The sequence below is a fragment of the Mirounga angustirostris genome, unplaced genomic scaffold, assembly GCF_029215605.1.
Source record: "Mirounga angustirostris isolate CCGP_5_RB_7025 unplaced genomic scaffold, mMirAng1.0.hap1 SCAF_6, whole genome shotgun sequence".
Taxonomy (NCBI): Eukaryota; Metazoa; Chordata; class Mammalia; order Carnivora; family Phocidae; genus Mirounga; species Mirounga angustirostris.
In genome coordinates, this window is record NW_026991714.1 from 113915853 (window position 1) to 113986453 (window position 70601).

At 47.7% G+C, this 70601-nt stretch overlaps 3 protein-coding genes and 1 non-coding gene across 4 annotated transcripts; 2 read left to right on the forward strand and 2 right to left on the reverse strand.

The window, feature by feature from the left end:
* Nucleotides 1-18539: 18539 nt before the first annotated feature.
* ZNF488 (zinc finger protein 488) lies at nt 18540-26196 on the forward strand. The gene is made up of 2 exons (XM_064594926.1): nt 18540-18664; nt 24632-26196. Exon 2 carries the CDS (start codon nt 24789-24791, stop codon nt 25758-25760), a length of 972 nt encoding a protein of 323 aa, XP_064450996.1. The 5' UTR covers nt 18540-18664; nt 24632-24788; the 3' UTR covers nt 25761-26196.
* Nucleotides 26197-33179: 6983 nt separating this feature from the next.
* LOC123847228 (U6 spliceosomal RNA) lies at nt 33180-33283 on the forward strand. The gene has a single exon (XR_006791474.1). It is a non-coding gene; the product is annotated as a U6 spliceosomal RNA (small nuclear RNA).
* A 2222-nt stretch (nt 33284-35505) lies between these two features.
* On the reverse strand, nt 35506-44733 carry RBP3 (retinol binding protein 3). Its single transcript, XM_045879199.2, has 4 exons — nt 41686-44733; nt 39199-39389; nt 37359-37501; nt 35506-35900 (listed from the first exon to the last, which is right to left on the reverse strand). Exons 1-4 carry the CDS (start codon nt 44731-44733, stop codon nt 35506-35508), a joined length of 3777 nt encoding a protein of 1258 aa, XP_045735155.1.
* A 13632-nt stretch (nt 44734-58365) lies between these two features.
* On the reverse strand, nt 58366-62360 carry GDF2 (growth differentiation factor 2). The gene is made up of 2 exons (XM_045876250.2): nt 62015-62360; nt 58366-59459 (listed from the first exon to the last, which is right to left on the reverse strand). The coding sequence occupies exons 1-2, from the start codon at nt 62358-62360 to the stop codon at nt 58516-58518; spliced, it is 1290 nt and encodes a 429-aa protein (XP_045732206.1). The 3' UTR covers nt 58366-58515.
* Between the last annotated feature and the right edge of the window lie 8241 nt (nt 62361-70601).

Below are 70601 nucleotides of genomic sequence, written 5' to 3' on the forward strand. Positions count from 1 at the left end.
CAGAAGACAACAAGATAAGAAGGAAGGAACAATGAATTTATCAGTCAGAAAACAATTAACAAAATGTCAATATAAATGAATTAAATTCTCCAATCAAAAGACACAGAATGGCTGAGTGGATAAAAAACCAAAATCAAAAATAACCCACACCCAATGATATGCTGCCTACAAGAGACTGACTTTAGCCTTACAGATACATATTTTGAGAGTAAACAGATGATAAAAGATATTTCAAACAAATGGCAACCAAAAGAAAGAGTGGTAGCTATACTTACATCAGATAAAATAGACTTTAAGTTAAAAATGGCCGAGAGAGACAAAGAGGGTCATTATATAATGACAAAGGGGTCAATCCATCAAGATGATACAATAACTGTATATATTTATGCCTCAACATTACAATACCTAAATATATAAGTCAAATACTAACAGAAATAAAAGGGGAAATAAACAGCAATACAATAATAGTTGGCCCAGGTCTTTAATACCCCATGTTCAACAATGGATATATCATGCAGACAGACAACTAATAAGTAAACAACAAATTTGAATCACACTATAGAACAAAAGGACGTAAAAGACATACAGAACATTCCATCCACAAGCAGCAGGATACACATTCCTCTCAAGCACACAAGGAATATTTTCTAGGATTGATCATATGGTTAGGACACAAAAGAAATCTTAATACATTTAAGAACACTGAAATCATACCAAGGATCTGGTCTAATCACAATGGTATGAAACTAGTAATCAAGCAGGATGAAAACTGGAAAATTCACAAATACATGGCAGCTAAACAAACACTTCTGAACAACCAGTGGATCAAAGAAGAAATTAAAATGGAAAAAAAAAGTATCATGAGATAAATGAAAATGGAAACACAACATACCAAAAGTTATGAAATGCAGCAAAAGCAGTTCTAAGAGGGAAGTCTGTAGCAATAAATACATCAAGAAAAAAAGAAAGATTTCAAATAAACAACCTAACTTTCAACTGAATGAATCAGAAAAAGAACAAACTAAGCCCAGATTTGGTGAAGAAAGGAAATAATAAAGAGTAGAACAGAAATAAATTAAGAGAACAGAAAAAGAATAGAAAAGATTGAGACTTGGTTCTTTGAAAAGATAAACAAAATTGACAAACTTTTAGCTGGACTAATATGAGAAAAAATAGAGAAGACCCAAATTAATAAAATTATAAATGAAAGAGGAGACATTACAACTGATACCACATAAACACAGAAGAACGTAAGAGATTACTATGAACAACTATATGCCAAGCACTGGACAATCTAGAAGAAATGGATAAATGCCTAGAAACATACAATCTACAAATATTGAATCAAGAAAAAAAGAGAAAACCTGAAGAGACCAGCAATGAGTAAGGAGATTGAATTAGTAATCAAAACCCTCCAAACAAGGAAAAACCCAAGACCAGGTGGCTTTACTAATGAACTTTACCAAATATTTAGAGAATTAATGTCAATCCTTCTCAACCTGTTCTAAAAATTGAAGCAAAAGGAACATTTCTAAAATCATTTTATGAGGCCATTTACTTCCCTTGATTCAAAAGCCAGATAAGGACATTACCAGAAAAGAAAACTACAGACTAAATCTCTGATAAATAAATAAATAAATACACAAAATTCTCAACCATTACACTAACAAAACAAATTCAGCAACACATCAATAAGATAATACACCATGATCAAGTAGGATTTATTCCTGGTGTGGAAGGATAGCTCAACATATGCAAATCAATAAGTGGGATATATAATAGAATGAAATATAAAAATATGATCATCTCAGTAAAAGCAGAAAAAGCATTTGACAAAATTTAACATCCATTTATGATAAAAACACTCAATAAATTAGGTATATAGAAAGAAAATGCCTAATATAATATAGGCCATGTATGAGAGTCCACAAGTAACATCATACTAAATGGTGGAAGTTTGAAAGAAATTCTCTGAAGATAAGGAACAAGATAAAGATGTTTACTCTCATTACTCCTATTCATCATAGTACTGGAAGTTGTAGCCAGGCAGGAGAAAGATATAAAAGGCATCAGAATTAAACAGGAAGAAATAAAATTGACTCTATTTGCAGATGACATATTTTATATCTAGAAAATCCTAAAGACTCCATACACACACACACACACACACACACAAACTCTGAGATCCAATCAACAAATTCAGCAAATTGGCAGGATAGAAACTCAACGTACAAAAACCAGAAGCATTTCTATACGTTCACAATGAATTATCTGAAAAAGAAATAAGGAAAACAGTCGTACTTACAATAGCATCAACAATAAAATACTTAAGAATAAATTTAACAAAAGTGAAAGATCTTTACATTGAAAATTAGAAGACACTGGTGAAAGAAATTGAAGAAAACACAAATAAATGGAAAGAAATCCTGTGCATTGAATGGAAGGACCCAAAGCCTCCTAATATTCAATGTGATCCTTATTAAGATTCCAGTAGCACTTTTCACATATATTGAAAAAACAATTCTAAACTATGTATGGAACCACAAAAAACCACAAAAGACCCCAAATGGCAAAGCAATCCTGAGAAAGAAACTAAAGCTAAAGGCATCCCAGTTCCTGATTTCAAACTATATTACAAAGCTAGAGTAGTGAAAAATAGCAGGGTACTGGCATAAAAACAGACACACTGACCAATGGGATAAAATCAAGAATCTGAGAAATAAACACATGCATATATGGTTAATATTCAACAGAGAAACCAAGAATATCCAATGCAGAAAAGACTATCTTTTTTTTTTTTTTAAGATTTTATTTTTTGACAGAGAGAGACACAGCGAGAGAGGGAACACAAGCACGGGGAGTGGGAGAGGGAGAAGCAAGCCCCCTCGCTGGGCAGGGAGCCCGATGCAGGGCTCGATCCCAGGACCCTGGGATCACAACGGGAGCCGAAGGCAGATGCTCAACGACTGAGCCACTCAGGCGCCCCAAGACTATCTTTTTAATAAATGGTTCTAGGAAAATTGGATATTCTAAATCAAAAGAATGAAACTAGACCCTTATTTTATATCAGTCACAAAAATTAACTCGAAATGGAGTAAAGACTTAAATGTGAGCTCTAAAAAATAAAATTCCTATAAGAAAACACAGGGAGGGGCGCCTGGGTGGCTCAGATGGTTAAGCGTCTGCTTTCGGCTCAGGTCATGATCCCAGGGTCCTAGGATCGAACCCCACATTGGGCTCCTGGCTCAGCGAGGAGCCTGCTTCTCCCTCTCTCTCTGCCTCTCTCCCTGCTCATGCTTTCTCTCTCTCTATCTCTGTGTCTCAAATGAATAAATAAAATCTTAAAAAAAAAAAACACACAGGGAAAAAGTTTCTTGACTTCAGTCTTGGGATGTCTAAAGATAAGCATCAAAAGCAAAAATAAACAAGTAGGACATCAAAATAAAAAGGCTTTGCACAGAAAAAAAAAGATCAGAAAATGAAAAGACAACCTACAGAATGGGAGAAAATATTTGCAAATGACATATCTGCTAAAGGGTTATCCAAAATACATAAGGAACTCATACAACTCAATCACAAAAAACAAATCATCCAATTTAAAAATAGGTGTAGGACCTGAAGAGATAATTTTCCAAAGATACTCACATATCCAAGAGTTACAATATAATAATCAAAACCCCAATTTTCTTTTTTTTTTTTTTAAGATTTTATTTATTTGACAGAGACACAGCGAGAGAGGGAACACAAGCAGGGGGAGTGGGAGAGGGAGAAGCAGGCTCCCCACTGAGCAGGGAGCCCGATGCGGGGCTCGATCCCAGGACCCTGGGATCATGACCTGAGCCGAAGGCAGACGCTTAACGACTGAGCCACCCAGGCGCCCCAACCCCAATTTTCAACAAAGAAAAATCATAAAACATACAAAGAAACTGGAGAACATTGTTCATTCAAAGGAACTAAGTAAATTTACAGAAATCATCCCCAAGAAAGCCAAGACCTCATATTTACTAGACAAAGACTTAAAACAAGTCTAAAAACAAGTCTATTTTAAATATGCTAGTAGGCAAAAATTAAGTAATCTAATTTAAAAATGGGTAAAAAAAAAAAAGCCCAAAGAGACATTTTTTCCAAAGAAGATATTCAAATGGCCAAGAGTAACAGAATGAGGTGCTCAGCATCACTAATAATTGGGAAATCCAAATCAAAGCCACAATGAGATATCACTTCATATCTGTTAAAATGACTACCATCAGAAAGATCAGTGATAACAAATATGAATGAAGATGTGAAAAAAATCTCCCTGATATTAAAAAAAAGCAAATAGAAGATAGTATACTTAGAGGGTGGGTCAGCTCTTTGATATCATTCAGACTGCAATCCAGTTCTTTCAGTAATAAAAACAATGGTACTCATTTTACAAACTGAGTCTTTATAAGGACAGAAAGGTTCTATAGAAGTGATTCAAAGCCCACTCATCTCTCTTTTTTTTAAACCAGTCCTAAGAGAGTACAGAGTACTGGTTACCAAGCCCAGGAGAGAACTCTTAACTCTTCTGATCAGTGCATCATGGTATGGTATTGGAGTCACTAAGGAAAACACAGTAGTCAAGCACTGGATGGAACAATGCTTTACTGACATAAAGAGACAGAACAAGATCAGCTTCACTAGTGAGCACTGGTCCCCATGCCCAGTGGGTCTCTCCTGGTGGCTGAGGCATGGCAATTGGCCTAAGCATGTCACTCCTGCCACAGTGGAAGGAACCTTGCCTCTCTCCACAGAAGACAGGTGTTAACAGTGGATTGGCCAAGTACCATATGATGTATATCCTTTAAGCAGAGACAAAAGAATATTCAGAAAGTTAAACAAGGAGCAATATCCTCACTCCAGGTGATAAGCTTGACCAGGCTGTATGGTGGGCTCTTTACCTCTTTGTAAAAACATGTTCCAGGCTCAAGGTTTATTCTTATGTGGCTGAATGGGTGTCAAAAGACTGCACACATTGAGACTGCCTTTTCTAAACAATTTCCAAGTAAGATAAAATATGGAAATACTAATTACTCAACATAGGTTTATCCACATTGGGCTTATTACAGAGGAACTAAAGCTATTTGGGTTTAATAAACATGTCTTATGCCACACTGAAAAATTCACAATGAGACAGAATATACTTCCAGAAATTATGAAATGTATTCATAAATTTGCCAATCTTCAGAATGTTGGTATAATAGTCCATAATAGCTCACCTTTTAGTTTTCACTAGTAATTAAGGTTTCCAAGGGCTAATAATTTTAACCAATATATACAGTTAGAATGACTAGAAATAGTAAGAGAAACAACTCTATACAGGGAGAACAGAATGTATTTTGATAAGAAAAGGTATGAGGTATGAAAATGAACTTTTGTCAAAGGAAAGAGTAATTTTGTTCTAAAGAGAATGGTCATTTTAGAATAAAAAAAAAAGGAGGAATAGAAGATAAAAACCAAATGGAAACAGAAAGCAGAAAGCAAGAGAAAATCTTACTTGGTCAAGCTGGTGAAAAACGAATGAATTTATTATAAGGGTTTTAAAAATAACCTTTAATGTCAATGGTATACCTAGGCAAAATTAAAATGTAATTCTCTTTCTTTTGTTGAGCAGAAAAAGTTTTCTTAAAGTATGGTGTGCTCTTAATAAGAGATTATGAAAGGTTGTTCTTTATCCCTGTAATCTATCTTGAAAGCAAATATATTTTGTCTTACCAAAATAATTTCTTGTGCTTCATGTTATCATTAACAGGTTTTTGATTACTTGGGGGTACTGAGTGTTCTCTATTAAAAGAGCTAAGCTTTTTTTTTTTTTTTTACAACTATGTAACTTTTTTAGTTTGCCTTAGAAATCTCTCTCACTTTAGTTGAATAGATAACCCAGATCACCTTTTGATATTTTTTATAAATTTCCCATAGAAATTCTAAATGAAGTCTTTTTATCTTGAATTAACTTTGGAATATTTAAGAAGGTCCTTGGAACATCTCAAAAGACTTTTTCTCTCGCCTTATAAAAGAGACATGTTAGATTAATTAGGTTAATTTAACATGTCCAATTACATGGGAAGCATTGTCAAATAATAAGTGATGCTAAACCTTCTTTAGGTTATATTTGTATGGATATAGTTACTGATATGTGTTCCAAAAATTGTATGAAATTTCTAGGAATCTGATATGTCTTGGTATAATGTTATCAGTCATAATTCTAATTATTATCTTAAAATGTATGTCAAAAAATAAAATTTTCTTGTCAATTTCATTGTAACGGACTCTCATAAAATCTTTCACATTGGCCACTTTTAAGTCTTTTGACATTTACAGTTATTGTTTTACTTTAAGGCTTTTGCAAAAGCGCTTCCTCTTCAAAGAGATTCATAAAAGGGACTGACAAGTACAGGTTTTTTGTAACTTTAAGATCATACCTTGAACTGGTCATACTACAAGAATTTTTTGAACTCTAATGAAGAGACTGAGAGATTCATAAAATTGTTAACAAGAACTAATGGGCCTGAAAGAACTGATGAGGATGATTATAATTTTGTATGACTTTGAAACATTGCTTTTTTGTCTATTTTGTTTTCCAGAGTTAAAAAGCCCCTTTTCTCCTTTCTTTTAACTTATCTATAACATAGCAATTTGGTAAAGCAAACTTTTTACAACGAAAATGGAATACTGTTGACCTTTGTACAACATGGGTGTTAGGAGTGCCAACCCCCTGCATATAATTCACATATAACTTTTTCTCCCCTCAAAATTCAGCTGTGTTTTACACTGTGATTTAAAAGTAAGATAGAAGTTGCCAAATGATTAGAAGTGAAGGGAAGGTGGAGGAAAGATGCAGGGAAGGCTGGAACAGCAGGTAGCAGTGTTCTGGTCTCTTCCTGGCACTCCTCACTCCAGTACCTATGTGAAGCTCAGATCATTGAGGTCCTGAACTGAAAGGCATAGAGAAAGAAAACAGTTCTGGGGAGGGATTCTTACCAAAGTGGTGAGTCCAGTCACTGGCCAGAGTTGGCCAAGGATCACAGAATAAGGACTGCTGGGGTGGGGGTCTAAAACACCGGGGGCAGGATAGCATCAGGCAGAAGGTTGGGTCTCAGAGCAGGCCACAAGAGGTGCTGTCCATGGTGCTGAAATTTCTCTGGGCTGGGTAACTAATACCACCAGGGAACTGGAGGCTTAAGGCTTGTCAGAATCTCCTGCAAGTAGGAACTGCATTAGAACCACATAAGAGGGGTCAGGTGGAGCAAGTGACCTAGAGAGATGATTAAAAGTGCTCTGTGTTCCCCAAGACTTTGCTTGGAAGGAGGGTTCCCATATTCATGAGTAGAAAGCAAGGAGAGGTATAAGTACCATCTGCCAACCGATTGCACCACTGGAGCTCTGTGAGCTCCGTAAGGAGGGCACATGATGTGATGAGCACTGGGTGTTATACGTAACTAATGAATCATTGAACACTACGTCAAAAACTAATGATGCACTATATGTTGGCTAATGGAATTTAAATTAAAAAAAAGAAAAACCAAAACCAAGGAAGGAAGGAAGGAAGGAAGGAAATGGGTGTCATTCCAGGATCTAGCTTTGCTAACTTTGGATGCAGATGAGGAGACATGTAGTGTCTCTTTCTACTAATGTCCAGTATTTATATATATTAAAAAAAATCCATTTATAAATGGACCTATGCATTTCAAACCCCTGTTGTTCAAAGGTCAACTGTAGTTATCATTTTCTATCTGATCCCTCTATTATCCAGAAATTCTTGAGTATTCTTAATTTACATGACAAAAAGTATTTGCATAAGTTCTATGAAAATGTGTTCTCCTTGTTACAGGACAAAATTGGGCAACTTCTTAGTCTGGCTTCTTAGCCTAACAAAGCTTTTTAAAGAATCTAATCTAAGTTATTACCAGTTTTAAGAGAACAACATGGACTTTATAAAGACAATAAATCCCCTTGGATATCACCAAAGCTTTAACTGGAATATCATATTTGATATTATACATAAAATCACTATTCTTGCTCCACTTACGCAAATAACCAGACCTGGTTTAATAAGACTAGACATGTTTTATAAACAGATTAGTCTTAGTATGATAGTTTCTGGTAGTAATTGTAGAGATAAAAAGTATTTTCAGTAGAAACTATAACACATTTTGATGGATATCAGATTCTAGACCTGTTCACTGTCTTTGAATGTTGTTATCTACTTGTAAAATGGAATGGATTCTAAATTATTCTGTTTTTCTCCAATATCTGTCTACAACTCTCCAAACTAATAATTTCAATTTTCTTCCACCCTTCTGATTTGGAATTACTAAGAATAAAACCTGCCCTTTTCCCAAAGCCCTGCAAACTGAGCTGGATAACTTGATATAAACTTTATAGAAATCAACACAATTGCTCATGCACAGACAACTTTTGTGTCTCTTGCTGTGTGGGCCACTCAGAACATTCACTTGAGCACCCAATAACATCACCAGAGACAATCAAATTACACAAGATGCTTTGAACCTACACCTAGGAGCCCAATGTCTGGAAGTCTTCTCAATTGGATGCTCTCTGAACTCAGAACCTGATGCATTGTCTGCTCCAATCATTAACTGTTTTCTTCTGTCTCACTGAAATGCCTCTTTGCTCACATGGTATAAGTCAAACTTTGGGAGCCCACTTACAACACCATTTCCTGAAATGAGACACTGTTTAACTGAACTGACCTATTTTCAAGACTAAGGGATGAGTTCAATGTGATGAAACAAACTACCAACTCAACTTCTAGACTGAAAGTTCTTGGGGAAATTTCAAAGGGGGTGAATAAAGGGTAGCAAATTATGCCACTCCAAAGTATGCCTGTTTTAAGGATTATTTCAAGCTGATAAGGTGGTTTTAGATACAAGACTCAGGCTAACAAGGAGGAGTCTCTGCCATAGCAATTACTTCCTGCTGTAACTATTTCAGCACTAGTATTGTAGACATTAAAATATGAGAAATTAATAAACAAGCCACTTAACTAAACAGGTTGATGTCTCTTCTGGTATATTCTTTGATTTATTTGATACCAACTGATTTGGTTCATGTGTGCCCTGGCTAAGGAACATTCTTCAGTCTCTTGCTATTATCCTCCTGATAGTCAGCATGGTAGTCTCCCTGGTGTGCTGTATTCTGTCAAGGGTCTTAATATATGTCTACAACCAACATCAGTACATCAGATGGTCTCACTGCACTTGGAGAAACAAAAAAGATGAACAAATAAATAGCAAAAACAATTCTTACAATGTATCTGACATCATTACCTCAAGTTTCACGACAAGACAAGAACAATTTAACCCTAACAGTAACCAAGAATGGTACTAATACTGAAAATTTTTTTATTTAAATTCAATTAGCCAAGGTAAGTACATCATTAGTTTTTGATATAATGTTCAATGATTCATTAGTTGAATATAACACCCAGTGCTCATCATACTGAATTGTTGGTCAGTCTCTCCTGTATGAGAGGATGTCCAAAAGGGGGGGAATTATTAAAATATTAACACAAAGAGCCATTGGACTGAGGTGCTTCTAATGCCCTGAAAGCACACATATGCACACCAATCACAAGCAGCAAAATAGGCTTTCCTAAATAAGACAACTGCTTAAACTATGATCATTCAAATAATTTCTTTGATTTTCTTCCACATCTTTTCTATATAAACCTCCTGTCAGTGGAGTGTCCCTAACAACTGAGGTTTTGAGTTTCCTGATTCAAATCTATGCATACTCAAATCCTTAAAAATTATAAAGTGCTTCAGTTTATCTTTTAACACCAGGAAAGGCAGCTGTGAGCTCCTCTCCCATTCCCAGTGCACCCACAGTAACAATGTCCAGAGTTCCAATATCCTTAGAACGAATGGATCTTGAAGCTCTGCTTCTCTCCTCTATACCAGCCCCACTTTCCATATCCATACCACACATGCAGGAGCTCCCTTGGGGGTCTGTCTGCTCATTCTCCTTTCATGGGACACATCTGCCCTGGTCTCCTACCTGTTTTCCCCTAGCCTTCCCTTTTCACTACTTCCCCTTTTCACTACAGCTGCTGCTTCCATCCTTCCCCCCCTTCTTACCCATCCTCCCCAAGGAAGCCAAGTGGCTCTAAGAAAAACATAGATCTGATCCATCTCTCCTCTGATAAAAGCCTTCCTTCCATGGACTCCCATTTACCCTTAAGGTGAAGTACACACCTCCTATATTCCCCCCTCATCAGCCTGTCCTCTTTCTCCTTCTACTTGGATCCTCTGTGATCCTCTGAGGGCCTCACTGCTCAGGTCTTTGCATAGGTCACTCCCTCTGCCTGGAGCTCCCTGGCTTTCATATACCACTGGCCAATAAGGCAGGCACACTGGAAGACTCACTCATTTTCATCCTATTCAGTCTAATGAATGACCAAATGAAAAAGGAATCTTTTTTTTTTTTTAATGGAAACCACATTGAGATACCACCTTATACCAGTTAGAATGGCAAAAATTGACGAGGCAAGAAACAACAAATGTTGGAGAGGTTGTGGAGAAAGGGGAACTCTCTTACACTGTTGGTGGGAATGAAAGTTGATATAGCCACTTTGGAAAACAGTGTGGAGGTTCCTCAAAAAATTAAAAAAAGAGCTACCCTATGACCCAGCAATTGCACACCAAAGACACAGATGTAGAGAAAAGAAGAGCCACATGCACCCCAATGTTCATAGCAGCAATGTCCACAATAGCCAAACTGTGGAAAGAGCCAATATACGCTTCAACAGACAAATGGATAAAGAAGATGTGGTCCATATATACAATGGAATATTAGCCGTCAGAAAGGATGAATACCCAATTTTTGCATCAACATGGATGGGACTGGAGGAGATTATGCTAAGTGAAATAAGTCAAGCAGAGAAAGTCAATTATCATGTGGTTTCACTTATTTGTGGAACACGAGGAACAGCATGGAGGACACTAGGAGAAGGAAGGGAAAAATGAAGGGGGGCAAATTGGAGGGGGAGACAAACCATGAGAGACTATGGACTCCGAGAAACAAACTGAGGGTTTTAGAGGGGAGGGGGAAGAGAGGGTGGGTTAGCCCGGTGATGGGTATTAAGGAGGGCACGTATTGCATGGAGCACTTGGTGTTATACACAAACAATGAATCATGGAACCTCGGGGGCAGAGCAAGATGGTGGAGGAGTAGGAGACCTGGATTTCATCTGGTCCCAGGAATTCAGTTGGATAGGGATCAAATCATTCTGAACACCTACGAACTCAACAGGAGATTGAAGAAAGGAATAGCAACAACTCTCTGAACAGAAAAGCGACTACATTCTGGAAGGTAGGATGTGCGGAGAAGTGAATCCAAGGTGATACTCGGGAGGATAGATGGCGGGGGAGGGGGCCTCCGTTGGCCGCTTCTGGCAAGTGATAGAGCAGCGGAGCACAAAATCGGAACTTTTAGAAGTCAGCTCCGCAGAGGGACATCGCTCCAGTGGCTAAGTGGGGGGTGGAACCCTCTCTGGGACAGTGTGGTCTCAGGACCCTCAGGGTCACAGAAAGACCGGGGGTGCCTGAGTGTGGCAGAGCTCCCAGGTATTGGAGGGGGGAAGCCGGCTGCAGAGACGGAGCCAAGGAGTGGGCTCTCAGCTCGGGGTTGCCATAAACTGTGATCCGCAGCACAGTCGGGCCACTGCTCTTCCAGGAGGGACCCAACAAGTGGCAGATCCTGGGAGACTCCCCTTCCTCCCCTAGATCTGCTGGTTTTGGAGACTCCACACGGGGTCAGGTGCCAGAGATAGAAACGCTCGGTCACAGGCCGGGTGAGCACAGAGTGCAGCCAGAGACTGGAGAGACGGGAGTGACTGACTGCTTTTCTTTGGGGGTATACTGAGGAGTGGGGCCCCGAGTTCTCAGCTCCTCCGGGGAGGAGATTGGGAGGCCGCCATTTCACTTTCGTCCTCCAAAATGGAACGGAAAGCTTGCAGGGAACAAAAGCTCCCGAGAGCAAACCCGAGCAGATTACTTAGCCCGGACCCAGCAAAGGCAGGGCAATTCACCTCCGGCAAAGACATTTGGGAACCATGGCAACAGGCCCCTCCCCCAGAAGATCAGCAAGAAAAGCCAGCCAAGACCAAGTTTACCGATCAATGAGAACGGCAGAACTCCAGTGCTAGGGGAATACTGCACATAGAATTCATGGCTTTTTTTATCATGCTTCTTTAGTCTTTCAAAGTTAATTTTTTTAACTGTCTTTTTTTTTTTTGAATTTTTCTTTTTCCCTTTTTCAACCAACATCTTATCAATCCCTTTTTAAAAAATCTCTTTTATTTCTCATTTTTAGAGTCATATTCTATCCCTTCATAGTAGTTACCCTTATTTTTGGTATATATATAACTTGTTCTCTCTTTAAAATTTTGAGATACAGTTTCTTCTAACAGATCAAAATATACCCTACATCTCTAATGTATGGCTTTCTTCTAGTCTCCTGCCTGATCACATGCTCTCCCTTTTTAAAAAAAATGTTTTTTAAATCCTCTTCTTTCTTTTTTCAAACAACTTCTTATCAATTCCTTTTATAAAATTTTTTATAATTTTCATCTTTACAGTCATATTCCATCCCTTCATCATATCAACCCTTATTTTTGTATATATATAAGTTTTGCTTTCTTTAAAATTTTGGGAGGCACTTTCTTCTAACAGACCAAAATACACCCAAAATCTAGTGTGTGGCACTGATCTATGCACCAGCCTGATCTTATTTGATCATATTCTGTTTTTTTGTTTTGTTTTGTTCTGTTTTTGTTTGTTTTTCTCTTTTTCTTTTTTCTTGCTTTCCCTTTCTTTTCCCCCGGCTTCAGGTCTTTTCTGATTTGTTTAGAGTATATTTTCTGGGGACGTTGTTACCCGGTTAGCATTTTGTTCTCTCATTCAAATTCTCCTCTGGACAAAATGACAAGACAGAAAAAATCACCTCAACAAAAAGAACAAGAGGCAGTATCGACTGCCAGGGACCTACTCAATATGGACATTAGTACGATGTCAGATCTAGAGTTCAGAATGATGATTTTAAAAACACTAGCTGGGCTTGAAAAAAGAATGGAAGTTATTAGAGAAACCCTTTCTGGAGAAATAAAAGAACTAAAATCTAACCAAGTCAAAATCAAAAAGGCTATTAATGAGGTGCAATAAAAAATGGGGGTGCTAACTGCTAGGATAAATGAGGCAGAAGAGAGAATCAGGGATATAGAAGACCAAATGATGGAAAATAAAGAAGCTGAGAAAAAGAGATAAACAAACAACTACTGGATCACGAGGGCAGAATTCGAGAGATAAGCGATACCATAAGACGAAACAACATTAGAGTAATTGGGATCCCAGAAGAAGAAAGAGAGAGAGACGGGCAGAAGGTATATTGGAGCAAATTATAGCAGAGAACTTCCCTAATTTGGGGAAGGAAACAGGCATCAAAATCCAGGAGGCACAGAGAACGCCTCTCAAAATCAATAAAAATAGGTCAACACCCCAACATCTAATAGTAAAACTTATGAGTCTCAGAGACAAAGAGAAAATCCTAAAAGCAGCTTGGGAGAAGAGATCTGTAACCTACAAGGGTAGAAACATTAGATTGGCAACAGACCTATCCACAGAGACCTGGCAGGCCAGAAAGGACTGGCATGATATATTCAGAGCACTAAATGAGAAAAATATGCAGCCAAGAATACTCTATCCAGCTAGGCTGTCATTGAAAATAGAAGGAGAGATAAAAAGCTTCCAAGACAAACAAAAACTAAAAGAATTTGCAAACATGAAACCAGCCCTACAAGAAATCTTGAAAGGGGTCCTCTAAGCAAAGAGAGAGCCTAAAAACAACATAGACCAGAAAGGAACACAGACAATATACAGTAACAGTCACCTTACAGGCAATACAGTGGCACTAAATTCATATCTTTCAATAGTTACCCTGAATGCAAATGGGCTAAATGCCCCAATCAAAAGACACAGGCTATCAGATTGGATTAAAACACAACACCCATCGATACACTGTCTGCAAGAGACTCATTTTAGACCCAAAGACACCCCCAGATTGAAAGTGAGGGGGTGGAAAACTATGTGGCAATCCTTGTATCAGACAAATTAGATTTTAAACCAAAGACTGTAATAAGAGATGAGGAAGGACACTATATCCTACTTAAAGGGTCTATCCAACAAGAAGGTCTAACAATTGTAAATATCTATGCCCTTAACATGGGAGCAGCCAATTACATAAGCCAATTAATAACAAAAGCAAAGAAACACATTGGCAACAATACAATAATAGTGGGGGACTTTAACACCCCCCTCACTGAAATGGACAGATCATCTAAGCAAAAGATCAACAAGGAAATAAAGCCTTTAAATGACACACTGGACCAAATGGACTTCACAGACATATTCAGAACATTCCATCCCAAAGCAATGGAATACACATTCTTCTCTAGTGCATATGGAACATTATCCAGAATAGATCACATCCTAGGTCACAAATCAGGTCTCAACTGGTACCAAAAGACTGGGATCATTCCCTGCCTATTTTCAGACCACAATGCTTTGAAACTAGAACTTAATCACAAGAGGAAAGTTGGAAAGAACTCAAATACATGGAGGCTAAAGAGCATCCTATGAAAGAATGAATGGGTCAACCAGGAAGTTAAAGAAGAATTTAAAAAATTCATGGAAACCAATGAAAATGAAAACACAACTGTTCAAAATCTTTGGGATGCAGCAAAGGTAGTCCTAAGAGGAAAGTATATAGCAATACAAGCCTTTCTCAAGAAACAAGAAAGGTCTCAAATATACAACCTAACCCTACACCTAAAGGAGCTAGAGAAAAAACAGCAAATAAAGCCTAAACCCAGCAGGAGAAGAGAAATAATAAAGATCAGAGCAGAGATCAATGAAATAGAAACCAAAAGAACAGTAGAACAGATCAACGAAACTAGGAGCTGGTTCTTTGAAAGAATTAACAAGATTGAGAAACCCCTGGCCAGAATTATCAAAAAGAAAAGAGAAATGACCCAAATCAACAAAATCATGAATGAAAGAGGAGAGATCACAACCAACACCAAAGAAATACAATTATAAGAACATATTATGAGCAACTATATGCCAGCAAATTAGATAACCTGGAAGAAATGGAGCCATTCCTAGAGATGTATCAACTACCAAAACTGAACCAGGAAGAAATAGAAAACCTGAACAGACCTATAACCACTCAGGAAATTGAAGCAGCGATCAAAAATCTCCCAACAAACAAGATCCAGGGCCAGATGGCTTCCCAGGGGAATTCTACCAAACATTTAAAGAAGAATTAATACCTATTCTTCTGAAACTGTTCCAAAAAATAGCAATGGAAGGAAAACTTCCAAACTCGTTTTCTTTTTCTTATTTATTTATTTATTTATTTGAGAGAGAATGAGATAGAGAGAGAGAGCACAAGGGGGGGAGCGGGAGAGGGAGAAGCAGACTCCCCGCTGAGCAGGGAGCCCGACGCGGGACTCGATCCCGGGACTCCAGGATCATGACCTGAGCCGAAGGCAGTCGCTTAACCAACTGAGCCACCCAGGCGCCCCCAAACTCGTTTTCTGAGGCCACCCTTACCTTGATCCCAAAACCAGACAAAGACCCCATCAAAAAGGAGAATTACAGACCAATATCCTTGATGAACATGGATGCAAAAATTCTCACCAAAATACTAGCCAATAGGATCCCACAGTCCATTAAAAGGATTATTCACCACGACCAAGTGGGATTTATCCCTGGGCTCCAAGGTTGGTTCAACATCCGCAAATGAATCAACGTGTTACAATACATTAATAAAAGAAAGAACAGGAACCATATGATCTTCTCAAAAGATGCAGAAAAAGCATTTAACAAAGTACAGCATCCTTTCTTGATCAAAACTCTTCAGAGTATAGGGATAGAGGGTACATACCTCAATATCGTAAAAGCCATCTATGAAAAACCCACAGCGAATATCATTCTCAATGGGGAAAAACTGAGAGCTTTCCCCCCAAGGTCAGGAATGCGGCAGGGATGTCCACTATCACCACTGCTATTCAACATAGTATTGGAAGTCCTAGCCACAGCAATCAGACAACAAAAAGAAATAAAAGGCATCCGAATCAGCAAAGAAGAAGTCAAACTCTCACTGTTTGCAGATGATATGATACTTTATGTGGAAAACCCCAAAGACTCCACCCCAAAACTGCTAGAACTTATACAGGAATTCAGTAAAGTGGCAGGATATAAAATCAATGCACAGAAATCAGTGGCATTCCTATACACCAACAACAAGACAGAAGAAAGAGAAATTAAGGAGTCAATCCCATTTACAATCGCACCCAAAACCATAAGATACCTAGGAATAAATCTAACCAAAGAAGCAAAGAATCCGTACTCAGAAAACTATAAAATAACTCATGAAAGAAATTGAGGAAGACACAAAGAAATGGAAAAACGTTCCATGCTCATGGATTGGAAGAACAAATATTGTGAAGATGTCAATGCTACCTAGAGCAATCTACACATTCAATGCAATCCCCATCAAAATACCATCCACTTTTTTCAAAGAAATGGAACAAATAATCCCAAAATTTGTATGGAACCAGAAAAGATGCCGAATAGCCAGAGGAATGTTGTAAAAGAAAAGCAAAGCTGGTGGCATCACAATCCCGGACTTCCAGCTCTATTACAAAGCTGTCATCATCAAGACAGCATGGTACTGGCACAAAAACAGACACATATATCTATGGAACAGAATAGAGAGCCCAGAAATGGACCCTCAACTCTATGGTCAACTGATCTTCGACAAAGCAGGAAAGAATGTCCAATGGAAAAAAGACAGTCTCTTCAACAAATATTGTTGGGAAAACTGGACAGCCACATGCAGAAGAATGAAACTGGACCATTTCCTTACACCACACACAAAAATAGACTCCAAATGGTTGAAACACCTCAATGTGAGACAGGAGTCCATCAACATCCTAAAGGAGAACACAGGCAGCAACCTGTTATGATTAACATAACATAAAAAAAAAGAGCTCCTGGGGGAGGTAATAATAATAATAATAATTATAATAAAAACATTGGGAAGACTGTCCTGTTTTACAATCAATTTCATTAGAATATTATCTTTATTTATCTTTTTAAATAACTTTTGGTTTTGTTTTACTATTTTACTATTTTACTATTTTTTTGTATTTATTATTTCTCTAAAATATTCTCCCTTTCATTTTCTTTGGGTTTCATTTTAGTATTCTTTTTCAAATATTTTTAGGTTAACTGTTAACTCATTTATTTTTACCTTCCCCCCCCCCCCATAAAATAACCATTTGTGGCCACAAATTTTCCTCTAAGCTTCTCTTTCACTAAAGTTGTATAAATGCTCACATTAGGGATTTGATGTTTCATTTCCATATTCACCGAAAGAAAAGTTTTGCTTTGTGGACCTTCTAATGTATGTTCTGAATCAGCTTTTCCCCCCTCAGATTTACCATAATTTTTTTTCTTTACAATCTTATTTGTGTAATAGATGCTCCAAAACCTGGGGAAAAGCACAGAGCCTGTTACCTTCTGTCCCTGCATCCCCTGCCCCCCAAGTGCATCCAGAACATTGACTGAGTGACTGAAGGAAGAATGGAGCAGGGACTCAGGGCTGGTTTCCCTTTCAGTCCCTCGGGGATCTCCCTTCCTCAGTCTAATGGGCTCTGCACTCCCTCTGTGCTCCAACAATGTGACCCTCACATCTGGCTGCCATTACAATTCTGGTGAGCTCACCCATTTCTCCCATCTCTTCTCACCTGTCACTACGAGCTCCTTCGAGTCCTGTCATGAATGTCGCCCACTCAGAAGCCATTCCCTCCCGCCGCCCAGCCCTTTTTCGGAGCCTAGTCCGTCCCATTCTCCGTGGGTAGTTAGGTTCCCTGACACCTCTGCTTTCTGTGAGATCACAGAACTCACCATGGTCTGGCGCAGTGCTGCCATCTCCCGGCTGAGGAGGCAGCGAGGCAGAGGGACAGTTCCACGGAAGTTTGGGAGAGTCTCGCGGCGCTGCAAAGATGCAGTTTGCGCGGCGGCTCAGCGGGCAGGGGGAAGAACTGCCCGGACGCCGCGGGGATCTCCGCACTAACACCCGGGCGGTAGCCTGGGACCGGCGGGCCTCGGGGAGAAGTCGCGGCGTCTAGGGCGGGTGAGCAGCGGCAGGGGCGCCTCCGCCGTGGCCCAGGCGCCACCTCCCAAGGCACCGGAGCTTTTCGCTGGGTGCGGCGGCCAGCGCCGGGACGCTCCCCCTCAGCCCAGCTGCTGCGAGGCGCCGGGCAGAGGCCGAGTCCCCCGGCGGCGGGCCGGGGTTTGCGGAGCGGAGCGCGCCGGGCTCGCACCCCGCGCACCTCTGAGGAGGTCGCGTCGACGCGCAGGCCCCTCCCGGAAGGGGCCGTGGGGGTGGCTGCCTGAGGCCCCGCCCCGGGGGCGGGAGCAGTCCGGGAGGGCGGGGCCCGGCCGGCCCCCGGGGTTCGCGCGCCAGGTTCCGACTCCTGTGTGGTGCGGTCCGACCTGGAAGCGGTCGGGGCTGTCAGCGCCTCTCCAGCGCCCAGCGCCGCGGGAAAGCTGAGGTGAGACGCGCCGTCCTGCACGCGGGACAGGCGGCGAGTGGACGTGGGGGGCGCGATTCATCCCACTTCTGCTGGCCTTTCCCCAGGGCAGAGTGCGCAGTCCTGCCCTTGACTGCCGGGTTCTTTCCTCCCCTCGGGCGCCGGCTTCCTTCATCTCGCCCCCCCCCCCCTTTTTCTCTTCGTTACCCCCAGTCCCTGCCTTCTGCCTCTGTCTTTTGTCTCTGTCTCTTCCTGTTTCCCTCCGTCGTCTATCTCACTTTTTCTTGCCTGCCTCTTCTTCATTACCTATTTTCCCTGCCCTACCCCTTCTCTTTTTCCTTCTCTGTCTCTCTTGGTCTTTTCCTTCGCCCCACCCTCCACCACCCGCCCCAGGAATTCTGCCTTTTGATTTTTTTTTTCTCCTAGGATGACTCTCATTCATCCATCTGTCCATCCACCCATCCTCCCTCATCCTGTGTTGCTCTGTTATACTCAGCCAGAGCTTGTACTGGGTACTAGAGTAATAATGGTGCATCTGTCCCAGATCCTTTCTCCAAAGGATTATATCCAAAGATTTGGGCATTCAAGTGCCTGTTTTGGGAAAAATACATAAATGATCTAGTTATAAATATCTGAGATTTAGGGTGAGCTGGAAGAAAATACTTAGTTTTAGAGACAAGGCATTGATTGAGTCGTTTTCTTGACATTTGCCTGTAGTAACAGGCACAGAGAGCACACCAGGAAGCTAAATCCTGCAGAAACATTGAGGGGACACTGGGGCCCACACCATCCTTCCTTGGAAATAGTGTAAGGCCAGGTTGATAGGGAGGGAAGGGGTGGAATTCAGAGCTTACTTGTGGGAAGACAATAGAGAGGTGAGCGCTTTTCATGTGAAACCATTAAGTGAGAGTTAAAATATGAAATTAACTGTGTATTTCTAAAATAGATACTTGTCAGTGCTGCTGATGTGCAGAATTTAAGTTCCGTAATTATGCTGAATCAGACAGGCATTTTATAGCAATTATTGTGGCATTTAAGATTAATGTTATTGTGTACATTAGGTAGGACCACAGTTGAAAATACCCTCATCTTAGTATCAAGGATTGTCTTAGACACATACTAAGTGAAGAAATCTAGAAAAACAAATCCGATTAATTTGGGGGAAATAAAGTAGAAGTATTGTATATTAAAGCAATGTTTTGCTTCTTGTTAAAAATGTGATTTTGTCAGAGAGATGTGATTTCATTGCTTTATGATATTATTATGACATATAGCTGTATGTTCAAACACATATACACACACACCATATATATATAAACTTGTTTGTTTTTAAAGCTATTAATTACCACCTAACACAGAAGTTTTTTTAATAAAGAATTTAACCTTTTGGTTTATTATGATTTTTAATGATATTTCAGTTCATTTGACTTTTCAGTTGTTACAGGAAAGGAAATGTGACATTACATAAATCACACAAACAAAAATGAAATATGATGGAAGAGGATTGCAATGTGTTTATTGAAAGAAAATTTTCATTTTAAATCAAAGAATGTTGGACAAATTCTTAAGTATATGCATGGAACTTTGATTCGGGAGGTTGTTTTCTGCACTTAAGAGTCAAATTGACTTTTAAATCGTTGTACCGCTGACTTCCAATGTATCAGAAGTCTGGAGGGGTGGGATGAAAGGGATGCTTTGCAAATGATTTAAAACCATCATGTCTGCTTTGCTTAGCAGATTTCTTTTTCAGAAACCCAGGAAGTGACAACTTTTCTTTAAAACAGATAATCACAATAAAAAGATTTTTTTCAAGGTTTTGTGTTGAGCTGCAATGCTTTTAAATTTCCTTTCCTTCTTTGAGTAGGCTGTATCTCTCCTTTCTAGTAGATAATGATGCTATTATTGGCATCAGGTAGAGTCTGGCTGAGCAGTTTGATATACAAGCCATGGACTTGATATACAAGCCATGGACTTTCCCCGGAAGGCCGCCACTGGGCTTGGTCTACATGGCCAAGTTGTGTTAGGACTCCAGCCGACTGCATTATGGGCCTGGTGTCTGGCTGCATTCTGGGAAAACTGCATTTAGTTTTGCTTGAACACAGCAGGCATTGCTGCTGAAGGGGTCTAGGCGGACATAGAGCCTGTGGAGATTGGCTGGGAAGACCTCATCTCTGTGGCATCACCAACCAGCCTCCAGGAAAGCCTGGATAGCTCTCCAGTTTTAATTTTCTCAGGGTTCCAGAGCTAGGAGGGTGTGTGTGTATTTCCCGTTCAGGAAAACCCAGGACGTCACAATCCATATGTAGAAGAGGTGGATAGATAATTATCCTCTGGAACCTTCCAGAATGGTCTGAGAAGCACCTCCAAGGTCTAGGGAAACCAAAGGATTAGTGCACAGGAGATATTATCTGCTCTTGTTTGTTTTAGCTAAAGAGGAAGGCAGACACAGGAGATACTAGTTGGTGGTATACATGGTATCACTGAATAAGATCCAGTTTCTGAGTGAGATGCAGCTTGGATAGGCTGGAGGCTGGTCAGCTGACAGAGGTTGGAGAGTACCTTCAGATACCTCAGGAAAAAGAGGTCACCCGGATGTTGACTAAAGGTTCTTTCTTCTGTGAATGAAGAGGGAAGGAGGAAAACAGGCAGGCCATTGGGTCACTCATTACACACTACTGGGCATTGGTTCCTGGGAGCACATGAGTAGAGGAAGGTCAGCCAGGAGGTTGACTCTTACCCTTTGCACTAGTGTGATAATAATGAATAAATTAATGTACCTAACATTTATTGAGCCTGGCTCTTTAACACTTCAGATATATTAATCCGTCTAATCTTTACCAACCACCTGATGGAGTAGGCCCCAAGGTGATCCTTTTTTTAAGAAAGGGTCCTTTTTTTGGATGAGAAAATAGGCAGAGAGAGGATCAACACCTTGCCCGTGGTCACAGGATTGGTAAGAGCAGAGTTGGGTTTGGTCGAGGCATCTGATGTGAGAGCTCATGCACTTATCCTCTGGGTGATACACGGCTTGATGATAACATGGGATGGCCTGGTCATAGCGTGAACAGAATGTGGCCAAGTGAAAGAATGATCAGAGTCTGCACTCGGTGCCCTGGAAATGGGTAATAAACAAAGACGCATGTGCTTGTAACACTGTGAAGTGAGTAAGGCTTCATTTCCAAGAATGTAGCCCTTCTTGTGTTCATTGGAGGAATCCTCACTGGTGGCCCAGGAAGGTTGAGAGCCTGAGGGAGAAGTATCCTGTATGATAGGGAAGGATGGATGTGGTCAGACACCATGTAAACTTGGGGAGCACAGATTCAGAAGGTCTCAAAGATCACTTATAATCCCATGATCTAAGGGCTCAGAAATGTTGGAGAGTCTGGGATTGAAATCAGGTCCTTTCAATAGGAAGACCACGGGGTGTTACTGAAAGATGTCTGTGTGGCTCAGGGGGTTTCTTGCTAAGCTCAGACTGAAAAGATCCAAGGAGGAGAAGAGAACCCTTATCAGGACACACACAACAGAGTGATGAAGATGAGCAGATCGTGTCAGGGGGTGAGAGCTCAGAATGAATTGGGGCTATTGAGGAGAATGGAGGGACAGCAAAGAGTCCCTTAACATTGCACGGGAGCAAGGAGAACAAGGGCTTCATAGATTCACCGGAATGTCTGGCAGAGAACCATCCTCCAGTTGCAAAGGGCATTGGTCGGTCCACGTAGGAAGAAGGAGCGAGGCAGCACCAAGCAGCTGTGCATGTGGTCTCCTGACCCAGAACTCACCGGCCAGAGCATGATGTGACCCCAGAGATGACATCATGCATCTGCACAGGTCATCTGAGAGGTGGATCACAGGAGAGGTGCATGAAGCCTGGAGCTGGATGAGACCCAGAGTCTGATGTTGACCCTGGGAAAGGGCCCGTGAGTCCGTTTGACAGGAAGAGATGAGCATTAGGAGCTGGCACAGGTTCGCTTGGGACAGGCCACGTCAGACACACATCATTTTCCTCTTTGAGAGGCTTCCATCTGGCAATGTCACAGACAGAGTGGACCGGTTAGATGGAGCCCCAGAGAGAGTGTTGTAGGACATTATTTGCACTTGTCTGAGTGACCTTAGCCCAGCAGTGCTGATGCATGGGAGAGAGGTGAGCCTCAGGGAGCTAGGTCATGCCAAAGGTCCCCAGTCAGTGCAGTACCCTTGTCACCTTCTTTTCTTCTTCTCTTTCTCAATATTATTATTATTATTATTATTATTATTATTATTATTATTATATCTCCTTTTCTTTCTCCTCCTCCTGTTGGTCCCATTATTATTATTAAGATTTGAATAATAAAATTGATGGAACATGGAGTTGGATGGATATCTAATATAGTGATTGGCAGAATTCAGACCCACAATGGTCTCAAGAAGCTAGAAGGCAGCGCTGCATTTAGCAATGTGGCATTTGGCAGGTTGGAGATGGATGCCTTGGGTTGAATCATGCAGCTTCCCTCGTGTGGTTACTGTGAAAATTCCACGCAATAAGGCATATGAAGCCTCTGGCATCTCTGGCATGTGTTCACCTACGTAGTCTATGAACGGTCACTTCTATGTTTACATGATGAAGCATCCCTGGTAGTAAATATTTCATCGTGCAGTAAGATCCCATGTTCCAGATTTGAATGCTGAAAACAGAGTTGTCACATCTGTGGCTCAGGGCACTCTGGACATTTCTGATGACTGGGTCTACATGGCTGTGGTTGGCAGAGGTTGCCCGAGCTGAGAAGGCAGCCCAGTGGGGCTGTCTGCAGAGGGGTGCAGGGTGCAGCAGGACCCGGAGGACAGTAGCGTGGGCGCCTGCCCAGGCTTGGGAAAGACAGCCTGTGGTTCTGAAATGTCATCTGGAGAGCTGTCTGAGACAGAGCTGGGGATAGAAAGAGAGACGAATTGTGGGGGGGGGGGAGTGTGTGTGAGTGTATGTATGTGTATGTATGAGTGTGTATGTGTGAGTGTATGTATGTGTGTATATGTGTTTGTTTCTGTGAGTGTATGTGTATTTGAGTGGGTGAACGAAGATGTGTGTGTGTGTGCATGTGAGTCTGGTTCAGCAAGTGCTGGTCACCAGCTGGGGGAGAGTGGGCGGGGGGAGGCTTGAAGAGGGGTGTCCTAGCTTCAAGAACTGGCCGGTGGAGTTGATTAGGGAAGGGCAGGGAGGAAAGCCTCCCCAGCAGGGCTGATGGCACTCTCTCCTCCTCAGTGCCACCTCACATATGGCCGTGAGTGTCTTTCCTCCAAGACTTGAGCACCTCCAGGGCAAAGTGGAGGCTGGTCTACCTGAGTAGGTCCAGCAGGTTGGCACAAGAGGACAGTTGACAGGTGAGCAGAGGAGAAGGAAATGGATTAATGTCTGAGGCAAACCAAGTGTGGGCACTCTGGCGAGTGGCTACGGGGCAGACCCACGCTTGCTCCAGGGACGGGGCCAGGTGGAGAAGAGGGGGCTGCCCCCCAGGAGTGGGAGCGGGGCCCAGACCCACCCTGGCATGCCTGGGCATTTTATTGTCCAGCCTTTACCCTCTGGCCACCTGTGCTGCCGGAGCTCCACTCCCAGGTGCTCGGTGTCCTGTCACGTTTGATTCTGTGGAAGAAAAATGGACACACTGAGCAGCAAGACTACGCTAAACAATGAAAACTTTCCTAAGTCAGGGTGCAAACACGTTAGATTTGTCAGCTGGGTCGGAACTGCCCGGTGGACACGTCGTGTGCTGTGGGAACACGGCAGCTGCTGCCTGGATGCTGGCAGGTGCAGGGGCAGTGCTGAGCCTCGCCCCTGGGTGGCAGGGTCACGTGGCATGGTCCTTCCTCCCTGATGGAGTCCTGGAGGTGAAAGCAGGTGGCACAGTGCTCCAAGTCAGGGTGAGCTGCTGCATCCTTAGTAGTCAGGCTTCTTTGGATGCACACAGCGAAGATGAGGAACGCATGTCTCACTGCTGTTGCTTCCTCTCTGTGCAGTGTCCCGTGGTCCAAGCGTGCTGGTGCAGCCAACGGGGGAGCGCTCCAGTCTCACGGCTCCTCCCTGGGTCAAGCCCTCTGGAACACCAAAGCCCCTGAAGACTGACAGCCATTGGAGCATCCACCTTGGCAGCTGGCTCACACCCTGCTGGTCAGCATGGCTGCTGGGAAGGGTGCTGTGCGGAGCTCTTCAGCTGAAAACAGATGGCGGCTCAGTGAAGCCGACCAGGGCAGGGGTTGCAAGCCAGTGCTGCTGGCGAAAACCAACCACCTGGGCTCTGAGGCTGCCACAGGCGGTGGGGGCCAGCATGAGGCCTATGCTGAGCTGGTGCTGTCAGCAACCCCAGGCAAACTCAGACTGGGAAAGCCAATGGCCCAGAAGGTGTGCCTGGAACAGGGGCAGAGTGCCTTCATGGAGGTGCCTCGGCTCAAGAAGAGACTGGAGGGTGCGCAGGCCAAGGAGAGGGAGCATGGTAACCCCACAGGCTGGCCTGTCCCCCAGCAGCTGACACAGGAGATCCCCAGGGATCCAGCTGGCAGCAAGGTCTTCTCTTGGCCCAGCGGAGCCCAAGGGGAACCGAGAAGTGCCTTCAGCAAACCATCCAGGTGTCCAACAGGGAGACCTGGGCCAACCTCTGCCTTCCAGGCAGAGGGACACGGAGATGCCCTTGGGGAGCTGTTGGGACTCATCAACACGGTAGATGTCCCTTGTTGGGGTCAACTTTCAAATTCTAAGTTTTTGGTGGGTGATTTCTGGAACCTGCAAACGTTGCCACAAAATGTTCCTGTCTGCAGTGCTTTCATGGGTGCCCCCACACTGTGGCTAAAGCATGCCACTGGCCAGATACCCACACACTCATCCTCCTCCTCCCCTGCCTCTTGGGCTCTGCTGCGACCCATGTTCACCTCCCTGGGCCTGTCCACCCAGAACTGGTGTGCAAAGTGCAACCTGTCCTTTCGCCTGACCTCCGACCTGGTCTTCCACATGCGGTCCCACCACAAAAAGGAGCATGCAGGGCCTGACCTACATTCTAAGAAGCTGAGGGAAGAGGCCCTCACATGTCCCATTTGCCATGAATACTTCCGGGAGCGCCACCATCTGTCTCGGCACATGACTTCTCACAGTTAGCCAGTGACCGTGGAGCAAACCTGTAGGGGCAGCTTCTAAGATTTGGCAATGAGCCGGAGATGGCTCGCTGGTGTTTCCTTTGAAAAAGCTGGTCAGAGTTGTCTGCAGGGTTGTCTGCATTGGAGTTCATAGATGAACACCTCGGTCATCATTTGAAAAAGAGAGCCCTCAGCTGTGATGTGTTTTGATGGAAATAAAGTCATGCAATAAAATGATATGCTTTGTTAACCTAGGGCATTGGGACTATGAGGCATGAAGTGGAGGCCCTGCTCCTGTCACCATTCTGTTTGTTCCTTGGGGAGGCAAGTTTGGCACACAGCATGAGCTTTGGAGGCAGACAAACCTGGATTCAAATCTTTCACATATTAGCCCTGACCTTGGACACATTGCTTTAATCGTCTGAGCCCCAGTGTTCTTAGGTGACACTTGTGTCTTAGGGATGTTGTCAAGGTTACATGCGAAGGTGTGTGGAAAATAGCCAGCATGACACTTGGCACAGTGTGATCACTGATTAAATGATATTATTGTCCAAATCAGTCAGGTGTTGTTAAATAACAAAATCTCAGTGGCAAACAACTCAAAGCATCTATTTCTCACTCGAGGTTCTATGGATTGGCTGGGTTGAGTTGGTCTTGGCTGGGCTTGGCTCTGATCACAAATTATCTTTAAGTTTGTCTTTTACTCTAGGACTGATGGGCTTCCCAGATGATACTTCTCTCGTGTTTATGCCAAGAGCCCAAGAAGGAAAATCAAAATACACAAGCAAACCTCGGGTTTCTGCTTGAGTCACTTTTTCTTTTTTTTTTGAGAGAGAGAGAGTGTGAGAGTGTGGGGGGAGGGGCAGAGAGAGAGAATCTTGAGCAGGTTCCATGCTCAGCATGGAGCCTGACACGGGGCTTGATCTCAAGACCCTGAGATCATGACCTGAGCCGAAACCAAGAGTCAGATGCTTAACTGACTGAGCCATCCAGACGTCCCTTGGGGTCAATTCTACTAACATCCTCTTAGCCAAAGCAAGTCAATGGCCAAGCCCAAAGTAAATGGGTATTATGTGCGTGCTGCCCACAGTGAAGCCATGATGAGGGAGCGAATGTGAAATCCTACTGCAGGAACATGAAGAATTGGGACCAATAATTCAACCAACACTCGCTCCATGGTTCTTCACATTCTGAATTCATGAAAGGGGGCAAAAGGAACAACACACCCACCCACCCACACACCCCTTAGCTCTTAGGAAGTGATGATGTACAACGGTTTAGCCTTAAAACACTGTGAGAATTAAGAGAGTTCTGGCTACCAGTATCTACTGCATGTTGTGTTTCTCTCAGTAACTGTTCTGTTTATCTGCATTTGTCCTTGCAAACCTCAGGTCATAAACTCTGATATAACTCAGGCCAGTTTGTGTGAAGGCCACCAGCTGGGAGTTCTTTCGAGTTAGTGAGTTCTTTCGACTGGTTTCCACTTCCCTTAGGGACATGTTCATTTGATCTGCAATTTTCAACCCTCTGGTGGGGCCTCTGGCACAGAACTCAGGCTGTGGTTGGGAAGGAGCTGGTGGGGGCGTTCAGACAGCGGCCAGTGAGCCATCCAAACAGCCCCCAAACTCGACCTCTTCTCTCCCTCTCCATGTGCCAACCTGGTGCAGGCAGCAGCAGGTCCCACCTGGCCCACCCTACCCCCATCCCCCTGACTCACCTTCCCCTCACCTTCCACCCACACACCCATCCATTCTCCACCCATAGCCAGCCATTTATTCACTCATTTATTGACCTCCCCAGGCACCCCTGCTGTGTCAGGCTTGGTGCCAGGCCCTGGGGGAGGCCCCTGAATTCTGCCCATGGTCCTTGTTCAGGGTATGCAGCCTAGCGTACAGTGTGACAGATGCCAAACAGAGGCCTGTGTGGGGCACCAGGCACATGGGAACAGGCCCACAGCAGACCTGTGGGAGGGGAGGACAGTGCTTCCAGAGGCCTCCTGAGGAGTGGGGGCAAGAGCAGATCATCAAAGTCCAGCAGGTGCTGGAGGTTCAGATGGAGGGCGGTGGCTGGGGAAGAGGGGACCAGAGCTACGGTGCTGTAGGATGCTACAAGGCCCGTGTGAGAACCGAGTGAGATGGTGGCCCTCTGAGATGGAGACGGAGGAAGGCTTCCAAGGACAGGAGTTTGGCCCAGACACCAGAAGCCTGGATCTGAGAGGCACTTTGAGGAATCCTCTGGCTGCAGAGGGAAGGGTGGGCTGGAGTAGAGGAGAGGACCCCCTGAAGGAGCCTCTGCATCTGGAAGGAGCCAGCGGTGCTCGCTGCAGGCACCAACAGAGCAGCTCCATTCTTGCAGGGAGGTTTGGAAGCCCCCTCCCTGAGAGAGACATGAGCTTTGTAGGATGGTCCCTTTCCCCACAGAAGGGGGCTGAAGCTTCAAGGAGCCTCCTTCCCCCGCCATCCCACGTGGGTAAGGAAAGGGTGCTCCCTGGAGTGTGAACCTGGAACCTGGAGGCTCCACGTGATGCACTGACGTACATCGTTGCATCTGCCTGATGTGCACAGGAGGTAGATCTTTAATTCCCATGTTAATGCAGAAGAAACTAAGCTCCAAGAGGTTAAGAGTCTTTTCTAAGATCATAGGTTCAGGAGAAATGGTGCAAGAATAAGGTCCCAGGACCACCCAACTGTGAGCTCACATCCTTCCCGGTCTGCCATGCATTTGCTCAGCATGTGGCTACATGGCATCATGGATGGTTTAAAAATAGGATCTAGGGTCAGGCACTGACTCCTTCTAAAATTTCGCCTTGTATCCTGCATACACTCCCACATTTCCTATCACCCTTTCCTGGAACACTTTTCTATTATCTTGTATGCTACACGAGTTTACTGATTTGTCTTATTTTCTGTGTCTCTCCCATTACTGGAGCATAAGCTCCATGAGGGATTTTTGGTTTTGTTCACTGCTGTATCCCCAGCAGGAAGAACAATGCAGGAATGTAGTAGATGTTCAACAGACATTTGTAGAATGAATGAATGAATGAATGAATGAGATGCCTGGTTCCAGTCTCACCCCTGACAAACCCTGAATCAGCTGCTCATAAGTGTTTTGACATCTTTCAGATGGTGTGCACAGCTGTCCTCTGTGCAATCTATTGGATTGGTCCATATTTCTGTGAAATCACTTTGAAAGGCACAAGTGCATTATACTAAAAATCGAAATTTGGAATGGAAGGGGACTCTAGAGTTCTCCTACATCCTCTCACTTTATAGCGATGAGCACTGAGGTCCACTGATGATCAGACCTGCAAAGTGATGCAGGGCAAGTGGCGGTGAGGTCAAGGCCAGGACCCCTGAAATGTCAGCCTGGGCATCTTCCCTGACCTGCCCACATGCTCTAAGAACATTGGCTGTAACCACACGCAGAATTACTATTAGCAGTGACCCCATCATTTTCAAGCAAGGGGGACATTTTGAAAAATATTAAAGCTAACCAAATGAAAGTTATGAAGAAGCGTAACAGAATGTCTTTCCCCAACTTTATAAGAGTCAGTTTATTTTCATAAAAACTAATGGACATGCAAGTTGCTTTGCAGCCATTGAAATTGACAAACTCCAAGATGACTTATGGAAATGATGACTTACAGTTTATGAAAGTGGCAGCTCCTACTTGTCACCAGGCTGGGTTCCCAAAGTCCCCTTGGCAGTCAAATCCTGCCTCACCCTTTCTTCTCTCCTGCCCTTCCAGAGTAGTCACTCTGAATCATGACTTTGCCCAATCTCCGTCTGCCACCTTCCATACTAGTTAAGGGTTGGCTGGTGATGTTGCCACAAAACATCACATCAGCAGGTGAGAATTTTCCTCTTTAAGTCTGGGGTAAGAATGATCACATTCCTTAAATTCTCTATATCTAATTTAATCTGCTCTACACCCCGATCCTGTGGTTCTGGTAAGATATGCAGTCTGTCATTTTCAAATTCCTCCCCTGTCTTTCAAGTTCACAGAAAGTTCCCCCAATGTGCCCCGCCTATGAAGGTAGCCTCCCTGAGAGTCATACGGTCTCCCCATGGGGCTCTGGTGTCTTTGTCTCTGTCCTCCAATGTGTTCAGTCTCCTCCCCTCTTCCAGGATCTTGGGCCTTGGTGCTTTTCTGGCCACGTTGTCATTACAGATGTCATACAGAAACCACGGAGTCAATGAACAGAAAGGCTTGGCTAATTTCTTGGAATAGGCGAGGGAAAATCCCTTCTAGTGGCTGGGACAATGGCAATGTCTATCTTAATCTCCCAAGCAGCAGCCATTCAATTAAGATTTATAAGAGTCCCCAAAATGTGCTAATGAGGCTGAAATAAGACATTCTGAATTCAGGTCCATTTTAGTTCTCAATTATAACCAAAATCTGCTCCTCCCCCTCCCCTGCCACCCACTTTTATCTGGAGGAGAAGTAAAACCTTAACAAGGCTGGGATCCTGGATTTCAGCTTCTGGCCAGTTCCTGAATCTTAGACCATAAAGACAGGGTATCCTACCCAAATGACTCTATAATTAGATTAATGAACATGAGTGAAGTCCACTGGGCTTAGGGACAGGGAGAAAAGGAGAGAGGATGGGTCTGATACCTAGAATTCCTGTGTCCTGGGTGAAGGAAGTCTCTTTAGTGCCAGGCTGAATGCAGGCCTCAAGAGAGGCTAGAAATCAGTACTGTATGTGAAATTAGTGATTCAGTTGGTTTTTAAAAGCTGATGGCCAGAATAGCATGGACTTAAAGAAGCACATTAGTGGTGATGGTGATGGGGAGGGGGAGGAGTGACCAGCTGGAGACCCCTGAATCTATTATGTATCCAGACTTGGAAGAGTCTGGGTGCTGGGTCCAGCCCTGCTAACCTCACACAAACCGCCCTATTCTTCTGGGCACAAGAAGGAACCCCCACAGAGGGCTGAACCTCACCAGTTGTTCCAAGGTGAAGGGTGCGTCCTCCCTTTCCTTGACAGGTGCTGGCGCCCCCCTGGAGGCAGCGAGCCTCCCCTGAAGGCCACTTCTTGTAAGAGAAGGTTTTATATACCCTGGTTAATTGCATAATTTTGTTTTTGTTTTTGTAGTAGAAGTCATGAGAGAGGACTAAAAATCATATAGTAAGAGATGAGTCCCATAGGAAAAAAATGTTTTCTTTTTTAAAATAAATTATGCTTCCCAGGGTAGCATTTTGATTTGTGCCACTTCCTAGGAGAGAATTTCCAGAAACCAATTTTGAATGGGGGTTGGGGAGGCAGTACATTCTGGGAGGAGGGTTGGGGTTCCTTAAATTTAACATTTTCTTCCCTGGCTGTCTTGTGTTTTCCTGGGGCAGGAGACAGGAAGTCAGTGGCCTCTGATACCCTTGCTATTCTAAGCCGCTTGCATTAGCAAGCTATTTTCACTGACAGCTACCCTCACCAGCAAGGAGGCCAGGAGGTCCTCAGGCCAGATGGCCGCTAATCCTATAGGACCCAGGAGGTGCGAGACGGGCGCCCTCCAGTGGGAATCTCCTAGGCAGGCTTCTTTGCCCACAAGTATGATTTGGGTTGCATCCTTTTTTTCTGAGCCCTGTCCTCTCATTGCATTCAAGCTGTGTGGATAACCAAGGCCCTCACTGACAGGCAGACATGCAAACACAGCTGCGTGTAGGGCTGTGTAGGCAAGCAGGAGGGTGAGATGGAAGGAGAGCTGGGGTCTTCCCCTCTGATGCTCCACTGTGGTCCCTGGCTCCGGCTGGACTGGGGACTTTGGACAAGTCTCCAGCAAGGATCCTGATGGTGAAGGTCCAGCCTGTCTGTGGGCTGGGGTTACCTTGGGGGATGGGGAGGACAGGCTGGCCCCAGCCCCTCTCACTGCAGGTCAGTGGGTGCCTTGTGGGGGGGGCGGGCCTCAAGCAGGGGGAGACCTGAGAAGTTTGCATGGCAGAGCAGTGGCCCTGACTCCAGGCTGGGCCACAGAAATGGGGGTAGGAGTCTGTGGTGGGGATTTAAGAACCAAGCCAGGACCCCAAAACAAGGGAGAGGAAATGGCAGGTGGGCCCAGAGCAGAGTGCAATTAACTCAGACAACTCATTATCCTGGTGATTGTGTGGACACAGTGGAGTGGGGGTAGAGAGGAGGGATTTTGGGTTAGCTCTCAGATCTCTGCCCTAATTTCAGGAGGGAGGTGTGGCTGTGCACAAGAAGGGGTCTTGGGGACAGGAGCAGGCCTTGGCCAGGCAAGTTAAGAGAAGGTAGAGGTGATGAGTTCATACTGGGACATCAAGAGCTCAAGAGGCCTGTAGTCTATTGGAGCAGAGGCTCCTAGGCAGCTGTGGGTCACCTGGCTCTGCCACCGGAAGAGAGGCCTGGTGGGATTTTGTTTTCCTTTTCCTTTTTCTCCAGTCTTCTATCTCCAAGCAGGTAACAATGCAAGAAAACCACCTCGGAAACACTGGCCCTTTCTCTTTGGTCTGAACAGGACCCTTTGGTCTACTTCTCTCACTTCAGGCCCTCTTTCCAGGGCCTCTTCATGATGTGGTAGAAACAGCAGGGTCTTTGGAGCCAGACAGATGTGGGTTCAAAGCTCACCTGTCCCCTAGCCCAGCTGCACTGGACAGTGCAGTTTGTTGTAAAAAAAAAAAAAAAAAAAAAGTCTGTGGTTGATGGAAGCAGGAAAGGATGCCTTGAAAGGAGCCTGGCCTGCACCCAGCGTTGGATGGGCAGGCTGAGGGCTCAGGGTGGACAGTGGGCAGGAAAAACGAGCTACTCAGCAGGACCTCAGCCATGGTCAGGCAGGGGACTGCCTCTGGAGGACGTTGCTGCCACCTCTGCTGAGTGGGGTCATGACTCCACAGCCCTGCACACTAGGCATCTGACCACTACTGCTGCCCAGCTCCCACTTGCTTAAACATTTGACTTGCTTAAACAGATGAAATATTCTGCACAGGAACCTCTGATTGGCCCAGGAAGGACCTCGTGCCCATACCCTGGTGGCCAGGGTGATGGGAAAGTGGACTTCTGGTGTGTCCAGCTTGATGGCGGGGGAAACGGTGTCAGATGACATTGGCTGGACACTGGATTAGCTCATTTCGTCTTCATAGCCCTGAAAGTGCTATTACGTCTCTCATTGTCCAGATGAGAAAACCAAGGCCCAGAAAGGTGAAGCAACTTGCCCAGGGTTGCGCAGCTGGGAAGTGGCTGGCCTGGCCTTTCCCCCGGGACAGGTTCAAGATGGAACCTGGGCTCCCAAACACCTCACTGCTCTTAGTGAGTCTGTTTCCCACAGGTTCATATGGGGAGCACTTCTCTGAACACTCAAAGGGGGTGCATATGTTGGGTGGCCTAAAGGACACGTGTCCTTTGTGCTACCTGTGTGACCTCCTGTGAATTTGTGAGCTTAATTGAGTGTCAGCTGACTCCTGCGGAAATGGTAAGAATGGTTGTCCAGTGTTCCTTTCGGCAGCACATCTACACAAATCACAGTGATACAGAGATTAGCGTGGCCCCTGCGCAAGGATGACACACAAATTCGTGATGTGTTCCATTAAAAAAAATTGTTGTCCATGCACTGTGAGGCTCAGAAGAGAACTATGTATGTCATCCACCCTAAGAGCTGCCCCACCCCTTCCCCTATTTAAGACCCATGGAGTCTGTGCCGTCGGCAGACCCCCAGCACCTAGTCTGACACCTTAAACAAAATCAACTGTCAATAAATGTCGGTTGTGTAAATCAAGGAAATCCAAATAATATCAAAGGAAAACCCATGGAAAAAAAAAAGCAATCACTAGTAATCACTAAGGTATGGTTAGTGACTCAAGATATAATTTGTTTTATTTATTTCATTTTTGAAATAATGACTGCTGCATTTGAAAATTATGATCTATGCTTATTATAAGGATTTAAGAAAAAAAAGAAAAATATAAAGAGAAAAAAAAAGTTAAAATATGACCCCTGATTCTACCACCTAGAGGAACCATTGTTTGATTTAGGTGATCATCAGATAGCTGTGTGTGGGGAAGGGTGGGAAGGAAGAGGGAGGAGAGAGAACGCCTAGAATGTAAGCATGTAGGGGCGTCACACATCTGCCCGGATGTTAATAGGTCTAATGAAGAAAAGGGTGAGATTCCAGTATCTGTGCTACAGTTAACATTCAGTCGTGCACTTAATCTTAGTTGAATTTAGCAGAAGGAAGAGGAACTGGAATGCTTTCCATCAGAGCTTTCCTATTTAGACAGGGTTGGTTCAAGGTTTTCCAGGTGGCGAAATCCCTAGGTATTGCTGGTGACCCAGGGGTGTGCTTAGACTCCACAACTCTCTGGGACCTGGGGAGGGCGCTGGTGAAGTCAGGGTTGTGTAATGAAGTCGTCCCAGTGCCCTGCGGGACGTCGCCTGTGGCAGCTCCAGGCTGGACTCCCCAGACATCAAGGCCAGATGGCACCAGGACTTCATCCTCACTCAGACATCTTGGAGCCCAGGCTCTGAGAGCACTAACTGGGGGCTGTGGATGTCCCCACTATTCCAGCTACATCCCCACCATGACTTTGGGCAGGGGCCTGGAAGTCTCTCACTTTAGGGTCCCTGGTGATTTCCAGCAGAGTAAGTTTGCGTGGCTCCCAGGGCCAGCCAGGGGCCTCATTCCTCCAGGTCACCCCCCAAGCTCCCCATCTCCTCCTGGGGCTTTCTCGGTTCTGGAGGAGGTCTTGGGGTCTGCCAGCTTCTCACCCTATTAGGATTGGGCTTGGTCGCCAGAGCCAGCACGGTGATAGGCTGCACTAGGCCAAGAGGGGCAGGCACCCAGACCACCGTCCAGGGCCACTCTCCCCTCAAGTTGCAACTCTGCATGTCCAAATGCTGCATGGTACTGGAGCCCACTTTTGGGAGCCCCTGACAGAAGCTGGAGAACAAGGCCAAGGGAGGAACATATGAAGGGAAGACAGACTTGCCATATAGAATTGGATTGGGAGGATTCCAGGTGAAACTGGACCCGTCTTCAAGGGTCTAAGGGCTGCCACCTAGAGGAAAACAGACTTGCTGCCAGTTACTCATGTGTGCTCCTTGGGCACCAGGTGCTGTGCTAAGTGGTGGGCAGTAGGAGACCAGGGTGAGTAAGATGGCCATCGCTCCCGAGAAGCATGATGGGAACAGAAACAATCCCCGGGCAGGAGGGAGAGGTGCTTTAATGGGGAAGATGCAGACGCAGGGAGGGCAGAGAGGGCACAATGTGCTGGGGAATTGGGGTGCCTGGCCTCTAGGCCTGCGCTGTCCCACATGGGATCCACCAGCTGCAGGTGGCCACCGAGCACGGGACATGTGTGTGAGAAATGGGATGCACTGTAAGTGCAGACTACCTACCAGATTTCAAAGGCTCCCTGCAAAAACATCTCATTCATAATAATTTTTATACTGCTGAAATGGTACTACTGTGGATATAGTTGGTTAAATAAATTACACTATGAAAATAAATATTACCTGTTTCTTTTTACTACTAGAAAGCATACGCTGGTATCTGCGGCTCGCGTTGTAACTCTATTGGATAGAGCTGCTCCCTGACCAGGGGTCGGCAATTAAGAAGCACGGGTGGGGGTGCCTCTGGACTTCACCTCGCCCAAAACCTACTATGGATGGGGTTGCCTCTGAGGGGCGAGCTCCCTGTCCCTAGATGTTCAAATGGAGATGTTGGCAGTGGTGAAGAGACCATTGGATGAACTCCAAGGGTACCACCAACTCTAACTCTACGGGAGCTCAGCAGGCCCCTTTGCTGCCCCTCGCGGCCTCAGGCAGGACCACGCGCTGGAGTGCCCTTTTTATGTGGCCTGGAGGTCCCGCCCACCCCGGGGCTCCTTCTTGCCCTCAGCAGAGTGTGCTGGAGCATCTCCTTGGCTCTGGCGAGGGCCGCCTCAGCAGAGACAGCCACATGGGGCGTCACACCCACCCCTTCCCAGGAGCTGCCATCTGCAGCCCCCACTGAACGGGCCGTGGGGATGGTGATGTAGAGATGAGTGCCATCTACGTGGTAGGTTTGTGGTGGCTGGCAGCCCCCACTGGTCACCTCCCCGATGACCAGTGCCCGGCCCAGCCTCTTCATGATGTAGGTAAATTCCTCCGCGGCGCCGGCCGTCAGGGCGCTGGTCAGAATGGCCACATTTTTCTCAGAGCCGTAGCGTTCACCTGGAAAATAGAAGGTCCTTCAAGATGGCAAGTCCAGCCCCCACCCGGAGGCACATGCCTTCTCCATACTGTCTGGCCCCGCAAAGAGGAAGGCCTGGACTTTAGTTCTGTGGCCTTGTGTCCACATGCAAGTCACTCCTTCCTGAGCCCCAGTTCTGTATCTGTAAAATGGAGATAAGAATGTGTGCCCAGAAAAAGGATGCTCTTCCTGTTCGCGAATAATGAGAATGCCTAACCTGACCAGTCTCACTTTTCACTTTGGACTCCCAGAAGATCCAAACGTGTGACTTCATCGCAACAACCCTCTAGGACAGCGACGTCTGATAGAAATGCAACAGAATGTGAGCCAGAATGTGAGCCTCAGGTGTCACTGTAAGCTTTCTAGGAGTCACATTAAACAAGTAAAAAGAAACAGATGAAATGAATCCTAATAATGTTTTATTTAACTCAATATAGCTCAAAAACGTAATCAATAAAAATTATTGAGTGATTTTCTATCCTTATCTTTCCATAAGAAAGTCTTCCAAATCTGATGTGCACTTTATACACTTTTTACATCTCAGTTCATATGAGCCCCATCTCAATGCTTGGTGGCCACGTGGGACGTGCAGCTCCTGGGTTAGACACCACAATTCTAGGACCCCATGATCTGCAGATTCGAGTCTATTTGTTCCTCTTGGTTTTGAATGTCTATTTGAATTTACAATTCACCTGGTTCTAATTTTTATTTACATTTTGCAATATTTTTGCATGTATGTCTTGAAGTTCCCCTCAAATCCTCGTGTGATAAGGAAGTGTAAAAAGTGTGAATTGTGGGGACAGCCATGTGGCTGTCTCCTTCTGGTCATATGCAGCCCCCACCATTGGTCCCCTAGCCCCTCGTCAGATGGGAGTGTAGGTTCATTGGTTTGTCGTGCTGAGCAAGGGAGTCGGAGTGAGCCTGTCACCCACAATGGGGCTGTGAGAGCCCTGGGCCTGCATTCGCTCCTCCAGCCACTGCTCTGGGTCCAGAGCCACAAACTTTCTTCGAGCACGTATGCTGAGCTGCTGCTGGGAGCTCAGGCAGGATGGGCGCCAGACACCCTGTGTGGTTTGGTGATGGGCAGGGGGATCCTTACAGTTTTGCATTTGTCTTGTAGGCTGATGGTTGTAGTGGTGAGAATGGAGGGCATTTTGGTTTTAGACAAACCAGTGTTCAAACTCTGGCTCTTTCACTTGCTAGTTGGGTGATGTTAGATAAGATACTCAACCTAGTTAAGACTCATTTTTCTCCTCTAGAAATTAAGTATAAAGGTAGCATTTTGCAGGGATTAAGGATCATCTGTAAAAGCGCACAGCATAGGGCAGGGGCTTTATATTTTACTATTACTTTTCCCGGAACCCAAGCTATCTTTCCTTTCCCTGATTTTCCAGAAGCTTCTAGAATGAGAACAGGAAAGGGAAGGCTTCTGCACATACCTGCGAGCCGGGAGTGGGTCCAGAGCTCACTGACAGAGTCATTGGGCCGGCTGTAGATTTTGTCCAGCAGAATTGGAGGGCCTTCATCGAAGAAGTAGGAGCATAAGGCAGAGATGGAGGAGGTGGGGCCGCCGATGTTGAACCTGAGGGAAGGGAAGTGGGAGCCGTTGGGGAGGAGTTCACAGGGAGGCCCTCCATTCCCCTCTGGGAGCCTGGGACCTTTGTCCTAAGAAGGACACTAATTCCAGGCAGCCTCAGTGCCCCATCCTAGTGCCCCATCTTCCTCCTGCAGAATTCCTTGTTTGGCATTTCCCAGCATACAAGTCTCTTGAGAACAAGAGACTTTGTGGTCAAATTTGTGTAGAAAATATTGAATGCCATACCTGCCCCTTCTGATCACATATTAATACATTATGTGATACGTATTGTATAAATTACATTAAAGGCTCTGACAAGTCCTGCAGTCATGAAATTGTTGATAAATTTTCCCCACTTACTGACCATGGACTGCTCTCCCGCACCCCTGCTGCCTGTGAGGTTACTGCCTTCCCCAGCTGCATTCTCCATAATCCCACAAAACCCACTGGACATTTTTGTTGGTGTGTCCTCATGGGGCACTTAGTGTAGCAGAGTGCTCAGAATTGTGGAACTACATTGGGAGGTGGGGGGACACGGGAGAAGGGGAGAGCCTGTGCCTGTCCTTAGCATGAGCATCATCTGCATGTTCAATAAGTGTTTGAAGGATAAAATCTTCAGGGGTACGACAGGAGCCCTCAAGCGCAAGTTCTGGCAACACACACACACAGAACCCTGGGAGATGTTTCCTTTTCCAGGGAGAACAAGCCTCTGAGATCCGGACCCCCTCCTAGTGAGGACCAAGAACTATGGCTGAGTGGCAGGTCATGACTTGGCCAGTTCTGGCAACTTCTCTTCTGCAGCTGGGGGGTTGGGGTTCCACCTCCGGGGAGGGGGGGCAGCCTGCCCCTCCCTGTGCCCGCGCAGGTGCCCAGAGCAGTCAGGGAGTCCTGGGCCTGGTTGCTGCAGGCGGGGAAGTTGCTCTTCCACCCTTCTCCAGGAGGGAGGTCTCTAGCTGCTAGAAAGCATCCGGCCAACAGTCTTTTTGTGAGGCAAAGAATTCTTTTTGCAAAAATAGTGGCTAATTTGCAAATTCTCTCCGGGACTCTGGTTTCCTTCCTTCTTTCTTTCTTTCTTTCTTTCTTTCTTTCTTTCTTTCTTTCTTTCTTTCTTTCTTTCTTTCTTTCTTTCTTTCTTTCTTCTTTCTTTCTTTCTTTCTTTCTTTCTTTCTTTCTTTCTTTCTTTCTTTCTTTCTTCCTTCCTTCCTTCCTTCCTTCCTTCCTTCCTTCCTTTCTTTCTTTCTTCTTTCTTTCTCTTTCTTTCTTTCTTTCTTTTTTTAAAATTTTATTTAAATTCAATTAGCCAACCAACATATGGGACTCTGGCTTTCTAATTCTCATGACCGGAGTGGTCATGGGCTGATTTTGTATGACATGAGATTGATTGATGGTCAGAATCACCTGGGATGATGCCTTTCGAGTACACAGATGACAAGGCCTCACCCCTGGAGCTCTGGATTCAGTAGGGTGCCCTGGAATCTGTTCTTAATGTCTCCCTTTCCCCCTCTCTCTCCACTGAATCCAATGACCAGGCAAGTTTGGGAGCCAAGGAGTAGCCCAGTGATTCTCAGCCTGGAATAAACATTGGGATCATCTGATGAGCTTAAAAAGACCACCAGTGCGGGGGTTCCCTGCAGCCGACCAAGCCAGAACCCCCAGGGCCAGAGACCTCTGCCTGCCCCTCCCCTCCTCCCTGGACCACTGACCTCATGTCGATGATCATGGCATCTGTGTGCACGATCTTCTTCCAGACATGCTCCACCAGCAGCTCTGACACCTGGGTGAGCAGCTCACAGTCCCCAAACATGTCAAACCTCAGGTAGCCAAGGTTGTCCTCAAACACATTAGTATGAAAGGAGAACTTGATCAGGTCCTCAAAGACTTCAGGGGAAGGGATCTGAAAGATGAGGGGGGGGGGTCCAGCTCAGTGTCTGCAAAGGAGCAGATTAGCAGATTTTACAGCTCAGGAAAGTGGTCACCGTAGTTTTCCTTTATACATGAATGATACTGAGGGATGGAAGTGGACTAACTTTTCTGAAGGAGGTAGTAGGTGCCAGGAGCTTTTCCGGTGGAGCATCTAGGAGGTTATGTGGGTGGTGGGCCTAGGATGTGGACCCAAGGTTGGTAAGATGTGGTTGGCAGACTCCTTACAGAGAACACTCATGTGTGCAAACCCCACACCATGGGCCATGGGGTCCAGAGCTACAAGGCCCAGGTGTGCTCTCCACTCTGATCCCTGCCCCCCTCCCCTCACCGACAGCACCTGACACTTTCTGATGTCTCTGAGTTCATCTTCCTTTCCTTCCCTCGGCACGGAGGGAAGGTATTAGCTAGCTACTGGGCCCCTAAGTCTTCAGCGGGGGTTTGGCCTTCTGCTGGGCACATTGCAGCCCTTACCATCACCCTCAGGGCACCCTGTAGCATCCCTCCTCCTTTCAGTGAGGAAACTGAAGCACGGAGTGAACACAGTCACACAGTAAGTGGTGGAGCCAGAAGCTGAATCTACATGTGACTGCAAATTCATGAACCCTGGCTACACTAGAAAGGAGTGATTTGGAATCTGGTAGCCCTGTGAGCCCAGCACAGTGCCACATATGAGGCTCCCCCAACATGCCTTGTGCCTCCTCTTCTCTCTTCAAGACTGCTAGAAGGACACAGGCTCTGTGGGCTGGAATGAGAACAAGCAGTGTGCCGGGGGTTAACTGGGACACCCGGCCTCCAGGGCCTGCTCTGCCCTCAGTCACAAGCTCTTTGGCCATTGGCCACTCTCCTCTGCACCCCTCTGGGCTTCCGTTTATTTTTTTGTAAAACGGGGATGGCTATTCTGCAGTAGATGCTTCTCGCGCCCTTAGCCCTCCTCTGACTCTGGCTGCCGCCGGCCTTGGCTGCCAGGGCCTGCCTCCAGCACACCCCATGTCTTTCCACCCTCTCCTTCAGGACCTTCTCCAAGCTGCCTCAGAGTCTGAGAGAGTTTATGTCCACAGGGGGACCTTCAGCCAATGAAGGACAGGAGCTGCCCGGTCCCATCTGCAGATGGACAGCTCCGGGAGGCATTCCCCTCACTTGTTAGGTTCCCACTGGAATCTTCAGAAGCAACAGCTTCAACAATGCACCCACCTGTCCCCACCTGTCCACTTCCCTCCTTCCCACTCTCTCTGCTCCTGCACTCCTGCTTCAGAGACCGCCTCCCCCATGAACTGCTTGCATCCAAGACCTGCTTTCCAGGGAACCCGAGACAAATGCTGCCCTGCCTCCTCAAGACTATGCAGTGAAATAATGGATGATAAACCACGTGGAGAGATGTTGTAAATGCTGCCTTTTGATGAGGCTCCTAGCTGATGGGAGTGCTTGGTGAACCCTTGGCTTATCTGGGCCACGGGTCTGGAGAACTTTCTTCTCAACCACCCAGCAGCAGAGCTCCTCAACCTTGATTTACCTTTTCAGTGTTTCCCCAAACGTCACTGCTGGCTTCAGATAAACTGACCACAATCGCCTTGTGCAGAATTTCCCATCCAGCTGGCCCTCGGTTCAGAACACGCCCACTGAGTGAGCGCCTTCCGGCCGCAGTAGAACTACAATGACATGCGTGGTGGGAGGGGAGGAGAAGGCAGGGGGGCCTCACCACTGCCGTGGTCCTCTGGGCTGTGCAAGGCACCCCTGCCCACACCCCTGCCCGTGTCCGGGCTCCATGCTTTAGCTCTGAGGCAACTGTGAGGTCGAGACCTCTGCCTGCTTCTCTCCCCCTGCCCCCTCAACTCACTCACACAAACTGCAGCCCCCCCCCCCCACCAGGTGGGCAGGTGGTGAGAATGAACACAAACCCCATGTTGCCAGAGGAGGAAACCGTCGTGACTTCTCGTGACCTGACCTTTTCCTCACCACTGACTATAAGAAGCGCTGCAAACATTTGCCTTCCGCCCCTGCCAAGAGTGAAACTCCTTCTCTACCAGGGCTTTTCAAACTGCGTTCCTGTGGGTACCACTATTCAACAGAGGTGCTCAGGGACCTCATGGACGTGAGAAGGGGGAGGGATGACAGGAGGAGAGGAAGGAAAAATGTGACTAGTGAGAACTTGAACACAGAACCAAGTCTGGAGGCCATTGTCTTGCACCACGCACAGAGCCCGGGGTGTGCAGACAAGCGGTCGGCTCATTCCTGGGACTGTGCTAGGCTAAGCATCCCTTATATCTCACCTGCATGGGCACAATCCCGGGAATGCGGTCCTTGGCATCCTCAGGGATATGGGCTGTCTTCAGGTGTGGGTCTCCGGACAGCATCTGCAGATCAGCCCCCAGCATCTCAGCCAGGGCCCCTTCTGAGGTCACCCTGGAATAGCGGCTCTGCAGACCGCTCAGCTTGGCAGCCATCTTGGCCCCCAGTTCTGGAGAGGCATAGTTATCGGCTACCAGTTTCCCGGTTGTCTGCAGCACGGTGGACACCTTGGCACGCAGGGCCACTATGTCCCGGGCTGTGGAGAGGGCCTCACTCATGGGCACGGCGATGTCCGGCTCCACCCCAGCCAGGTCCCAGACCTCGCCTGTGCTGGCACTCAGGGCCATCTGCGTGGGCATGGAGGCATATAAGGGGCTGCTGCCCACCTGGTAGATGCCCACAGAGAGTGCCCCTCCAGCTGTGGGCTCCCCAATGACTGTGGCCCGCTGCAGGTCCTGCATGGTGTGGGCAAAAGCCTCCGCTGCCGACCCGCTGATGTGGCTCGTCAGGATGTAGAGGTCCTTGTGGGGGCCATAGCGCTGACCGGCCACCTGCGGCAGGGTCCACACCTCCGTGACCCTCGAGGTGGCCCTGTCAAAGACAGAGTAGAGGTGCTGGCGGGGCTCTGCCTCAAAGAAGTAGGAGCAGAGCAGTGGCACGGCAGTGGAGTAGCTGCCGGGGTTGTACCTCAGGTCGACGACCAGCGCAGCTGTGTCCACCAGCCCCTGCCACACCAGCTGCACCAACTGTGGCCCGATGGCCTTCACCGTCTCCAGCTCAGCCATGGCGTCGAAGCGCAGGTAACCCAGTCGGCCAGGGAGCACCTCTGTTTTAAACAGGGCTTCAATGAGGTAGGAGACCTCCTCTGGGGACGGGACAGCGGGGGGTGGCGGGGGCACCTCCTCAGCCACCATCTCACCAGGGCTGTGGAACACCAGCAGACGGTGGTCCCCAGACATCTCCTGCAGGTCGGCCGTGAGCTGGGAGGCCAGTGACTCCAGGTCCACGGCTGTGCGGTAGGCCCCCTGGGCCAGCTTGGCTCTCAGCAGGGCACTGGTCTGCCCGACGACCTCTGGCTGTGCGTAGTGCGCCTCCACCAGGTGCCCTGTGCCCTCCACCAAGGCCTCCAGGCTGCGGTGGAACTCCAGCACCTCTTGGGCCTTGTCCAGGGCCTCCTCAGCCAGCACGATGGCATCGGGCACCACGCCACCCCCCAGCCAGCACTCGCCGTGGTTGTCGATGAAGGTGAGCACGGGCACCGTGAGCACCAGGTCCCCCTCGGGCATCTCTAGCAGGGGCACCGTGCGGGTGTGCAGCAGGCTGCCCGCGGTGATCTCGCCCACCAGCGTGGCCCAGCCCAGCGACTGCATGAGGAAGGCCAGCTCCTCGGCGGCGGTGGCAGTGCGGTGGCTGGTGAGCAGGTACACCCCGCGCTGGGTGGGGTAGCATTGGCCCAGCAGCTCCATGCGGCTGAAGTGCTCCTGTGTGACGTTGGTACGGCGGTCATAGGTGGTGAAGAGGCGCACGGAGCCAGTGTCGGGGCCCTGGAAGTAAGAGAGTAGCAGGGGCACAGCAGAGGATGGCCCCCCGGGGTTCTGGCGCAGGTCCATGATGAGGTGCTCCGTGTCCTGCAGGGGCTCCCACACCTGCTGCACGATGTATGGGCTCAGCACCTCCAGCACCGAGGCGTCGGCAAAGCTGTCAAAGCGGAGGTAGCCCACGTTGCCCGGCAGCACGGACACCTGGAACATAGAGTCCACCAGGGCCCGCCGGACAGCCTCATCCTCGGCCACTGTGGGGACCACCTCCGGAGGGTCAGCGTCTCCGACCTCAGGCCCAGAAAGGGTTTCCTTGGGCCTGACGGCCCGCACCAGGAGCCTGGGGTCCTCAGACGCAGTCTGTAGACCAGTGTTGAGCTTCGTGACCAAGTCCTCCTCGGAGACCACCGCAGAGAAGTCCATGTTGGCCAGGTGGTGCAGCAGGGTGGGCACGCGGTCCACCAGCGTGTAGTAGGCCTGCAGCGCCTCCTGCAGGCGCTGCACAACTCCTGGCAGGGCCCGGCGCAGAGTGAGGATGGCCAGGGCTTTCTCGAGCGCCTGCTCTGCTGGTGTCCCCACACAGGGCAGCACCCCGCTGCCCTCCCATGTCTGGCTGCCTCCTCCCAGGGGCCCTAGGGACCTGGACACAGGCACAGTGAGGAAGAAGTCGGACTGGCCAATCCGCAGCTTCTGGAGGTCCAGGGCACCCCCCACAGTCCGCTCACCCACCACGATGGCCCTGCGCATCTGTTTGAGGATGTAAGTGATGTCCTCAGCCACGCCCCCCGTGTGGCCGCTGGTGAGGACCACCACATCCTTGTCGGCACTGTACCTTTCTCCTAGGACCTGGGGCAGGGTCCAGATCTCAGTGGTTGTATTGGAGGGGCGGTTGTAGATGGTATCCACGTGCAGGACTGTGTTCCCTGGGTGTAGGTAGGAGATGACGTAGGGGATGCCGGAAATATGGCCCCCAGTGCAGTGCCGGAGGTCCAGCACCAAGGCAGAGGTGCCCATGAGCTCCCTCCAGACGCTGGTCACCAGGAAGCCCCCCAGCTTGCTCACCACCTCCTGGCCTGGGATGTCGTCCATACGCAGGTAGCCCACATTGCCCTCCAGAACCTCGTGGCGGATGCCCTTCTGCAACCGGGCAAGCTGTTCCTCTTGTGTGAGGTTGGTGAGTGCTGGGGCTTGCCGGGGAGCCTCAAGGGTGCTGGGCTCATATGAGATGACCAGGCGAGGGTCGTTCAAGGAGCTCTGCACCCCCGTGGTCAGCACATGGGCCAGAGTCTGAGGGTCTGAGATGGCGAGGATCTTACGACTCTTGATGGCCTGCTCGATGGCTTCCTGCATCCCCATCAGGTTCTCTGGGAAGCAGTAGTTATCCAGAAGGACCTTGGCCATGTCTAGCACCAGGCTTGGCTGGAACAAGTGCGTGGGGCCGGCCAGGCCACAGATCAGCACGGACAAGATCAGGGCCCATTCTTTCGTCATGGGGATCCAGCAGGAGAGCTGGCTCCTGCACAAAAAATCCCTTGACTGTGCGTCAGGCACTGCCCTGTGTGGTGGCTGCCTTCCTCCCTCGTCCTTCTCAGCGGGCGGACAGAAGGTCTGGGGCTAAACTCGGGAGTTGGGGTGCGGCTTCTAGCTCCAATAAGCCTTTAATCCTGTCTAATTCAAGCGCATCAGCCCTGGGGACTGGGGAGCAGGGGCCGAAGTGGTTTGACCCAGAAGGTACGTTGGATCTCGTCTTGCTGTGCCACCTCTGTGTGTAGTAATCTGAGTAACTACCGTTCACTTTGAGTTCCTGCCACACGCCAGGCACTGCGCCGCGTGCTTCACCAGGTGACAGTTTTCACCAGAACCTAACAAAATAAGAGCTATTAACCTGCGGTCAGCAGCATTTCCCCACCACACCGAGTGACCCACAGTCTCTGGAATTAGGCAGAACTCACTGGAGGCCTGGCTCTGTGACTCTCTACTCTGTGGCCTTAGGGAAGTATCTTACTTATTGTGTCGATTAAGTAAGAAACTATGCGTAAAGCATCTCATGGTTTCAGGCAAGGAGGGAGCATTCCATTACTGATAAGTTCTCCGTGGTGGAAATGATCTCTGCTGTACGGCTGAAGAAATAGAGCTCAGTATCTCACCGCAGCCCATCATCTTAGCTGAGAGGCAAGGGGTCACTGAGAAGAAGTCTTGCGGGGGGGCTGCAGTCAGCTCCGACGGTGCAGAGGCTGAGGCTGAGGCCGCTATCCACTTCAGGGCTGGAAGTTGATTTTTATGTCTTGCTAATGCATCCAGGGAATTGGTGAGGGCCCCCCAACACCTTTCAAACAGTAAGAATACAGTGTCTGGACCTCAATGCGGTGTGTGGTGAGTGGGCGTGGTGTCCACCTTCCAGACACCATGGGATCGGTGATTCCAGGTCAGATGAGGTTGTCTCTGTGACCTAATAAGTGTCCATGCTCCTGGCTAAAGAAGACCCTTGCTGGTTGAGGGCTCGGGCCGTGGCCCGCCGTTTGCAGGGAGAACCCAGTTGTAGAACTTGAGTCTCTGGGGTCCCAGACCTCACAGGCATCCAGGTCATTTCCCCACCTGCACAGAGCACACAGGCCTGTCTCAGGTGAACGCTCCTACGTATGGAAGTGCCATGCTTGCAGCTGACTTGCCACAGATCTCCAAGGAGCCTAGAGTCTAGAACCCCTGCTTTGTCTCCGCATCTCTCTGGGGGTGGGCACTTCCCATATTTAACAGACAAACACGGCTCAGAGTGCACACAGCCAGGGAGAGCACTGGGAGAGCAGCCCGCCTCCCCTCTCCTGGCTTGGCCCCGTTCGCGCCGCACACACCCGTCGGGTCATGCAAGCAGTAGGCAGGTTCACACGTGTGCCTCAGCAGGCAGCTGCCGGAGCTATTCCCGGGGACAGGGGGCCTTTCTCGGCACCCTCGAGAACCACAATCCGCTCTCTGGAAATCATTATCTGAGGATGTTTACCAAGGGGTTTATGAAGGCCAAAGAGGTCAATTAGCTAAAACAAACATATTTTTAGCTCATTAGGATTTGTTTAATGCCCAAGTGACATATGGTCACATCACTCCACTGTTTGCAGCCAATGAGGTGAGCCCGATTTATTATAACAATAAGGCCTCCTTAGTCCCCACTGGGAAGTCTGGGCCTTCCGCTCTGCCTCTACTTGGGGAATCACATGTCAGAGTATGCCATCCTGGGCCTCTGAGGGCACTTCTCTGTCCTTGCTTGAGCTCAGGCAAAGCCTCCGGACCCGGAAGGGGAGAGGATAATGACGACCAGGGAAAAGTCCTTCTCTGGGGAAAGCGCTTCTCCTGGACTCTTCCTGAAATGCAGTTACAGGATGGGGTGCCTGGAGCCATTGTTGGGCCCCGATTTGTGGGGATGGATGGCCCAGAGCCTCGCAGAAGATGTGGAAAACAGAATGTGGGTCCATCGCAAGTCACCAGGCAGGCGGAGTTAGTGTCTACAAGGAGACATGATGGGTCCTCCTGTGGGTGTGGCCCGAGGCCAGTGGGAGAAAGTTCTGTCCCCAGAGTTCGTCTTTCCCTCAATGTTCTTTATGGACATTTTCAAGCAGTACAGCAAATATCCATGTCCTTAGATTTTAACATTGACATTTTCTTACCCTTTCTTTATCTCACCTCTGTCTCTCTGACTCTTTCTCTAAACCTTAAGCCAGCATAGTTTTTGGATGCATTTCAAAGCAAGTTGAATCCTGTCTTTATTTTATTTTAATCCTTTTTCTTTTTACTTTTTACTTTTTTTCTTTTTACTTTTTTTAAAAGTAAGAGTAAAACATACTCATTTTTTCAAGTTAAATAATTCATAAATGTGTGAACAATCTTTTTCCAAAGCCATTCCAATCCAGCCAGTAATAATGTGTATTAGACATACATAAACAATGTTTAATGTGTGGCTGTCCTCACTTTTCTCTGGGTTCATACACGAATGCACATATGTAGGACATGTATTGTCTATTCATCTATGGACGCCCATCCATCCTTCCATCCATCTATTTATTATCATCTATGTACACATAGTGTCCATACTGTGTATACCTGGTAATTTGCCTTTTGTTTTACTTACTTAAACATATAGCAGAAACAATCCTCACTGTTGAAGCATATACATAAAGTTCATCCTTGTAATAGCTGCATTGTAGTCCTTGATAATTTACTGATCTGTTCTTCTAGTGAGAGATATTTTAAGTTATTTTTGTTTTTGTTTCTATAAACGATATCGTTAATAAATGTTCTCAAACATGTGTTCTATAGGACTAGTGCTTCTTGTTTCTGTAAATTCCTAAAACTGGACTCAGTTTTATCATATTTTCAGTAACTTTTAAATTATCTAATAAATATGTATTTTTTCTGTTTTTTTTTTTAAACAACTTAATTGATGTATAACTGACATACATTGAACTGACCATATTTGAAGTGTACAATCTGGTTAGTTTTTTTTTTTTATTGTTTTTTTTATTCTTATGTTAATCCCCATACATTACATCATTAGTTTTAGATGAAGTGTTCCATGATTCATTGTTTGTGCATAACACCCAGTGCTCCATGCAGAATGTGCCCTCCTCAATACCCACCACCAGGTTAACCCATCCTCCCACCCCTCTCCCCTCTAGAACCCTCAGTTTGTTTTTCAGAGTCCATCATCTCTCATGGTTCGTCTCCCCGTCCGATTTCCCCCGCTTCATTCTTCCCCTCTCGCTACCTTCTTCTTCTTCTTCTTTTTTTTTCGTAACATATATTGCATTATTTGTTTCAGAGGTACAGATCTGGTTAGTTTTGACATGTGTATTCACCTATGGAACGATCACCCAGATCAAGATAATGTATATTGCCCTCACCCTCAAATTTTTCTCATGCCTCATTGTTATCCAACCCCCGCCTACATCTCCATCTCCAAGCAGACGCTGATCTGCCTTCTGTCACCACTGTGGATTCATTCTCATTTTCCAGAATTTTAAATGGAATTATACCACATGTACTGGTTTTTTTCTTCCTGTCTTCCTTTATTCAGCATAATGATTTTGAGACATACCTATGTTGTTGAGTGCACTATTAGTTTATTTATTTCATAGCTGAGTAGTATTCCATGGTATAGATCTACCACAATCTATTATCCACTCACGGGTTGATGGACCTGCAGCTTGCTTCCATATATAACGGTTACAAATGCAGCTGCAGCGAATGTTTAAGTATAGGTCTCTGCATGGATATATGGTTTTATTTTCACTAGGACAGGAATGCATGTTTACATTTTAAGAAATAACCTGTTTTCCAAAATATAAATTTATACCAGCAACATATGAGACTTCAATTCCTCCACACCAATGCCAACAATTGGTGTGTATGGTCAGACTTTAATCTTAGCCATTCTAATGGATATAGAGTGGCTTCTCATGATTTTAGTTGACATTTCCTTGATGACTAATGGTGTTGAGCATCTTTTAATATATTTGTGGGCTATTTGTATGTATTCCAAGATGAACTATCTGTTCAGACCTTCTGTGCATTCGTTGGGGCTGAGGGGGATGTCTAGGAGTGGAATTGCTGGGTCATGCGGTAATTCTCTGTTTAACTTTTTGAGGAATCTCCAAACTGTTTTCCCCTTGCAGTTGCACCATTTTGCATTCCTGCCACCACGTATGATGTTTTTGATTTCTCCACATCCTCATCAACACTCGTTATCATCTGGCTTTTTGATACTAGCCATACTAATGAGTGTAAAGTAGCTTTGATTTGCATTTCCCTAGTGACTAGCAATGCCAACTATTTTTTTATGTGCTTATTGGCCATTTGCAGTCCTCCCTAGTGAACTATCTCTTCAGGTTCTTTGCACCATTTTTAAATTAGGTCATTGGCCTCTTTATTATTGAGTTATAAGCATTTTCTGTATGTTCTAGGAAAAAGTCCCTTATCAGATACATGATTTGCAAATATTCCCTCCTATTCTGTGGGTTATCTTTTTTAACTCTTGGTTTCAGCTCAGGTCATGATCTCAGGGTCTTGAGATTGAGCCCCATGTCAGGCTCTGCACTGGGCATGGAACCTGCTTAAGAGGCTCTCTCTCCTTCTCCCTAGGCCCCTTCCTGCCTCCCTGCTCACATGTGCTCTCTCTCTCTCTCTTTTTTTAAATTTTGTTGATGACCAGTTTACCTAGTTTTTCTTTTGTTGCTCTTGATTTTGATGTCATACCTAAGAATCCTTTGCCAAACCCAAGGTCATGAAGACTTATCTTTATATTTTCTTTAAGAGTTTTATAGTTTAACTCCTATATTTAGGTCTTTGATCCATTCTGAGTTAATCTTTATATATGATGTGAGGTAGGGGTACATTCATTCTTTTGCTTGTGAAAATCCAGGAGTCCCAGCACCTTCTCATTTGATCTTCAGTAGTGAACCCAAGGAACAAGATACAGAGTTGATAGATAGATAGATAGATAGATAGATAGATAGATAGATAATAAAGGTGATTTATTTTTAGGAAATTGGCTGGCTCACACAATTGTGTGGGATCACAAGTCTGGAATTTGTAGTGCCAGCCCCAGCAGGCTGGAAACTCAGGCATGATTTCTATGTTGCAGTCTTGAGGCAGACTTTCTTTTTCCTCAGGAAACCTCAGTCTTTCCTCTTAAAGCCTTCAACTCATTGGATGAGGCCTATTCACATTATAGAGGATAATCTTCTTTACCTTAAGTCAACTGATAGTAAATGTTAATCACATTCACTAATACCTCCACAGCAACATCTAAACTAGTGTTTGACCAAACAACTTGCACCAAGCTTTCTTGACATAAAAATTAACCATCACAGGTAATATTGTTCCCATTTTATAGGTGAAGAAACTGAGTCCTGGAGAGGTCAGAATTCTCCTCCAAGGGCACAGTAAGTAGCCAAGTGAAAACTTGAACTGAAAATTAGCTCCCAAAAGGCATTCAGTCCTCACATCCACACGAAGACTTTCTGTTTGTTCTGAGAACAGTCTAGGCTCAGAGAACGCTTGAGTATTCCGCAAACAGGTTTCAGAAAAAAATAGTTTCATTGACCACAAATTCATGCTGCAAATGACTTGAATTTCTCTAAAACATAAATTCCTCAACCCATTGTCCCTGAATTTTTAGCCCCCACACTGCCTTATGTCTCATTAAACGTGAAGTTAGACACAGACTTTCTCAGCCCACTTTCTCCAGATGTCCAGAATGGCTTGGACTCACTCCTCCATCTGCTCTGCCATGGCCTCCAAGAACTGTGCTTGGGTTAGCACAGCCTCCCCTCTTTGGTGATCCTGTGAGAGTTTGCTTCATCATCTTCTATCCTCAGCTTTTAATAATGTACTGTGCTGTCCTCTTTCTGTAGGACTCGACAATTCTGGGGTTTGGCCCAGAGCATGAGCTAGGCTAACTAGTGAGGATGGCCCATCTCTGCTGGGCATTGTGGGTGTATGTGTGTGTACATGGATATGCACGTGTGTGCACACGGATATGTGCGTACATTTGTGTGCTCACATTTGTGTGCATTTCAGATCACACTGTGTTTTTGAGCCCATACTCCCTGCTTAGGAGCATACTCAGCCCTGCAACCTGACTGCATGGCCTGGGAACAAGCAGGAAGCAAGTCCACACAAATCTAGTCCACAAGGCCACCAGGGCAGGGCCACACACGGTATTGGTTTTCTGTGTCCTGTCACAAATGACCACAAACTGCGTGGCTTAAAACAAACAAAAGTTACTCCCTCTCAGTTGTGGAGGCCAGAAGTCTGAGATAAAAGTGTTGAGAGGGCCGCATTCCCTCTGGGGCCTCTAGGGGACAATGTGTCCTTCACCTTTTCCAGCATCTGGGGGCTGCACCATTCCAATCTCTGTCTCTGTAGTCACATGGCCTCCTCTTCTTTTGTCAATCCTCTTCCTTATCTCATTAGGATACACATGATTGCATTTAGGGCCCACCTGGATAATGCAGAGTATGGTCCTCCTTTCAAAATCCTTCATCACATCTTCTGCCACTAAAGTGACAGTCACTCTTCGTGCCATATGAGGCTACACTCAGGTTCTGGGGATTAGGTCGTGGCCATGTTTTGGGGTCCATACCCACCACAGGGCTGAGCTAGGCTTGAGATCCTGTTAAATGATGCCAACAGCCCTTATGCCCTGTGTCCTCTGGGTCCAGACAAGGTGTCTCACTGAAGTCCTGGGTCTGTCTAAAGGACCCCTCTGCCTTCCATCCTCTATCGGCCCCGGCTGCTGCAGTCTCCTGGGTGATGCCACTTGCCTCCTCCAAATCCCCCGTCTTTTTACATTTAATTTAAATCTCCCCAAACAAATGATGCTTACTGTAAAACAAAGAGAGAGGGAAAGACAGAAATGGTCAGAGGCAGAACATGGGAAGTGAAGAATTCAAAAGCAACTCACATTCTGCCTTAATGGCAGCACAGTTAACAAGAATGAGGGTCGTTGTTGCCTGCAGCTGGAGGGTAATTTTGCAGATCTGATGAGCAAATTCATAGTCTGAAGAAAGAATGCTTGATGGATCTTCATGGAGACTGACTACCAGTGTTATGACCGTGCATTCCCTGGGTGGTCTGGCAGAACGAGAAACTTCTAACGTGGGAACCCCCTCGGGGGACTGGAAGCTGGCTCTTCTGCCTGTGTCTGCAATTTCAGACCAACAGATTTTTTTCCAGTGTAGCCAACATGCTGTGCATAATCCATCCTGCATCTTAGGAGGGCCCCAGAGTCCTGGGCCCTGGACAGACTGCGTAGCGTAGTAACTCTCACAGGCCCTTCCCCTCTGGGATCCTGGGTTGGTGGGTGGCCCTGGGGCCCCACCCTCAGGGCCAGCAATGCTGTGGCTGCTGGACATATGTTTGGCATTTAGCTGGTAAGTTGGGACATATGCTTGTTTCAGTTTATTCTCTGCTTCCCGCTATTTGTGTGGCATGTATCTGTCAGTAGTTCCCCATGTAGAACACTGTTCCCTGATGCTAGTTCACAATTTCCAAGAGAGGAGGTCGTGGTCAAATATGTTGTTAGAGTCTTGCCATGTCTTTTCAATACCTCTTCAAGGGAACAAGCTGTGGAAGGTTATCCTGCCGTTGTGTGTGTGTGTGTGTGTGTGTGTGTGTGTGTGTGTGTGGACAGCTTCTCCCAGTGGCACTGAGACACCACCCTGCTCAGTCCTGGGTTCCTGTCAGAGCCCCCCCACCCCCAACCCACATGCCAGCCCCCTGAGCTGCTGCCTGGCCGGAGCCTTGTCCAGCAAAGGAAGGAGAGTCCAGCATTGACATGGAAGACCCTAAAGGCTCTGGGAGGTGGGGCCCAGCACTGCCTCCAGAATGTGAGCGTGACACTGGAGTCCTGCGACGGCCACAGAGCTCACACACTCCCCGTCCCGGTCTGCAGACCCAGGAATGCTCTCTGGCTTCCACGGGGAGGTCTCACTTCGGACGTTGTATTTGAACCACCCTAAACCAACACTCTCAACTCTGGTTTATTTACTGCCTTTCTTGTTCCTATTTATGTATCTTTTTAAAAAAATCACAGAAGGAAAAAAAGACCTTTATGGATAAAGCAAGATGTCCTTTGGATACTCCTCACCTTCCTGCTATTTGCCATATGTCCTCCTCGCCCTTTTATAAACTACTTCCGTGTGTGTCTGCATGTCCCTCGGTGGGTTTTTGTTGACGTAACTAGTATCACCCTGCACATCTCACTCTGCAGCTTGCTCTTTTCCACTGCATGGTATTTTTGATATCTAGCCATCCCGGCGCACATCAACTAGTTGGCTTTTTAATTGCCCTACCTCATTTCACCATATGCGTGTGCCATCCCTTTGTCGATGATTCCCCACTGATGGATATTTGTTCTGTTGCAGGTCAGGTTCCCGGAGAAACAGAATGAGCAGGAGGCACACGGGTAGGAGCTGTGCCTGTCAGGGAGGGGAGGATGTTGGACTGGACAGAGAGAGAAGTTGAATGTGATACAGCTGTCATGGGGACCTCAGCCAACTTCGAGGGGCTCTGGAGTGGGGATGGCCCTTTAAGAATTACCCCAAAGTGGGGGTGCCTGGGTGGCTCAGCGGTTGAGTGTCCGACTCTTGATCTCAGCTCAAGTCTCGATCTCAAGGTTGTGAGTTCGAGCTCCACATTGGGCTCCATGCTGGGCGTGGAGCCTACTTAAAAAAATAAGAGTTACCGCAAATCGAAGCCAGGGGCCAGACCTTCATACCCCACACAATCAGTCATTGGATGAAGGTTGTCTGCGAGGAGGGAACATAATCTGGGCGAGTTATTCCTTGTAGGCAGCCAAGAACAACTCCTGGGAAGAGGTGAGCTGTCAGCTGATGGTCCTGAAGGGGTCTGTGGTGCACAGGTGTTAGGAGCTGGTGTACAAAGCCTAGAGTTTGCAAACTCCAGTCTCCACATTAAGGCAAGTCTGGGAAAAGCCAGACCCCTTCGTGTCAGGCTGCTCTAAACCTTCTCAGCAACCTTGGTCCCCCAAGGAGTTGCCATAATGATATAATAGGCTTGCCTTTGAGAGCCTTTGGTCACAAGCTGGAGAAGCTTTTGGGCCTCCTCAGTGTGCACCAGGGAGAAGGGGGCATGGCCGGTCCTTTCACTCAGACCCCAGGGCAAGCTCTCAGCTGCAAAGCTCAGACTCCTTGGCACACTGGGATCACATCAATGTTGAGGCCTGAAGTAGCCTCCAGGGCGGCCCTGGGACTTGGGAAACCAAGATGCTGACTGCACACATGCATTCAGTGTCAGCTACACTGATGTGTGAGGCCAAACGCGGAATGAAAATGCAGGATCCTTGTTCAAAAATTATTGTGAATTTCAAGATGGCGACGGCAGAACATGAAACCAAGCGGGTCCCATGCTACTGCCCAGGCCACGCCGCACAACTGTGTGCCTTCTAGAGAGCAGGCAGTGCAGGTTCCCTGTAGGGAAGAGGCCAGTAGGGACCTCTCCTCGTGTTGCTCAGTGCCAGCTAAAGGCTGGAGTCTGCTGAGGGCAGCACCCACGGAGGTAGGCTCACTCCGGACTCCTCACTACGCCCTGGGGAGGAACTGATGTCCGAGACAGAGGGCGCTGATCAGACAAGGTAGATATGTAATCACAGCCTTCGAACATGGGAAAGAAGATGTGACCTCCCATACCCGCCTATATTGGCCCCGCTCACATGGGAATTCAGCTGGGCTTGGAAAGAGAAAGCTGCAAGGAAGGATTGACCCAGGGATTCCTGCTTTCTCCCAATTTTGATAGGATTCTGGAAGAGGTACAAGCCACAGTGTTTCTGTTACCAGTAGGAGAGTCTGTGTTGTGTGAATGGAGGTCTCAGTTCTTGGATTTGCCATGAAAGATTTACATGAGGATCCGTGCTCCAGTAAGGACAGCCAGAAGGGAAGGAGCAAGCACAAAGCAGTTTAGTAAGGATAATACACCCTTAAGGTGGGAGTGTGGGCAGGCCCAGAGGTGGCATCTACCCTGAGGCTACAGGGGTCCTTTCTTTTTTGTGTGAGCTGGGTCTTGGGTCATGGACAGACAGGGTGGTCTCTAATGGAGGATGCTTCTAATCATTTGGGAAACTCCTCCAGCAGGTTGGGAGGGGGAGTTTTTGACCCTACAAGGTTTGTACCAGAACTGTCGTGACAGCCTTCCGCATGGGGGAGGGGGCTAAAACCGCAATGCAAATGCATAATAATGAGTCTAGGGGTTACCCTGGGGCAGAGATGGAAGAGGAGAGTGCCTATTACGCACCTGTGGCTCTTGGTCTGTCAGCACCCGGGGTCCTGGGAGCCACGAGGGGTCTTGGAGGCCACAGTGTCAGGATGTTGTGTGTGGAGGCATCTAATGTGTGAACTATTTATCACTGTCCTTGCCTCCTGCTCAGGCCTAACTAATTGCCTACTTTATCACTCCGTGACCTTGCCAATAGAACGTTAATCAAAGGGGAGAAGGGTGTCCTTCTCCACCTTCTCCTGTGAATTGGTGTCTGGCTGACCAGAGATGTGACCTCCCACACCTGCCTAAGTGGGGCAAGAGAGGCAGTGACCAAGGAGGGCAGAGTCCACAGGAAGGTGGCATTTGCCCAAGAGAGCACAGGCTTTGTCTTTAATTCTTCCTGCTCGTGTGTCTTTACCTTGAAGAAGGTCATCAGGACAGAGGCCTGAGAGCAGCAGAGAGAACTTGGGGTTAGCATCACAACCGGGGTTCAAATCCTGGCTCCAGCAGTTCCTGGCTAGTGGCTCTGAGCAAAGTGTGAAGCCTCCAAAAGCCTCCATCTCCCCTTCATTTGCAAAAGTCAGGATAAAAATGTCTTTTATTCTATGGTTGTTGTTTGAGCTAGCGAGTGCAAGTGCCCAGCCTGTCCTGCTTCTCGGGGAGCCCCCCAGCTGTCCTCCCTGGCTCTTCTCATGATCTCTCCACACCAACCCCATCTCACTGACTCTCTGTGCCTGCCTGGGCTTTCTGCTTGCCCTCCCTGAGCCTTTCACTCTCCTCTTGCTCCTCACCGAGAAGGGAGGTCACATGAAGAACAGGGGACAGCCAATCCGCCCTACCAAACTGGTCACTTTGCTGGGCTTTAGCTTCTTCATACGTGTGGTAGTGATAATATCACCGCCCTGATATGACAAAAATGATACGCTCTAGGAAATGTTACACGCGCCGCAGTAAAATCGGTCATTAGGCAGAGGGCTAACTAGCCACGTAATAGAGTGTCCAGAGGATGGCGCTGTTGCATTTCGTTCTGGGGGTGAAAAGCTTTGGGGAACCTGGTGGGAAGAATAACCAGTGAAATGGAAGCCAGACAGCATTTTTGGGGGTGCTTCTTGCAAGTTCATTTCCCAGCACATCTGTCCAAGTCAGTCTGCCCTGAACCACAGCCCATGGCAGCCTTCTGAGAGTGACCCAGGCCAGAGGCTCTCAGGCCCTGTCCCCAGAGGACGTGGCACCGCAGGAGGCTTAGGACAAGAGATGACCAGGTCCCTATGCCGAGCCCATAGCAGCCACAAGACAGAAGCACTGTAGTGCTCCTCAGAGTGGGAAGATCAGAGCCGGCGCATCAGGAGAGGGGCCAGAGGGGGTGGCGCTAGAGTCGGGCCTTCACAGAAGGTGACTTGGGCTGTACAGCTGGGAGTGGGGTGGCCAGGGCAGTCGCCTGAGACTGAGGGGGTGGCCCTGAGGCTGGAGCTGGGCCTTGAGTGGGAGTGTAGTGGGAGCTGGTGCTGGAATAGTGGAGCAGGCCCCAGGCCATTGGGCAGGGGTGACTCGTGACCCAGACCTCCCTCCCCTGGCGTGAGGGAGGTCAGGGAAGGCATGGGGCTGACTGTGGCCTGAGGGGAGGGGTAGGCAGGCTGCCGCATTGAGGGGCCATCAGGCCCAGAGCTGACGTTCAGGACAAGTCCACAGTTTAGACACTTGACTTTATTTCCCAATGAAACTTTGATGCAGGCACGGAAGTACACCACCAGGACTAAAAGAGGTTCCCCGTCCATCTTTATGATTGAGCGCCATTGTTGTACCAGGAATTAGTATTTTCTACAACTCCATTAATTCACTGTATTTAAATTAATTAATTTGTATTAATTGTGTTAAAGCTGGTTCATTGGTTCCATGTAAACATTTAACACAAACCATTGTTTAAAAAAATATATACTGGGAGCTTCAACCAGTGGGAAAGGTCCGGGTCTCTCTAGGCCTCTCAGAGGCTCTGCTCTGGCCAGTGGTCAGAAAGGCCATGGAGTGGAATTTTCACTACTTCCAGACTCTTCCTCATAACCCCACCCCATTCCATGTGTGGCTTCTAGAGTCAGAGGAGGAATGGAACGCAGAGGAAATGGAAACTGTCCTCTCTTGAGGTCAGTGGGGGCTGAATCCAATCCTGAGGCCCAAACCCAGGACAAAGCTGAACACACACAGCTCAAGAAAGCCAGCAGGTGTGGGCAGAGCTGGCCGTGGCCAGTAAGGACCTGAGCTCCTCAGGGATGGGGAACCCTTACCCAGGAAGGCTGGACGTCATCACTAGAGTCACCAAGGAGTAAAAATAGGGACATAGCAAATACCAAAGCAAGAACACATTTATTCCAACAAAGTCAAATCCAGGTCCTGTCTCCCATGGAGTCCTGGTGGGAGGGAAGCCCACGGACGTGTTATGTGGGTGAGCTGGTTATGCTGAGTCAATTAGCGCAGCCATGCGAGCTGTAGGCTGCCCCATCCCTCAGGGGAGATTGTGCCTGCTCTTCCCAAACTGTCTCAGAGTTTGCGGCCACGGGCAGCTGGTGGCCCCGTGTGAGCCACCGGTGGGACAAGCACTGCACCAGCGGGTCCAAGTACCTCCAGCCCCAGCGCATACTGCAAGCCGAGGGCTCCCGTCACGCACTCTCTCCATCCTGCAATCCTGCAGTTAGTTTGGGGGGTAGTTTTTCAAGAGTCGAACATCATCTTAAAAAGCACTAGGCCACTGAAGCAGCTCAGGCACTGAGCAATCAGATTGTGCCCTGGATGCTCCAAGCAGCCCAGTCATACTGGTGGGTACTGGCCAGGGCTGAGTCCAGCTTGCCCCACGCTCCCCGCCTCCCAGAATCTAACTGTTCTTTCACTGCAAGGTGACCTGATAAACTTGGATGGGGTATTTGAGAAGCTCCTGGGCTTTGGTGGTCGACGGACCTATGCAGACCTATGGGCTGGAATCATGCTGCTGACTGGTGTTGCTTGAACTGCCTGCGTTTTGGTTTCTGCACGTGCAAATTGGGACTCATAACACCCATCTCAATGGGTTGTGGGAATCCGTGAAATGATGGGTGTAGAGCACATGGCTGTCCCTGTCCCCTTCACTCCCTGAGGTTATTGGAATGTGCCCCGTCCTTCTCGCCTCCTTTAATTCCCATAAATCTCTGCACCTCATTTGTCCTTTCTCCCCAGCCTCGTTTCTGCTATTTTCTCCTGACTCTGGATTATTTTTCTCTTGTCCTCTTTTCATTGTCACCCCTTGCACCCCAACAATCCTTCTAGGCTTTCCTCTTCTCCCCAGTCCCCACCCCCCACCCCCAGCCGTTGCCTTCCCCTATGGTTGGACCCAGTGGTGTATGCTTGGGGCGGGCAGGCCTTTACCTCCAGGACGTGGCAACTCCTTTCCTCCTCCAGGCTGGCATGCAGGCAGACTTAGTCCCCGTCATACCCAGAGGGACACAGGAGCCCTCCACCCTGTTTCCCCCTGCCCGCAGGCCGGCACTACCTGCACCCACACTCTGCCACGCTCATCCCTTCATAATGGTACTTGAGGGTGGGGACCCCCATGTCATCCTTGTAGAGGATGGAGATGGGGCTCAGTTTGGTGGGCACGCAGCAGGCCTTGCCCACCTTCATGGGGAACTTGAGATGCACCAGGGTCTGCACAATGGCGTGCTTCGTTGGCGTCACGTCATCAGCCAGGGGGAAGAAGCAGCCGCCTTTACATTCGAAAGCATCGTACTCCTTGGGTGCGATGATCCAGCTGTCCCAGCCGATGTCCTCGAAGTTCACTCGCAGGGAGGTCTTCTGACAGTGGTTGTTGGCCCCAGCACTCCTCTTCCGTCTGGCTAAAGATGACCCTGTGGCCGTGTGACCTTCCCCATCCTCCTCATCCTTGTTTTCACCTGCCTCTGCTGGACCATTCTTGGACAACTTCTTGAGCATACTGTCCTGTTCATGGCTGATCATCTCCCGGAGCTCCAGCCTCGTCTCCTTGGTCCCATTGCTGCGGTCATTGGAGAAGACAACGAAGAAGGGCAGGTTTTTGGAGCTTGGGGGGACACTGATATCCAGCTTGTCGCAGCCCTTCCTGTGACTCTCCACAGTCACTTCCAGTTTATTTTTGCTCTTGGTGGAGTCTGCTCTGACCCACCGCTTCACAGCACTGGAGACCTCAAAGGTCTCCCAGCCCTCATCCAAAATGTCCTGGGACACAAGGAATGTCTTGGTTCCTGCAGAAGCATCCCAGGCCTCTGCTCCATCCAGAACATCATAAATGGCCATGTTGCCTCTCAGCTCATGGGAAGCGTCTACATGACTTTGGCAGGAGACATAGAGTCGGAGCTCGGCCCTGGTGATCTGCTCATGCCTAGGAATGGAGATGTTGAAGAGCAAGATGTGCTTCTGGAAGGGGAAGTCCTCTGTGGCTGTGATAGAGACAGCATCTGAAATGCAAGTACATAGTGATGGTCATCTTTCATGATACCAAAACTGGGACTCATGACTTGGGTCAGAGGGCATCCAGGATGACATTGACCTACTCTATCAAGTCTTTACTTGGTTTCACTTAAGCCCTTAATGTAGAAGAGAATTTCGAAAGGTATATTTGGGATCCTCCAAAGAAAAACAGAGGCAAGAGATGCCTTGCTTTGGAGTTGTCAGGCCCAGCTCTTTAGTGAGCATCTACTCTGCCCAGTATTGCACTAGAAGCTTTGCATTCTGTATTTCACTTTGTTCTTCACAGTGGCCCTGGGAGGATCTAATTATTATTCCACTTTTACAGGTGTGGAGATGGGATTTAGGCTGTTTAACTGCCAAGTGCACACATCCTATAAAGCTCTTCACATAAAAAAAAAAAAAGAGTCAAATAAACAACATAGCAAAGCATATTGTCAGCCTCAGAGTGTAGATCTCTCGTGTGTGATGTTAAAGCAGATACCCTGGGAGGGGATGGTGCATGTCCAACATTAAGACAATGTTAAAAATCTCAGCAACTTAAAGGGCATAGAAATCATTCAGAATCCTTATTTCTGAGTGAAGTGAAAGTGGATTTTTTTTTAATGTTTGAAGAAAAGAATAAAACAGATTAGCCTTGATTGCTTTGTCATGTTAGGCAAAAATGGGGCTTAGCTTTTAGCTACACAATTTTCTCAGTTTCCAACTTCTCCTGGCCGGCACACAGCCGTCAGGACATCTGTTACGCCATGGCTTGGTCACAATTACGAAGTCACAACATGAGGGGAGTCTGCGTGCTGCTGTGAAATCCAGCAGTGTCTGACAGACTGCAGTGCTAATCTGGACTCGGCCCCTTCCTAGGCTTGTGACCTTGGAGAAGTCCTGAGTCTCTCCTTGCCTCAGTTTCCTCATCTGTAGAATGGGGCTCATCCTACCTGCCTTCCAGGGTTAGTGTGAGACTTCCACAAGGTGCCATACAGAACTTACTAACACTGTCCCTGGCTCATAGTTGATGCTCAATCAATATTTCTGTGTTCTCTCCAGGCCCTCCTCCCCAACATGCATGCCCCCCTCAAAGCACATGGCCCTCACCCAGCACGGATGTGCCTGCCATTCTAGCTCCAGCAGAACATGTGTGCATAGTGAATGGGGTCCATGAGCATTAATGGCCTACTGTGCTCTTACTGTGCCATGCTTTGAAAATCGCTGTGGGACCACATCCCACATCTAGAAAACAAACAGCCTCCCTACCTGAGCTGCACTTGGACCATCTATGGAGGGAAGCACAAACTGGCCGTCACAGGAGTGCTGGCCACAGGCAGAGCTAGGATTGAGTCAGAAAACTTGTTCTGGGGATATGGACAATGCTGGGCAAGGGAGGGGATGATCATCGAGATGGCACCAAACGCTGGACTCCCAGACTATGGGATTTGGTGAGTAGGTCCAGACAATGAAGCTCAGCCTTTTCCTAAAGCACAGGCTACAGTCATGCCCTGTGGGCATGGTGAGATGTTGGCAGCATCTGGGTGATCTGCAGATTGCGTTTTTTAAAATTAAGCTCATATTTTACAAATCAGGCAAGTTCACATAAAATCCAGAGAAATCTGGATTTTTCTTCTTCTTCTGGGCAATCAGAAAATTCAGCACTGCTGGGCATCCATCATGACTATGGCATCCTTCAGACGGGGCATGTGCTCCGCAGGCTGGGCAGCTCTGGCCTGCGGTGGCGCTGAGCCAGGCCCGTTAGGGGTTTGCAGGTGTCAAGCCCGGGAGGAAAGAGGCCCCATGTGCCTGGGTGTTCAGAGAGACAGCAGCAGCAGGAGAAGCCCGAGCTTTGCAGGCATGTGGGGCCTGTGTCGGAATCCAACTGCCGAACCACTGTGTGACCTGGGCACGTTCCCTCAGCATCTGCAAGGCTTGGCTGCCGTGCTCACAAAATCATTTCACCTACGTCGTGTGAGTTAGAGGACGTAAGCCCTAAATCGATGTTTGTTGTCTTCCAGCCCTTTCAAATCAGGTAAATCATTTTATATTTAGAAACCCACTAAGTTGTCCTCCACTGTTTCTCTCTCAGAAAAAATTATCAGACTTGTAGATACTTTCTGATGGGGGAGAAACAGACATTCTTTTAAAGTTAAAAAATACACCAATTGATTGAAAGCTAAATTAGTTGTCTGTTTCAAAGTAGGGAAGGGGATGAAGAGAAGGGACGGACGAAAGGGAGCTGGCATTCTTGTGGCACCTAATGTGTAAAATTGGCACTGGGCCCAGGGCAGGAGAACCTTCTACAGCAGAGCTGTCCAGTAGAACTTTCTGCCATGATGGAAATGTGCTATACTCCGCACCATGGTAAGGTAGCCATTAGCCACACATGACCATGAGCAAGCACCTGAACCCAAGCCAGTGAACTAAGTTATTAATTTTATTTCATTTTAATTCATTTAAATTAAAACTTAAAGGGCCTCATACGTGCAGTGGCTACCGGCAGCCCTGAGCCCTGCGCCCCCCACCCCACCCGGGGGTGCCCTGACGGAGCCGACTCTACCTTCCACGCTGAAGCTGCGCACGATGTTGGACGTGGGCGTTGTGGACTTGTCGGTGGTGTATCTGTTGTACAGGTCGATCATGTACTGGGGTGGCTCCGCTCGGGTTTTGTCCTGGGAAGGGACACCGCTGAGATTGAGGCTGCGCAAGAAATCCACCTTCATGTTCTCCAGGAACATCCTCAGGTCGAAGGTGCCCCCCTCCCGCTCACCTCCGGGCCCCCCGAGCAAGCGGTGGGCATCTCCCCCCGCCGACGCCCGCCCCCGGCTCTCCAGGGGCTTCCCTGGTGCACAGCCTGCCAGCAGAGAGAGCACAGGCAGGGCCACCCAGAGCGCCCTGCAGCACATCTTGGGACGGCGCCGTCGCCCTGGACAGGAGACTGCGGGTGGCGGCCGCGGGTGTGTTAGCGGGCGCAGGGAGGAGCCCGGAAGGAGCGGGCCCGCATTTTCCTGCCCATGGCTCTGCACGAGCCCCCGGGCCAGTTCACAGGCTCTCACCCGCGGTCCCCGGAGTGGCCTCCCCTTGCTCTTATCTGGCTCTCAATGCCGTGCTCCCACCTCTTATCTAAGGGAGCTCTCCGTTAATGAATGCTCTATAAACATCTGACAAACACACAGGGCTTGTGGGAAGGACACAGCCTGCTGCAGAGAATCTGAATTTCTCTGTGGGGTTATCACCCCCTAATTAGGATCCTCTCTCATTTCCTTGCCAGCTCCGTTCTGAAGAATCTTGAGACAGGGTGACACATGCTCTTATCTCCAGGGCCATACAAACAGAGAATCCAGGAAACAGACAAGACCAAAAAGTCCTCCAAATATAGAAACAACACAAAACTCTCAGGAGACCGTGGCAAACGGTGGGTGGGGTGGGTGACGGGCAGGGTCCCCCGGGGTGAGTAGGAGGCCTGAGAGGAGGGTTCAAATCCTGGCTCCCTCATCTACTGCCCACAAGTGTCGTTTCACCTCTCTGAGCTTCGGGTTTGGCAAAGACATGTGAGAAATCAAAGATGATTGTGTGCTAAACATCATAGCAGTTTCCACAAGCCTGGGTCAGCCGGGCAGGCGCATTCTGGCTGTACCCTGCGCCTCCCCAGCCCGCTCTCCAGGGGACACCACACCCACCCTGAGACCTGCTGCCCGGTCCCCAGAAGAGCTCTGTCCCTCGTGTCAGCTGGGTGGCTGCTTGGGCCACACTCGTCAGCCAGGAGAAGCAAGCAGTCTGGGGAAAGGAAGGAAGGGGAACAGGGAAGCCCTGAGACCAGCACATGTCCAGGAGCTGTCCCCCTAGCTCAGGGAGGCTGACAAGCTGCAGCCCAGTAGGGGTCTGTGAGGTCCCGGGGTCTGTGTTATGCTAAGGGCATCGTGCCCACACGTAGACTCTGTCCATTCCCATTCTGTGTGGGTTTGACCGAGCTAAAGAAAATGGGGATAGTTACAAATGTCAGGGGGTCTACTCGGAGGAGGATTTGAACATGAAGCTTTTCTGTGCTGGCAGGCCTCCCGGGGAAAGGGAGCACTGAGCCGAGCAGCTTCAGGAAGATGGAGGAGAGGCCACGTCAGGCCAGGGGGCAGAGGTCAGGAATCCCAGTGTGTGCCCAGCATTCTTCCCACCCCTCATGGGGGAAGGGTGAAACCAGGAGCCTCAGCGTTGCAGGGCCTGGACAGAACTTGCTGTCCCCATTCTTTGGGGACACTGTCGAGGGAGGGTGGATGGGAAGGGATGCAGCTTAGAAGTGCTGCTTGGATAGGGGGCAGGAAGCCTGCTGGGCGTTGAGCCAGCTCAGTGCAAGAACTTGCTAGGGCAGGAAAAGGATGAAGGGGTGCAGAGCCTAGAAATGGAGCTGCAGTATGCATCAAGGAGGGCCTGGGAGGAGCTAGAGAGCCAAGCCGGCATCCCCCACGGTGCTCCAGTTCCTGGGGGCAGCCCAGAAACAGGCCACATTCAAGAGGTGGAGCCAAGGGATACATGGGGGTGGCTGAATGTGGTCAGGGGAGCGTAAGGGACTGCTACCTGATGTTTTCTTAAAAATATGGTAGATCTTATTTTCTGATTGTAACAGTAGTATATAGTGCAGATGATCTGGGAAATGCAAAACATTATAAAGAAGGAAATAAAAATAACCTAGTCTCACCAGTGATGCCCACAGTTAATATTTTGAAATCCAGTATATGCAGCTCCGCAATCCCCTATTTACAACCCTTTTGTCCAGGAGTATTTTGAGATTCAGAAATTTGCAGATCTTGGAAATTTGGTATGGCATATATGCTGTAATATTCCCAGTGGGGTTGGGGACAATACCTTATAACCAAATACATTGATGTTTCTGCAGTGAAACAAATAAAAACACAAATACCCATTCGGATCAAGTTTTGCCATGAAAGGAGTCAAAAGGAACTTCAGGTTTTCCGATAGTTTTGGATATGAGATCTCAAATAGAGTTCCGTGGACCTGTTTAGATGTGGGGTCACCACATTTGGCTGTGGAGGCTGCACATGAGCCCTGCCAGGAGGCATTGGTCACGTAGACTATAATGTGGGTGATGCCCCCAGGGCTGTGTACTTCTGGAGTTCTCTGCCCAATAAGCTCAGGGTATCAATACATCCACCTGTCCTTCCTTTACTATTTTTGACTAATTGCATCAGGCCTCCTGATCCATATTATCAGGAAGTCTGATCCGTTTCCTACACTGTCCAAGTGCCCTACAGGTTTATTTAGTCCAAAAGAGGTGGAGGTGGGATGGTATCAGTCCAGCTTCTTAATGCTAGAAGTGGTGAGGAAGAAAGGGGTTCTAGCAGGTCCCACCTGCTGTTGCTTCTTAATGACACTTGGTTTTGCTGGTGGACATGGGTCCCGCACATCTAACAGCTGCTTGAGAACAGCTGCTGGGATGCCCTGGCTTGTTCAAGTTTCTTCCCAGGTCTCCATAATGTCCCGCACTTTGGGCACCGAGATAACAGATTTCTTAGGCACACTCCCAGGCTTACCATTCTTCAAAAGGCGGGTAGCTGGGGCGAGAGAAGAAGCCATCTGCGGCCACATTCTGATCCCATTCTGCCCTTTCTCACAAACCTCTCGGTTTTGTAGGGAGCCTGTGCTGCCAGCTCAGACTCCCACTCTCCTCAAAGTGGTGTGATTTCAGAGACCTTGTTCCGAGGGGGAGTGGGTCCAGAATTCTAGGTTTGCGAGATGGAAGGACGCTGCGGAGGGATGGCGGTGGTGGTTACGTAACCGTGTGAATGTGCCAAATGCCACTGAGCTGCAGATGGTAAATTTTATGATGTGTATATTTTACCACAATTTAAAAAAATAATTTCAAAAAAGCATATCATTTAGAGTTCTTTTTGTGGTAGATTGCAGAAAAGCAGAATCCAGGCGGTTTTAAGCAAAGTGGATTATGGCTAACTAATGAAAGCTGCAAAGTCCAGGGAAGGTTTGCCTGTAGCACAGCCTGGTCCAGAGTCCAGGCAAAATTGTAGCGATGTTTTCTCCACGCCCAGAGCCGCCTTCACTGTGTGGTCTTCACGCTCCGCCTCCCTGTTTTGGCAAGATGGCGGCGGCAGGGCCACACTACCTCCCGTTCACACGGGGGCGGGGGCCTGGGGTGCGGGGCCGGGAGCAAAAGCCTCCTCTCCAGGAAGATCCCGTTAGTCGCAGGGTGGCTTCTTGGTCCTGATTGGGTGATCCGCCCATGCCCTAGCCAATCACGGTGAACGAGGGGAATACAATGTGCTGATTGGCTTAGACGGGGGTGATGGCGCTAGCCGCAAGGAATGAGAATCGGACTGGGATAATCCCTGAGAAGGGTCTAGATCTGGTCCCCGGCAGGAACCACTGCTAAAGGATGGTGTATCTTCCCATGCCATGAAAAATTTTCATATGCTTCATTTTTTTTTAATTTTATTTATTTATTTTGACTGAGAGAGAGACAGCGAGAGAGGGAACACAAGCAGGGGGGAATGGAAGAGGGTGAAGCAGGCTTCCCGCCGAGCAGAGAGCCGGATCCCAGGACCCTGGGATCATGACCTGAGCCGAAGGCAGACGCTTAACTGAGCCACCCAGGCGCCCCCATATGCTTCATTTTTAATGACTGAATAATATCCAGCAGTATGGACCTATCCTAATGTATCCAACATTCTCCAACTGCAGGACAATTAGGCTATTAAGATAATGTTGCAAGGCACATTGTTATAGGCTATATTTTATATTATTTTCTTAAGACGGTTCATCAGAAGAGGGATGTCTAAGTCAAAGTGTATGCAAACGACTTCAAAGCTCCTGGTAAACACCGCAAGTTGCTTTCCAGAAATGCTCTTTTATTATTCACTTCCACTAGCAGAGCCTAAGCACCTGTCTTCCCACCCTCAGGGGTTGTTCTTACTAGTCTTTAGTAATGTGATGAACAAAAAATGTTAATTTGCCTTGCTAGCTGAGCTGGACTCTATTTTCTCCATGTTTTGATAAGCCATACCAGAGTCTGGACTTCAGCTTTCTGGAAGGTACAGTGGTAGCTGCCTCGTACCCACATCTGTCCGGGGCCGTGCTCAGGAATCATGTTTGGTTCTGTGCTGTGTGTCCAGGAGAGGGCCAGAGTGATCCACAGAGGCCTGGGTGCTCCTCAGGAACGCCGAGTGCCCTTATTACAGAGCCTGACACACAGTGAGCATTCAGCAAGCACTTATTCTTGCTCTTGTCTATACACTGTCTAATCTTCCACCCCTGTCTTTGTTACCGCTGGAGTGGCTCTGCCCTTCCCTTCTGCAGAGCTCCTGCTTTGGGTGTGCTTTCAGTTTGGAATGCTCTTCCCCACTGCCCTCCACCTGGGCCAGTCCCCCCTGCCTTTCAGTGCCTGCTCAGGACTGCCCTCCACCACACAGCCTCTGTGTTCTGAGTGACAGCACTCAGACGTTTGGATTCATCTGACAACCACTATGACGGGCCGTGGGACCCCTGTCGGCTGTTGGCTTGAGCTGGCACATCCTTCCTGCAATTTGACATGGTCAGAGAGCAGGCCCTGTGTTCATGGTGGATTGGATGCCTCCTCTGGGCAGGCCTCCATGCTTGTCTCTGCACATGTCCTTGAACACCTCAGGGTACTCCAGGCATTGTGTTGGTCAGGCTGGCTCTGCCCCAGTGGTTGCAGACCCAGCCTTGTCTTCCTGTCCGTAACTGATGCCCAGATAGTTTGGCATTACTATGCTATGGTCATGTTTAACCAAAGCCCCTGTAGTACCATCTCTCCCACGACTTGTGAATCACAGAAATAGAGTCATCACATGCAATTGCTGTGGGAGAAGTCCAATTCAATGAATAAGAGAGGCACACCTAACTCATCCATTTATTTCAAGGACCGCTGAAGCTCATCTCTCCAGCAGACAGACTTCAGCCTTCATTTATGGAGGCGGGACAGGATCAGCCTGAATTTCTGTGTTACAGCTGCCTCCAGGGGGTCAGGAGCCCCTCTGGCCCAGAAGGTATGCCAGGAAGACACCTGTTTCTGTGAGCTGCTCAAACTCCACACTCACCCACACATTGCCCAGAGAATGAAAACTGGACCCACCTTGAGGCTGTAAGGAGAGAGAATGAGTCAGGCAGAGCAGGGGCTAGGTCCCTTCCCAGCTCTGAACATAGCCTCTGTGAGACCCTGCTCGCATCTGGCACAGATGGCATCAGTCTCAGGACTGTGCCCAGCTGGTCAGCACATTTACTGGAACAGTGGTTCTTAAAGTGTGGTTCCTGGCCCTCCAGCAGCAGCACCTGAAAACTGGTTAGAAATGCAAAATCTTAGCCTGGGTCAGCAACACTAGAAGCAGGGCCCAGCAACCTGGTCAAGCCCTCCATCTGATTCTGATGCACATTCAAACCTGCACATTGGATGTGATAAAAGAGGAAATGTGTACAAGCCTTCCAAGAGATAAAGTATGTCTACACTGCCTAGTACGGGATGGGGCACACAGTAGCCGCTAAATACTTGAACAAACAGGTGCATTCCCCGCTCACCCCTACTCATACAGACAGGACTGCTGGCACAGACCAAGGGATTTAGGGTGGGGTTAGAATGGAGAGGGAAGGAAAAATACTGGAAAGCTGGAATGAGCATCATTCTCTCCGAGAGTAAGAGAGAGAAAAGGAATAAAAATCTCAGGGGCACCAGTTTATCAGTGAAGGATTTTATGCTTCCAGCTTTTGGTAAAAGGAAATAGCCTTGAACAGCCAGGGCCGGCAAGCTGGTCCTGTCCTGCTGGTCCTCTACTCAGAATCCTGTCCAGTCCCTAAATGCATTTTGCACAAGCTGGCACCTACATTGTCTTTATGCCACCAGCCAGTCCAGCTCTCCCATCCCGCTGGAATCAACTCCATTCCTCTCCCATCCTGCTGGAATCAACTCCATTCCTCTCCCACTCCTCATACCCACCCGCCCCCACCCCAGACTTCTGCAGACTCTTCCAGCCTGGCCCTGCATGCATCCTGGCCACGGAAGAAGCATTAGTTACAGGCTACGGCTCGTGTGGCATTTTATGAGTGACTTAGACATACAGAGGCACCTGGTGGAATGCCTCAGGCTAGACACTTGGTAGCCCCTCGACTCAGTTTCCCCATTTGTTAGGAAAAAAGGTTACATCAGAAGTTTTCCAAAGTTTCCCCCCTGCCTTAAAGTTCCTGGCTTTCAGTTGTCCTGTCTCTATTTGTCACATGAATTAATCTACGAGACCCTACCCTTTCAGAGCATATAAACAGTCTGGAATCGGGCTCACTGGCAAGCCCCCACACAGCTTCCTCCAAACTGACACAGATGAAGTTGGGTGATCTCAGGGACCCATGCACGTCTAGGCTGTGTGCTGGAGCCTTTTGCTTTTATGACAATGTGATGCTATTTGGCTTTTAAGAGGAAGAAAAAATTATTTCATACAAACATTTCCTTCTAAACCTTGCTTTACTATAAGGTCACTCAGTGCCATTGGGAAAACCCTAATTGGCTGGTGGTGGAGGGGGATGGTCACTGTCCGGGAAGCTGGGGAGCAGCTCCAGCCATATAGGCCTTGAATCAGGCAGCCTTGGGTGTCAAAACTGACATGGCCCACGGTCTTGGTAAGACATTGGTGGTGGCCATATTATTTACCTGTCCTGAGCTGTTTTTCTGTGGCATCAATTGGGTAGTTAAGTTGCAAGGTTGCTGTGAGCCTAAACAAGATGCCGTATCTAAACTGTATGGCGCTTTATAAAGGTCAGTGGTCACCGAAGACACCAGTTCCTTCCAGCACACTCCAAAGTCATCACCGCTGGGTAACATCCATCCTGGCACAACCGTGGAGCCCCTGCATGGCTGGACACAGGGGTGATCCTCCCAGCCCATCCCCCATCCTTGTAAACCAGAAATGAAGACTCTCAGAAGCCGTAGGATTTTGTGGTGACCCAGATCTCCCAGAAACTGCGAAGGCCAGAAAGAATAAGACAGAACTCTTATAGGACCACCCCAGCTTCATCAAGAAATGGAAGGGGAGCACTGTATGAGAAAAAATTGAGGGGGGCAAGGAAAAAGGAAGAATCTATATTGAGAAGAAAGGTATTGGGACCCTTATCAAGTCGCAATATTTTTATTCATTTTGCTATTAATTTATATCTTGTTATGTTCCAAAAAGGATTAGATGTGGCGAGCCAGACGCTCCATATGCAGATCAGTTTGAGACACCCCAGCATCCAGAGAACGGATCCTGTAGGCCCAGCCCAGTCCCTGCAGGAATAAGGCCGCGTGTGTGCTAAGGACCACCCCCTTGCCTCACCTGTGTCCGCCTGGGCGGGGCCGCTGTCCCTACACATGTCCCAGGACCAGCTGGAGTGCCTCGGAGGAGACACTGAGCAGACTCTGCTGGGCTCCGCTTGGTGCCCTGAGGACCCCCTCCCCACACCTACCTGTTCTGTATACTCCTTCCAGTGTCTGTTGTTCTGCCTCCGGCTGCAGCCACCGCAGCCTTCTTCGGAGGCCACCTGGGCTTCTAGAGCTCCCACGAAGAGAGCCAGAGACCTGGGAGTTTCCATCTCCCCACCCTCCCCAGACCTGGAAAAGAGGTCTGAATGTCCAGCTCCCTTGCTTCAAGGCTGGGTGAACCCTGAGCTATAATTAAGCTCCAGAGCTCCCCACAAGATCCAGGATCTGGGATGCCTGGCTTCTTGGCCTCCCGACCAGCTTTTCCCCTTGCCTGTTTTTCCTGGGAGCACTTCCTCATCTATCCCTTGCCCAGGCACGCTCGGCTCAGGAGCCTGACTTAAAATAGACATCATGGGCTTCTTTTCTCCTCCTAAGTTCCCTCTCAGAGGACTGCTCATGGCTTCTCAATCTCCTCCAAGTAAGACTTGGGGCTCTATCATTCTCTCAGGTCCCACCTGCCCCAAATCGGAGCCAGATTCTTCTTCAGAAATGCCGGTCGATCAGCTTCAGGCACTAGAGTTGATGCCTGCTTGGGGTGATGTCAGCTCGGGGGTAAGGGAACCATTTACGGGGAGCTTTTTGGGGATGGGGCTGCTGACAAGGAAGCAGAAGCCCCTGGACCTCAGGAGACACCCCTGACTGCTTCCCATTGAATCTCTTGCTT

Bases quoted from the DNA above. Each gene is read 5' to 3' on its own strand.
- ZNF488 (XM_064594926.1), top strand. From the start codon at position 24,789: ATGGCTGCTGGGAAGGGTGCTGTGCGGAGCTCTTCAGCTGAAAACAGA.
- RBP3 (XM_045879199.2), bottom strand. From the start codon at position 44,733: ATGACGAAAGAATGGGCCCTGATCTTGTCCGTGCTGATCTGTGGCCTG. The intron at 39,390-41,685 runs GTGAGATATAAG...CTCATCTTTCAG, and splicing joins CCGGGATTGTGCCCATGCAG to ATCCCTTCCCCTGAAGTCTT. The intron at 37,502-39,198 runs GTCAGTGGTCCA...CCCTTCCCTCAG, and splicing joins GCCATGATCATCGACATGAG to GTTCAACATCGGCGGCCCCA.
- GDF2 (XM_045876250.2), bottom strand. From the start codon at position 62,360: ATGTGCTGCAGGGCGCTCTGGGTGGCCCTGCCTGTGCTCTCTCTGCTG. The intron at 59,460-62,014 runs GTAGAGTCGGCT...CTTGCATTTCAG, and splicing joins GCGCAGCTTCAGCGTGGAAG to ATGCTGTCTCTATCACAGCC.